The 63,059-nt window shown below is 36.9% G+C and overlaps 2 protein-coding genes and 1 long non-coding RNA gene across 3 annotated transcripts; 2 read left to right on the top strand and 1 right to left on the bottom strand.

Moving 5' to 3' along the window:
- The first annotated feature begins 2,454 nt into the window (after window positions 1-2,454).
- LOC132280013 (protein CUP-SHAPED COTYLEDON 3) lies at window positions 2,455-5,306 on the top strand. The gene is made up of 3 exons (XM_059782115.1): window positions 2,455-2,685; window positions 3,643-3,926; window positions 4,399-5,306. The coding sequence occupies exons 1-3, from the start codon at window positions 2,484-2,486 to the stop codon at window positions 5,035-5,037; spliced, it is 1,125 nt and encodes a 374-aa protein (XP_059638098.1). The 5' UTR covers window positions 2,455-2,483; the 3' UTR covers window positions 5,038-5,306.
- A 2,772-nt stretch (window positions 5,307-8,078) lies between these two features.
- Window positions 8,079-11,925, bottom strand: LOC132278859 (uncharacterized). Its single transcript, XR_009471151.1, has 2 exons — window positions 11,129-11,925; window positions 8,079-8,330 (listed from the first exon to the last, which is right to left on the bottom strand). It is a non-coding gene; the product is annotated as an uncharacterized LOC132278859 (long non-coding RNA).
- A 1,609-nt stretch (window positions 11,926-13,534) lies between these two features.
- Window positions 13,535-16,604, top strand: LOC132278351 (protein PLASTID MOVEMENT IMPAIRED 1). The gene has a single exon (XM_059780145.1). It carries the CDS (start codon window positions 13,728-13,730, stop codon window positions 16,296-16,298), a length of 2,571 nt encoding a protein of 856 aa, XP_059636128.1. The 5' UTR covers window positions 13,535-13,727; the 3' UTR covers window positions 16,299-16,604.
- Window positions 16,605-63,059: the final 46,455 nt, after the last annotated feature.

Below are 63,059 nucleotides of genomic sequence, written 5' to 3'. Positions count from 1 at the left end.
TTTCTTTATTTTGAATAGCGGCTCATATGCTCTGGGGGAGTGTCCTATTTTGGAGAGCAATATTAGTTGATTTAGCTCTAAAAATTACTATTCTTAAAAAAGTTGAAATGACATTTTAAAAATTTAAAAATGCTGATGGGAATACCCTTAAACAAAATTTTGGAATCTCACTACTCCATTTATCCAATCCATAGAAAAGCTTTTTTAAAGTTTTAAGGGGTACGTACTGTTTTCTCACACACACACAGATGCTATATCACGTCTTATGTAATAATGGAAGAAAGGTGCACAGTTAACCACAGGTATAGGTGGTTGAGGCTATAGATATAGGCTCATGTAACCCATGTCATGTGTATATTATACGAGTACTTACATACATACGCACACACATATATATATATTACCCTGTTACTCATTTTTATAAGTAGTGTTTATAGGGAATAGGAACCGTATCACTGTTGCTATCTTTCGCTTGATTAAGTCACTAAGATCTAGTCGATTTCTTATGCCTACGTGATGAAACTACACGTGTCGATTGATTTGATACATATTATGCCATTAAATAAAATGCGTGACATAGATAGCTGATAGCTGACAGAAAATAGTCCAAAAATAGAAACACAAAAAATCTAATCGTTTTTTTCTTCATATAGGATATTAATGATTACTGTTTTTTCATTTATTTATAAGTTATATTGACATGTTTAAGAATTTATGAAAATTCATATTTACACGAAAAAGATAGAACATTTATGAAATACTCTTTCTGTTCCAATTTAAATATGGTTTATAAAAAATAAGAAAAAATGACACTTATTCTAAAATGGAGAGATTATGTGTTCCAATAAACTTATCGGAACATTTTAGATGACTTGATTTTTTGTTTTTTAGTGAAAATAATAATATTAAAAAACGGTAAGTTGATTTTTGAATTGAGACAATTATGGAGTATTTTGAGACAGCTAAAAATAAAAAAAGTTGAACACTTTTTTTAGAACAGAAAAAATATTTATGAAAATATAAAAATACTTAAAACTCGAGTATAATCCTCTGTTTTAAGCAAGTCATGCTTTACTTATACTATACAATAAATTACATTCTTTCAGCCATATTTTTTAAAAAAGTAATTTAAGCGTCAAATGAAATATTTGTTAACAACAGAAGATCCTAGTCCCATACCAAACACCAAAAAGGATGATTATACGATATTATAAGTTTGAAAGGCTAGGATATAAACACGTGTTCCATTTTTATTAGATCTATGATAGCTATTCAAAAACAACTTAATAAAAAAAATTAAAATTATTCAGAAAAAACTTTTATGACCTACTTGACAGACTTGAGCTTTTGATGTAGAATAATATATATAACCTTGGAGACTCAAACTTAGAGATTCACTCCCGAAAAGCATATGCACTGATAAACAAATGTTGCATATTATATATATATATATATATATATATATATGTACACGCTTTCACTGGTGTACTAAGTAGTAAATAACTCATATCCCACCAATATATAGAGATTCACTCCCGAAAAGCATATGCACTCAAAAACATATATTTGCATATTAATTATATATATATATATATATATATATATATATATATGTACACACTTGCTTTCACTAGTGTATTAAGTAGTAAATAACTCATATCCCACCAATATATGTATATATTGGGAGCATAGAGGTGATTGGAAAACAGAGGATGGATATAAGTACGTACATAGTAACCGTAGGCTTATGAAGCAATAGGACTGCAAACGGTAAGTGGACCTCATATATAAATGTATAATGCGCTAACTACTGTGTTTTTAGACTCGTATATCGTTAAATTTCCAGTTCAACTTTTTAAAGTTTCCAAGCTATGAAATATTACGAAATCATACAAATTCCCTACTAACACAAATGGTCATCGAAAAGTGAGATACATATTAGGGGCTATATATATATATATATATATATATATATATATATCTACATACTGTAGGTTTATCGGGGTTTATGAAAAAAAAGAGTTAGGTGGAGGATGATCTCACTGTTCTGAAAGGGCTATACTATAGTATACACATATATATACATACCCCTATTCCTATTGTTATGTCTGTGATGTGTGAGGCCTCAGCCTCAGCCTGACGACTCTTCTAAACATGCTCACACGGGCACGCATAAATCTCTGCAACCAACTTTGCATTTACTTTCTTCAAATCTCTTGTTTTTCTTCAATCTTCTTACCTGTTTTGGTACCCTATTCAGGTGGCCTTCTGTACCCCCCATTTCATAGCCCCCCTCTCTCTCCTCTCTTTCTCTCTCTATAATCCTCTATTCATTAATTTCTTCCTTCGATTTCAGTGCTTCTTCCTCTATATATCACCTCATCTTATGCTACTCCTTTATTCATTTACAAGCCTTATTAACCATATAACCTCTATCTGTGTCTGTTTATTATACATATATTTGATTGTGTGTGTGTGTGAAAATGTTGGCAATGGAAGAATTACTGTGTGAACTGAGTGGAGAGAACATAAACGAGCAAGGCTTGCCACCAGGGTTTAGGTTTCACCCAACTGACGAGGAGCTTCTAACATTTTATCTGGCTTCTAAGGTCTTTAATGGCACTTTCTGTGGTGTCGATATTGCAGAGGTTGACCTCAACAGATGTGAGCCATGGGATCTTCCAGGTATATATGTATATGTATATCATTCTTTCATCTTAATTAAACATGCATATATAGAACAAAATGTGGATCTTTAAAGTCAGGTGTGTGTGTGTGATTCATGACCTTGGTGTGCTTGTTTGGTGTATATATAATATATATATAACCATGCAAGACCACACTCATAAAGAATATAGTTATTTTCTGTTTTCCATTCTTTTCTTTGCCTGAAAACAAACAAATCATTTGTCTTCCTTCCTGGTTTAAAAAAAAAAAAAAAAAAACCTATCATCTTCATTTTTTAGTAATTAATCCTAAGTTCGAGTACTGCAACTTCTACTCATGGGGACAATCTTTGTGTTTGTCTAACTAAATTACTAAACCAGTTCTTTATTTCTTTCTTTTTCATTTTGCACAAAATTGAAATCACACAATTTTTTTTTTTTTTTTGGGTAAATCAAACCATTTTACTTGGTGTATTATATAAGTTCTAAGCTCTTTATGAAGGCTGAAGTGTTTTTTTTTTCCTTTTTCTTTTTCCCTTGGAAATTATGAAGGCTTAAGTTGTATATGCATTTAGATTCTAACAAATTAATGGATTTAGACCCAAAAACCCAAAATTGATATTTTAACTGTGTCTCCAACTTTTAACCTAAAACTTTCAGACACTTCTCTCTATGGTTATTGCATTGTTTTTGCTTCACCTATATGTTAAATGACAAACTCTGACCCTATCACTGTCATGCACTTGAGTTGAATCACCATAAAATTTTTGTGCCAGAAGATCTATCTACCTGCAGAAATCATTTAATTTCTGACAAGTACTCATTCACACACACACACACACACACACATATCTAGATTAATAATTATTCATTAGTACTATGGTCTTTAAGTTCCTCATAAGATCATAAAATCCAAACTAACCAGTTTCATACTGTCTATGGTTTATGTTTATGTATGTGTTAAATGTTTTGACAGATGTTGCAAGGATGGGAGAGAGAGAGTGGTACTTCTTCAGTTTGAGAGACAGGAAGTACCCAACCGGGTTGAGAACGAACCGGGCCACTGGAGCTGGGTACTGGAAAGCAACGGGCAAAGACAGAGAGGTTTACAGTGCATCAAGTGGCGGTGGCGGTGCCTTGCTTGGGATGAAGAAAACCCTAGTTTTCTACAAGGGCAGAGCCCCACGTGGCGAGAAGACCAAGTGGGTCATGCACGAGTACCGCCTCGACGGTGACTTCTCCTTTCGCCACACGTGCAGGGTACGTACGTGTCACCACCCGCACGCGTGCCACTCTTAACGTGCGCACTGGGAACCAAAACCTTCACCCCTTTTTGTCTTTTTTGGGTTGACTTATTTTCTTGTCCATATTAGACAATATACTGTATGGAGATAGTACAAACTGTTCAATTTTCACTCTTGACTATTTTTTATTTTATTTTTTTTTTCCAAGGGTCACACAATGAGAGTAGAACCTACAAAATTAGCTTTTGAGTGCAACTTGAATTAAAATTCAAAATAACATAAGTGTGTGTGTGTGGGTATATATATATAAAAAATATATATTTATACAAAGATATCACAGATTACTCAAAACTTAGTTGTATTTAATAATAAAAAAATTTAACTCATAATTTAAAATTTTAATTATAATACACCTCCAATGAGCGAGGATTCTGTGCTTCCAAATGTAGCATAATTTAATTATGGGTCTAAATTGTTGAAATTTGCAGGAGGAATGGGTGATTTGCAGAATATATCACAAGATAGGGGAGAAGAAGAATCCAATTTTCCATGGCCGTTCATCGAGTTATCTAATGGAAGCTTCTTCATCTACAACAGCCAATTCCTGCTTGCCTCCATTGTTAATGAGCCCAACACCACTGCTGGAGTCTCACAACCCATCAGCATCATCATCAATGCAGGCACTACAAAACCCTTTTGTGATTCACCACCAAGAAAGTGACCTCAAAGCCCTAATTAATCAAGTTGTTGCCTCTCAAACCAACCTCTTCCCAATGAATGGTGTTGTGTCCTCCTTTTCACCCACTCCCACTGCTATCACCACAACAGACAATAAAGACACACACACCAACAACCCATCACACACACAGTCCGTCCACTTCAATTCCTTCCTCTCACATCAAGATTGCAGTCTGAAGGAACAAGCTATTACTATTCCCAAACAGTGCAACACTGCAGATCAATTTCAATTATCTGATTCCAATAGACAAAACCCCTTATTTTTTGGTATGGATTGTGGTGGTAGTGTAATGGGGTTGTTAGCATCAGGAGGAGCTGGTGCTGCTATGCCAGACACCACAACTGTTCATCATGAGATGTCTACTTCTATGGGCTTCAGATGTTGGTAGATCAACAACACATCATAGTCACTGGGGAGCCTTCAAATCTTATTCTAATCTTAGAATTATATCTACAATATACACTGCTCTATATACATATGCACTATATATATATATATATATATCCTCTCTTCATATGTATGTAACCATGTAGTAGTCATATTGGAGATTTGCTGCAGCAGCTTAGGAGGACTTTTATGTCTAACTATTTCTGGGAAAGATTAATTGCCTTTGTGTATTGTTCTTTTTGAGAAGAATTTGCATATATGGTGGTTTTATAATTAGGAATTATTACAAATAAATAGTGTTAAATGAGTCATATTTACAATTTAATGGAATCAAAGTTTCATACTTAAAAAAAAAAACATGAAGTTGACTACAATATTAAAGTGGACATAAACAAAACAATGTTTACTTTTCCTAAAGTATCATTTTTAGGTACATAGATATCACTTTTTGTACATGGAGATATTACTTTTTATACATTAGGTACTATTTTTTAGATATAAAAATATCACTTTTATTCACATAGGTACCATTTTTATTTCACATAAATACTTTTGTGCAACACAAAAAACATGCATACATAAAAAATAATATCTCTGTCTAAAAATAGTACTTTGGGTAAACAGTATTTTTTTCATTTTTTTAAAACTACTTTGATTTTATTAAATAATAATTATAAGTCATTATCTATGTAATAATCTCTTATAAATATTACTATTAATTAGAGAGATGCATATTATATAGTCGAAATTAGATAGTGAGGAATACAGCGTGAGGTGGGTTTGATATGTTTGATGTGACAGGCGTGGATGGGATTGGAGATCACTGTTATATATACAGTAGTATTTTGACGTCATCTTTATTTACCATGATTGATGGTAGGGCTGGGTCCCTGCATGCATGCAGAAGCACCAGTACTAGTATAGGATCTGAACGCCTTCCCCCTTTAGGTCTAGGCTCCTTGCAGAGATTAGTGATATATGGGAGTATCTATGCCTGTATGGATATTTTTGTGTCTGTATGTGTTTGTCTATAAAAAATATAAATATATACATATATGTGCGTGTATGGATTCACAGAAGGATGAAGGCCTGAGTGAAATATGAATTTTGACACTTGATTATGGATCACAGGGGCATTCATGAAGAAAGTCTTCAATCAACTGCTCCCACAAAACTCTGTAGACTCATCTACCGCCATATCCGCGTACAGACAATGCATGCTTACTCCTATGAATTGGACAAATGTACCTGGCAGTTAGCAACACTCCTTAGGGAATAGGTACCTAATCAATCTAACAGAAGCAGTCAATGCTTCGCAGCTTGGTAGTTTATAGTTGTGATTTCACTTTGTGACCTCCTGATTTTCGAGATTAGGACCCCTGTTGCAATAAATTTCCTACTAAAAATAATGAAAAAAAATTGGTGAGAGTTTTGAGGGCTTCTTGAGTGCATGTTGATTCATATTCCAGAATAAGGCCATCCTTCACTCAAAACTTACCTTTTTAACCGTTGGTAGGACACACCCCATACCTAAGGGGTATTGTCTTAAAACAAGATTGTCTCGTCTGTGCTGTGTCTAGTTTCCATGGTGCGAACTATTGGACAGTGACTGACAAGGTGAGCATCCATGCACCCACGTTCACCCTCATCAATGAATCTCAACTCTTCAGGGAAAAGTAGTACGCCATATCCCAGAGCTTTCTTGATAAAGTCGTTAATATTCTGATATTCAGCTATGAATTTAGACCCAGGTTACATTAGACTAATACTGCTTCAATTGCAACACAAACCCTGATCTTTCACAACTCTTAGAGTTGGAATCCTGCAGAGGGTCCTCTGCCGAGTCCCGACCACCACCATCACTTCCACCCACTTCATTATATTTTTGCAATAAAGCATCACCTCCATTGAACCACCACCAGAGTCTATAAAAAAACACACCACCATCACCATTTCCCCACTTTCGGTCTACTACATATCCACCATCAAATTCATTAAACTCCATGACCACTTCCACCCGAACTCTCTAACACAACCTAATACCTCTATGACCAACACCTCCATCAACCTAACCTATCAGCACCATCATTTTCACAACAAAATCCTCCACCACCACCGTTCTCAACTCCAACCAACTCACCACCGCCATCACCAACTCCACCACGTAAAAAACCCCAACACATCTATTACCTAAACCCATCACAACTTCCACTTGATTTCTCTACAGCAAAACCCAGTACCACCACTATTCTGTAGATTGATCTACATATTAAATCAATAAGTTACACAAAACATATACACATGAAAAGCCACTACATATTAGCTTCTAGTAGGGGGATAATTGAAGACAGACCTAATCTTAGACAGATTGTTTTAATTTGTACATAATTTTTAGATATATCCATTGTGGTGGTAGATTAATGCTTATTTGGACCTGTCCCAGGAAATATTAGATGCGGGTAAATGTAGGAAAGGGAAAAGAAACATGCAAATGAACCAAATGGGAAAGCAGGTGACATAAACTAAGGGACCTCTTAACTGTTACAGTACTCAAATTCATAATTCCACCTGAATGAGAACTTTTGCAATGCTATGGTCCAAAAAATGACGAGCTTATAGAAGTTTAAAATACATTTCGTCATGTTTACCCTCTTGTTATCTTTACATGTGATTTCTTATTTTACTGTTCTATACATACTCTCCATTTTCCCAAACATGAGAAGGGAAAGTTGATCTCCTTTCCTCTCTTTACATCCCTAAACATGAAAACAAGGGGGGGGGGGGGGGGGGGGGGGGGGGAGACCCACTATCCTTTTCTTTCTTTTCTTCTCTCCTCCTTGATAATTTCCTATCCCTCTATACTTTACAAAAGACATTACAACATAAATGGCCAACAAGTACAGCAGTGTAAAAGATGGTGCCTACTTTGAGGCAATGGTTATCATATGAAACTTTTCATGAATTCCTTCATGGATTTGGCATTCCAGGTGACTGAGTTCCATTAATTGCACAGAGAGCCGTATACATCATTAAACAAGGGGATTAATTCAAAGCATTATACTTACTAAACATTTATAATTTAAATAAAGGAGTAACTAGAATTTATAAAACCATCTCCAAAGCATGACAAGAAAAGGTTACTACTCAATGTTCTTCAAAGGGAAAGAAAAATATTCAAATTCCCATATGCCTACATGGAGTACAACACCATAGAGGCCAAAAGCATTATTACATACCAGATCCCCCTTATAGAGATCACACAGCCACCAAAATGCATCTGCAGTAAAAGAGTTCCTGTACAAATAATAATTTTGATAATTAGTTTCAATTCATTGTGTATTTCCTAATAATTGAATAAGAGTAGGCACAATTAAATGGCTGGTTTGATTCCCGCCTAAAGTAGAGGGAGAGAGAACACCCAAGGGGACACTACTAAGTAGATGTAAAGAGAAATTATCTACTATTCAATCTTTTCCTTTTTACCCCTCTACCTTTGGTGGGATTTAGAAAACTTGTATATTTGTGTGTGATCAATAGAAAGCAAAATTTTTTTTTTCCCATCCTTCAATTCTCAATAACAACGTCAAAAATCAGAAACCCATCTACTACACCTGAATAGGTTCTGACATTCATTTCCTCAAATCTCTCAGGTACTCCACAAATTCATTCCAGCAATATATCTCTATAACCACAAAAAACTGAAAAATGCAAAAACTTAACTATTTACTAGTAGTAGTAGTACATCAAATTATTTATTTATTTATTTGGATAATAGTAGTACATCAAAAATTAAATTACTGATCTACATTAATATGGGTAAACAATTAGCTACTGACTAGTGAACTTCACAATCATCTGTCCAACCTTTTAACAAGTCTTCTCTTATCCAACCTTAGAGATCTTATTTTGCTTTCATAACCAAAAGTAGTCCACATCCTGAATAATGCTACTTAGTGAGAGAAAATGTACACTGTGGTCCGTGGACCAGTAAAGCACTTCCCCTAAGCGGAAATCTCTTGGTGTACAGAAGTCCTATTTATGATGAAACAAATGGAACAACAGGAAAAATAAGATCTTCGACAAAATCTTGTCAAACTAAAATTTGATTATCAGGGCATATCTGAAGTCTGCAATAAAATATCTTCATGCTTCTCTAAACCTCAAATACATTTCAATCCAGCAGCCCAAACAAAAATTAGAATAAGAAAATGAGTTCAATATGTTTTAGGAACTTAATTCCATAAGGAGGAGCACTTGATCTAAATATGATTCACCTAGGCATAGCTTTCACCTTTCCGAGAAAAATCAGATTTTAGATTCAACATCTTAAAGGTAGAAGTATGGGGGAACATTTCAAAGTAGTTACAAATATAAAGCCTCAATTATATAGAAGTGCATCAAGACAAAGTTACGAGGAAGGTTGAATAGAAGACACTAGTGAATTTTCCACAAATCCTGAAACAGATTATCTTCCAGTGTGCAAAGAGCAGGATGATTTAACAGTACACCCTAAGACAGATCCTGGCTCTAATTCTCTTCAAAAATTGACAAAAAAGAAACTTCCGTGTATTATTAACAAAAAGCTGCTCAAAAAAAAAAAAAAAAAAAGAAATAAAAAAAGAACATTTATAACTTATTTCCACATAATTCAAAAAAGAAATCAGATAATCTTTCATGAATGTTTAATAGATTATGCATTTTGCAAATTAAGCTTTGACTTTCATGGTGTTGGGATACACAGGAGCCGTCAGAAAATACATTAGGGTTTTTCTGAGAGTCACTCTCTTCGTGCACTTGTAAGGCATGGCAAGAGAGTGACTTATATGGACACTCATTACTCCAATCTATAATTCATCAGTTGCAGAGTTTTGTAGTTAAAACCGTGCGACCTAAAAAATTCAGCGGACAGCATGTTCAAAGAGAAAGAAAAAGTAAAAAAGATGAGAATAAAATCTGTTGAAAGAGCAATCTAAAAATAACCCAATGCACCTTAATAACGTAACTTCATTGAATAAGTAGTAAGGTGATACACTCGCCTCTACTAAGGTATAACATAATTACATTGGCCTCCACTGTTGCTTCAAAAATCACAATGACCTCGCTAAGTTTAGTACTTTGTAACAGATTTTGTCCTATGTTAATGGTCAACAAAGCCAAAGAATGGAATCTGCTTACGTTAGCAAAAATAAATTTAAACATATTTTCCATTGTCTTTCTATATTAACTCCACTCTCCAACTGGAAATTCATTGAGGACAATAATTTAAAATCACACTCCGTCTAGTGCCATCCAGTGGAAATGTCTAATAGGGGAAGCCAAAGTCTAAATCAACTGAAGCCTGTGTACTTATACCATAAACCAGAGTAGATGAATGTTGTACGCCATAAATAATAATACATCCTATAACCTATAAGATACTTTTGCCCAATTATTTATAGGCTGCTTTCCAAACCTGGAAGCCATACCACTAGTTCCATGGCCTCAATCACCCAATCTAAGACAGGTTGAAACAATGGAAAACTCCTACAGATGGAGTATGTTCTCAAATTCTCATATTACAAGTAGTTATGTTCATGTAAGGGGTGTTACTAAGCTGTAGTGTAATCAATTTGTGGCTATAACAAATCCAAGGGATTATGCGAGTTGGGGCATCTATAGATCATTAAATATAGAGCTCCATTAAGACTAAGCAGAACAAGTTCACAAGTATTCTAACAGTTTCTATTCTAAGTTCTAACTGGCTTAGAGATTTTCATTAATTTTACCATACAAAAAAAACCTAATCAAATTCAAATTATATTAGACATCCATTAGAAGAACAACCACGCTTAATTATAACGGTTCTCTAAGAGCAAAATCTCTCATTTTCCAGCAAAATATAACAAAATACACTATTTTCGTTAGATTGAGATTATACCCAGTAAGAAATTTGTTGCATATTGACACAAAACAAAGGTAGTAGGTCGAAGACCATTCCGGGCAGAGTTGACATCAATAAAAGAAATAGAGCAGTGGAGGGTATGAAGAACAGATCGAAACCCTAACCCTAACCCTAACCCTAATGGTGAGAGAAATGAAAGTAAGGAACGAACCTAGCTGGATTGGGGATGAATCTACTTGTTTGAATCGTTTTTCTTCGGCAAAGTGTAATCGGGAGGTGAATAGATCACAGCAGCCAGCATGGCTCCCGGAAGCACCGCGTACTTGGCCAACACCGCCAGCTTCGCCACCAACGGCTCTCCTCTCATGAACGTCATTGAGCCTTCTTCTTCTTCTTCTTCTTCTTCTTCTTCTGGTCCTCACTTCAATATTTTATAACCCGCTATCGATTTTTCTTTCGAGTGTCGAAAATAAGACTATTCTACTTTATAAAATATTAGGGAAAAGTTTATTTATCTTTTAGCCTTTATCTATGTTTTGTGGTGTGCAACTCATATTTATTGAATGAAATATTAAGTCTAACCATTCAATTATTTGGTGTACAAAAATAAAATGAAATGACCATTCCAATATAATAAAAATCCATTCTATTAATAAACCTATGAAATGACCATTCTATTCCATAGTAACATAAAATATTTGTGCAATATTCTCAATAAGCCATTCCATAATGTTTTGGGTCTATTTATTAAGAAGGTGAGAGTTAATTTTTTTTTTTTAATTATTTTTTTAGGGTATAAAAACAAAATAAAATTAGTGTAGCATTGTTGTTTCTAAAAATTATTATATGGTTCTTAACCTTTTATTTTACAAAATTATGTTAATATCTGTTTATAATCACTAAAGCACTTCTAATAGTCACAAAGTTTTAGTTTAGTAAAGTTTTGAAATGAAGCTCAAACTTTGAAAATTTTAAAATTAAAGTAGAGACGGTGTATTTAAGGTAACAGTTTTTCTCTAAACAATTCTATTAATTTATAAAAAAGTAATTCTATTCATTCTTTCATTAAATTGTAATTATCAATGATAAATTATATTGGTTTTTTTTAAAGTTTCAATAATATGCACTGACGCTCTCTTATTTGTCAAATTATACAAATGTGAGGATGCAAAATGAGTGTAGAATTCTTTTGACTACTTATGTTAGAAGTCCCTGAATTAAACTCTATTTGAATGAAACAAAACAATCACATTACAAATTGAGTATAATACAATCAAAACAAAAACAATATAGGAGAACAACAATCACATTACAAATTGACTACAATACAATCAAAACAAAAACAATATAGGAGAACAAAAGTGTTGTTGGTACTCTAAAAGAACCACCACATTACAAATTTTAATACAGCTAAGCCTTTGATAACACTACAACACACACATTTCATGAGAAACAATGACCAAATATACAAAATTGTGCCATTACCATCATGGAATGACCTATGGGTTCAAATCTGCTTGTTGCTCTGGTGTGCTGCTTCAGCGAGTGTAGGTGCATCAGTGCCAATGCTCTGATGGGGTTCGGGACTGAGGTGTCCTTCCATCCCAATGCCGCCGTGCGATTTGTATCCGTATACTTCAAGTAAGGACTACTCTCTAGAGGCAGCCCACGTACGGTTCCTTTCTCTTTTCCTCTTTTTGTTCTTCACACTCTTATCTTTCTCTCAATCTGCTGGCTTAGATGGGTTGACATCAATTTTGTTTTTGTTTTGTTTTTATTTTTATTTTTGTGTGTGTGTGTGTGTGTATATGCGCGCGCGCGCTTATGTTAGGTAAATAGTTTGTCCAATTTCTTGAGCATTACTATATGGTCAGTATGAAAGAAATGACATCCAACAACTTGGGAAATTTTGGTTGAATTGAGAAGACCACTAGTTGGGCTAAGTGACTCGTTCAACTGCTACCTCTTCATCCATTAACAAATAGGTCGTGGCCCAAAATACCCTAAAATCAAAGTGGGTGGGTGCCACTCTCTGAGATTTGTGGTGGCAAATCTTTGCAATGTAGCACAAACTTCCAATTTTAAGCATTTGGTGCTATCAGCTATGTCTATCTATATAACTACTAAATATGGTTAATCGTATTGGTCGATATGCGACGTTTACTGTTGCACACTCTCATGAACTACCCGATTTGATTGATTTACACCGATATTCGTTCAAATCCGTTGCACTGTGATCGTGATCATTACCACAATTGCAAACCATGCTACCAAGTAAATAGGTTGTTTGATTAAAAGTAAAATTTTGGACTAAAATAGAAGTGTTATACATTCTTGATTCATAAAGATGACAGTTAAAAAGGGAAGATGAGGCTTCTAATTGAAGTGGCACAGATTGAGAAACTATAAACTGTGATTGGGTGGTCATTCTTCAACCAGACTAATCAAATTTGATTAAGGCCATGAAACCTAACACATTGCAATAAAACAAACTCAACTACCAAACAAAACAAACAATAAATACTCTGGGACCAGCTTCCCCCTCTTATTTCCACCGTCTCTTTCCTTTCCAAAGGGGGAGAGAGAGAGACAACCCCAAGTCTCTTCCCTTATCCTTCACACAAGTTTTACCCATACAATTTTCTTGGTTCAGAAAGCACCAGCTACTTCCCACAACATCCCATCACTCATGGCAGTTTCTACACCTCAAAAGCCTTCATCAATCTCAAACTCCTTATCTTTTCTTCCATTTCCACCCATTGCAGTAGACACACACACACACACACACTCTGCTTAGTTCTCTTAATTTTATGATGGAAGTAGAGCCCAAAGTCAGGAGAAATTCCAATACCCAACTCCTAGAAGAGCTCGAAGAGCTCAGCCAATCCTTATATCAATCCCACACTTCAACCGCTCGAAGAACCGCCTCCCTTGTTCTCCCTCGAACTTCAGTTCCTCCAATTTCAGCACCTGATGAGATTGGCACAGCTAAAAATGAGGAGAAAATCAATCCCAAACCGTGGTCAAGGCGTCTGTCATTGTCCCCGTGGCGCTCTAGGCCTAAGCTTGATGATGAAACCGAGCAGAACAAGCGAAGCCCTGGTGTTCCCAATCAGAAACAGTCCAATAATTTCATGGAAGACAAAGCAGCTACAGAAAAGAAAGGACTTTGGAATTGGAAGCCAATCAGAGCCTTGTCCCATATTGCAATGCAGAAGCTGAGCTGCTTGTTCTCTGTTGAAGCTGTCACAGTCCAAGGCCTCCCGGCTTCCATGAATGGTCTTCGCCTTTCGATTTGCATCAGAAAGAAAGAAACCAAGGATGGAGCTGTTCACACAATGCCCTCAAGGGTGTCTCAGGGGGCTGCTGATTTTGAAGAGACCCTCTTCATCAGATGCCATGTTTATTGCAGCCCTGGCAGTGGAACACAGCTCAAATTCGAGCCACGTCCATTTCTGATCTATGTGCTTGCAGTTGATGCAAAAGAACTTGATTTCGGAAGAACAACCGTGGACTTGAGTCGCCTGATTCAGGATTCCATAGAGAAAAGTCACGAAGGTTCGCGAATTAGGCAGTGGGAAACAAGTTTCAATCTATCAGGGAAGGCAAAAGGAGGAGAACTTGTTCTGAAATTAGGATTTCAGATTATGGAGAAAGATGGGGGCATTGGGATTTATAGTCAGTCCGAGGGACAGAAATCCAGTAAAAGTAGAAACTACTCATCTTCTATTGCCCGCAGGCAATCAAAATCATCCTTTAGTGTTCCTAGTCCGAGGTTGTCAAGCAGAGCAGAAGTTTGGACACCCTCACAAGCACGAGCAACCGGAGATATTCAAGGCATGGATGACTTGAATCTTGATGAGCCGGCCCCAATACCTTCACCATCATCATCATCTGTTCAGAAATCTGAAGAACCAGGGTCGAAGCCAGAAGATATAGATATTCTTGATTTCGAGGTTGTTGACAAAGGAGTTGAGATACAAGAGAAAGATGAGTCCGAGGAAGGACAGTCTGAAGAGTTGTCTGACAAAAGGTCGGTCTCAAGTGAGGTTGTTAAGGAAGTTGTGCATGATCAAGTCCATCTGACAAGATTAACGGAGCTTGATTCCATAGCTCAGCAGATAAAAGCTCTTGAATCTATGATGGGAGAGGAAAAGCCTTTCAAAACAGGCCAAGAATCCGAATCACAAAGATTGGATGCAGAGGAAGATGCAGTGACAAGGGAATTTCTTCAAATGCTTGAGGATGAAGACGCTATTACCAAGGAATTCAAAGTCACACAAGTGGATATCCCTCTTCTGAAGTTGGAAGGAGTTGAGGATTCTACAGAAGCAGAATCAAAGGTGTTTGTCTCAGATCTAGGAAAGGGCTTGGGGTGTGTGGTTCAAACCAGGGATGGAGGTTACTTGGCTGCAATGAATCCTCTAGACACTCAAGTGGCAAGGAAAGACCCTCCAAAACTTGCAATGCAGATATCAAAACCATTGGTTCTTCCATCAAATATGAGTGGGTTCGAGTTATTTCAGAGGATGCCAGCTATTGGGCTTGAAGAACTCAGCTCTGAGATCTTTTCCATGATGCCCATAGACGAACTCATAGGTAAAACAGCAGAACAGATAGCTTTCGAAGGTATTGCTTCCGCAATTATCCAAGGGAGGAACAAAGAAGGTGCCAGCTCAAGTGCTGCTCGCACTATTGCCTCAGTTAAGACCATGGCATCTGCATTGAGTGGTGGCAGGAAAGAGAGGATATCAACCGGCATTTGGAATGTGAACGAAAACCCATTGACGGTGGATGAGATTCTGGCTTATTCAATGCAGAAGATAGAGGCAATGTCAGTTGAAGCTCTTAAAATTCAGGCAGAAATGTCGGAGGAAGATGCCCCCTTTGATGTTTCCCCACTGGACAAAAAAGATAAAAATCGCCCATTGGCATCTGCAGTTCCACTAGAAGATTGGATAAAGAATCACAGTGATGTTACTTCAGATAATGAAAGCATCACAATATCAGTGGTTGTACAACTGCGCGATCCTCTGAGACAGTACGAGGCGGTTGGAGGCCCCATGATAGCACTAATACAAGCATCATGTATTGACATCAAATCTGATAAGTATGATGAGGAAAAGAAGTTCAAAGTAGCAAGTATGCATGTTGGTGGTTTGAAGGTAACGACTAGAAGAAAGAGGAACGTGTGGGATACTGAGAAGCAGAGGCTGACTGCAATGCAGTGGCTGGTGGCATATGGATTGGGGAAGGCCGGGAAGAAAGGGAAACGCGCGCTGTCGAAGGAGCAGGATTTATTGTGGAGCATTTCGTCGCGGGTAGTGGCTGAAATGTGGCTCAGATCAATGAGAAATCCAGATGTCAAATTCACCATGTAAATATAATTTCTTTCCTCCATACAAAATCTGAAGTCCAACAATTCTTGTATGCATATACTTATAATCCTCCTGCAATCTAGGCTGAAAAGCATGCAATGAAGACAAGAAGAGAAAAGTGCATGCTCCAGTTTGGAGAGAGCTCTGCATTGGGTCCCTAAGGGCTGTAATTGTGTTGCCCATGAGCTTAGTCAATGGGCTCTTCATTGTATTTAAACTGATGTTGAATGGGAGGTGTGGCCTCTCTGGATTTGCCTTCACATTGATATATATATATATATATATATTATTATATTTTCTTGGTGTTAATATATATATATATATATATATATCTCTTTTATTCGGGAAAAAAATGTGTTCAGGTGCATGGACACAATGTTCTATAAACATAGTTATTATTGGCTCAATGAATCTTAGGACACCATACTACTCGGAGGGATCTAGATTTTCAATAGGATGAACTTTTGTAGTCTAACAGAAGCTTATTTATTGATAAAATTATTTGAAGCACCACACACACACACACACACACACACACACACTGCATCAAGATGTTTTCAAGAATATACTTATAGTTGTTGTGCTTGCAGTGCTAGTACTTCTATGGCTCCTAATAGCTCCAAATTGATCTAATGGATAAGATGGAAGTTGTTGGACTCCTCCACTTAACCAAAAAAAAATCTAATGTCATTTTTGTATTGTTATCAGGAAAATGACTTTTAAGGCAAAAGAGTTTGAACAAAATAGAAGCTGGAGATTTTTCTTAATGATGTGAGATCCAATTTAGTGTTTTCAATGAATTGAGAGTTTTCGACTCCCCCATTTCATTCAAACTCTTCATTCTGAATATCATTACTTTTTCAATCATCATATAAAATGTAGAATTGCGTTATTGCCATGGTTTGCCGTATCGAGCGATACGCGACTCTTTTTCAAGTCTGATACGTGACTCGTATCGGCTAGTTTACACTGACTTTATCCGAATCTGTTACACTGCGACCGATACAACAACTGTGACTGATACGGCGAACCAACTTATTGCAACATAGAGAAGCAGGTGAAAAAGAGATCGAAACATATTATACCTAACTTTTTATATATTCTTTTTCTAAATCAAAAGGCTAACTTCTTTCGATTTGGTTTTACATTGTTTATTTCCATTTTCAAATCATTTTCTAATGCCATAATAATCCATCATATACTAGAAGAAATTAAATTGCCAAAACTAAAAAGAACTCAAACCCAATTAAATAGTATGGTTAGATAATTACCCAATCATTGGGAAGGCTAAGAAAGAATTCAAATCCAATCAAATAGTGTGGTTATATAATTATCCAACCATACTCGTATCAACATGTATAGTAAATGTTATGAATCATATGATTGACTTTGACATGGGTAGCAAATTCAACCATACACGTATTAACACACACTATTATTTTGGCAGGTATTGTGGAGAATAAACATTAATTTAGGAGTAGTTTCTTTATATAGGCATGGTTGGCAGACCCTGCAAGCATCTTATGGCAAGTATAAATAGAGACAAAGAGGAAGTAGAAAAAAAACAGAGTGGATTTGGCAAGAGCCTCTAAGGAAGGATTAATTAATCTTCATGGCGGTCTTGTTCAGAGTTTTCTTTGTTCTCACTCTCTTATTTGTCCATGGGTCCGCACTAGTGAGAGGACCTGATGGGATGGCGGCACTATATCATGCAGCACGTCATATAAATCCTCAGGGACAAGGTAGTGTGGGGGCGGCGCATCTTCCTATCGCTGCAATTGTAGCACATAAGAATGGAAATTTTCCTCATTCTGAAGAAGAAGAACATGGTAATGATAAAACGACGCATCTTCCTATCGCTGCATATGCAAAAAGAGGGCAAAACTAAAATACATGATTCATTAAAAACCCATATGAATATATCTTCATGTTGCAGTAATTATGTCATTAATTATGGAATTAAGTGTGCTTAATTCTATAATTATTAAATGTATTGAATAAAATGTGTTTACTTCATAATGTTGTTGTTTGAAAATAAGTATATTTAATCATACATAATTAAGTGTGTTGAATTATGAATCAAGAATTAAGTGCTTTGGATATAAAAACTGAAAAGAGGAATTAAGTGTGTTAAAATCTGAAATTTTTTGTGTTAATATGAGTATGCGTGTATATATATTTCCCAAGCCAAGCAAGAGAGAAGCCAACTCTATAGCTGCACCAGGAAAATCAAAATCCAACACGATCCAGTCCTTTCTCACCATAGCTTGTTGACTCAGAATATGAACAAACATGTTGCCCTCCTGATAAACCCAGGTCATAAATTGGACATAATTCTTCAGAGTAGTCGATTTGGATCGATTTTGGTAACAATAGATGAGAATATAAAAATAATGTGTATAGATAATTTTTATGTGTTTAATTATTTTTATGAAATGAAGTGATGGTTTTATTTTTTATTATTTAAAAAAAAAAAAAACAAAAACATTAGATTTCGAATCTTGAATTTTGGATTAAAAAGTATTGAAACTTAGATTTATTTTGTAGAACTTTAAAACATCATCATGAGAATATAAAACCAAATTCAATTTTAATGAAAGAAATAGAGTGAGATCAGATCCTGAATCTAACCATTTAATACAACACAACCTTTGATATATTTCCTCCAATAAATGACCACCCATGTTCACTTTTGAGTAATGTAGGGATTGTAGGTGTTTTCATCAAAGATGATTAGATAGAGAGAGACTTCAACAATCATGGGACCAGAGAGGGTAAAAAAAAAATGAAAATTTGAATAATCAATTTTCTTGTTTTAATTATTATTATTATTTTAATTATCGTTGCTGTACCACCGTTTGTGGAGTTAACGTCGTTTGGGGTTTAAATTTGTAACGGTTTACAAAACAACGATGTGAGAATTATTTATGGTAAAATGACACAAAACGCCTTATAGCATGAGTGTAAAATGACCTTTTACAATTGAGGATCCGCACTTCTCAAATAACCTCGAAAAATAAATTTATTTTAATTCTATTTATCATGTATATCTTCTCGAGCTAGGATCCTTGTAATACAGAACACCATACACCATGTTGCACTGAAACGAAGGTCATGATAATTCACACGTGATCACTACCACATGTGATTAATCAAAGTGAATCGCTGTTGTAAAGCGTTGTGGTGCAACCATAGAGGATGCGTACCATATATTGTCATCCTACTAAATATAAAGTTAAAAATTGATTTTATAGGACAAAAATTAACTATGTATGTAACTAATAACTAATAAATAAATAAGTAAGTTGCCAAGGTTGTAAGTTGACGCTAATAATATTTTACAATATACGGACTTCCACAGTAGTTTCTTTGTTAAAGTTATCAAGGATGTAATTTTATTGAAGGATAAATTCACTGACCACCTCTCACGTTTTGTAAATTACACATAGATGGAGTGTTTGAGACTTGTTACTTCGACCTCCCCTGAAATGGTTAATGAGCAAACGTAAGTTAATTTTGGATGTGAAAAGTTCGTTTTACCCCTCATATTTTAATACTTTCAAATAGAAAAAAAGTGTAAATTACACAGACTTCACCTATAGTTTGCTATAATTATAGGGACCCTATGGTTTTCGAAATTACACTGACCTCCTCTAATAATAAAACATTGTGAAAAATTCCAGTGAAGGGTTTCATTAAATCCTAATTCGTGTCGAGTAGATCTTGTTGTTGTGAGAATTCTTAATTCCTGTGTTATAGGGAGGGATTTATGTCACCACAAACAGAGACTAATACATAGACCACCCCTCCTAGTGACGGACCTATCTACTTTACTGAAATCTCCTCAAGTTGCTATGGTAAATGACTGAACTACCCATATGTTTGGAGGGAAACTTGGCCAACGACTTTTTTTAACCTAAAATGTGAATCACATTGCTATATGGTAGGTTGATGTTTGTGAAACCCCCTAATTTCTGAATACAAGGTTGATCAGGTCCGGGCACAAAACTGAAGGATATCAACAAATATTTTTTAAAAAAGAAGCACGGAATACAAATGGATAAATAAAGAATAAATAAAAGATAAAAGGTAACTAAAATACTAATTAAATAATTAAATCCTCAATGAATAAATTCCAATAAATATCCATCAATAAGATTCTCCATAATACAACTCAGAAATCCATAAATACAAGACCCCTATATAAATCCCAAAACTAAAATAATGATCAATTACTAAGTCTGATAAATAAAAGAACAATCTAAAGAAATGTCCTATATCAATGATACGGAAGAGTGAAGATGAATGAACTCTGATATGTACGAACAACTTTAAAACTGGTACTGCCCAAGACCTGAAAAATAAAATAGAGGGTTAGACCCACAAATAAGTTCCCTCTACTACGACCCGATTAAAGAATAGGCAATCAATACATCCCTTGCCAAACTCAAGTTATATCTACATAGTCTATACATATATACATATTAAGACTCTCACTAGATAATAGGGCAGTCTCAACCGTGTAGTGGGTATCACTTGGAAAAATTGCACACGAGGTGGTTCAGAGTTCCCCTTATACCAGGGTACACACATTTCCTATTCCAGTTACCCATCTAATCTGGCAATATACACCTCAGTCCTAACCAAAGATCCCGAGACCTTAAGCTCGTATTATGGCTCACATATGTTGGGTTTGTGGCTTAAAATTTATGTGCAGAAAATTTATGTAGAAAGTGTATCCCATTATGTTTTTATTTTGGAGTTTTGATCATTATGGTAACTTTTTGTAGGCAAGTTGAGGAATACTTATTCAACAAGGAATTGAGTTTGAAGACTCTATAAATAGAGATGGGTATTAGAGGTTTTGAGAGAGAAAGGATGTAAGGGGTTTAAGGGTGAGTGTTGTGAGGAGAGGGGAGAATATATGTAATTCCTGAGTGTATACATGTATCCTCATAAGAGATAATGAGTGAGTAAGAAGGTTTTGACATGTGGTTGTATATTCTCTTCTTTGATTCATAATAGTGAAATCTTTCTCTCCCATGGACATAACCCTAGAGTTGGGTGAATCATATAAAATATTGTGTTATGCGTGGATGTGTGATTGTTATCATCATGTATACTTATGTTGATGTGATATGATATTGCTTCCGTTGTATGTGCTGATTGAGGGATTTAACTCTCAATAACAGCCGACCATTGAGTGGGTTGGGGGGAGTTAATTATCCCAAATAACTGGTATTAGAGCCTATGGTGGGTCAAAACCTGTGATTGGTCTTGAAGATCATTAGAAGAAGATTGCTGCGAAGTTTATCAGAACAGAAGATAATTGTAAGGTGCTATGGAGATTCAATCAGATTTGATGATGACATGATACGTATGAAAAAGGTGATGGTGTGAAGCCCATGAGGAACAAGTCTTAGAACAAGCTAGAGGATGTTTGTTTTCAATATGGGGCAAAGATAGCAGAGATGAAGCCCACGAGAATAAGTTTTGGGGATAAGCAAAGAGTGAGTGCTAGTTTTCAAGATAGCCGGGGAAAGGGGTGTGAAGAATGAAGGGGTTTACTCTAAGCCCGATAAAGAGTAAAGGGGAATATGAAGTGTGAAGATGTGATATTTTTTGCTTTTATCTATAAAAGCAATTGATGAAGATGAGTTGAAGATTGATTGGTTGCCATGCGTGAGCAATTGAACACCAACGGGGTGGATAGAGAAGATGGAAGAAAAAATGAAGAATGATGAATTTGAGAAAAGGTGAAGATTGTTAGAGTGTTTCTCAACTTCATCATAATGCTTTTGTTCGAAGTGGAGAAATCTTTAATTGAGGTAGAGCTATGAAGAGATCCTTGTTTAAAGTGGAGCTATGAAGAGATCCTTGTTCGAGGTGGGGTTATGGAGAAGCATGTGAAGATTGAATTTTGAGCTAAGGTGGAGATTGTTGGGTTTGTGGCTTAAAATTTATGAGCAGAAAATTAGTTTCCTATTTTGTTTTGGAAGGTTGAAAGTTATAGAAGAAAGTGTATCCCATTATGTTTCGATTTTAGAGTTTTGATCATTATGTTAACTTTGTATAGGCAAGTTGAGGAATACTTTTTCAACAAGGAATTGGATTTGAAGACTCCATAGATAGATATGGGTATGAGAGGTTTAGAAAGAGAGAGAGAAGAGAGAAAAGATGTGAGGGGTTTAAGGGTGAGTGTTGTGAGGAGAGGGGAGAGTATATGTAATTCCCGAGTGTATACATGTAGCCTCATAAGAGATGTTGAGTGAGTGAGTAGGTTTTGACATGTGGTTGTATATTCTCTTCTTTGATTCATAATAGTGAAATCTCTCTTGCCCATGGACGTAACCCTAGAGTTGGGCAAACCATGTAAAATATTGTGTTGTGCGTGGATGTGTGATTGTTATCTCCATATATACTTGTGTTAATGTGATGTGACGATGCTTCCTCTGTGTGTGATGAATGAGGGATTTAACTTTCAACAATAGCCAACCATTGAGTGGGTTAAAGGGAGTTAATTATCCCCAACAACATATATATAAATATATAGCAACAATAAATAAATGTCATATTAAACAATGGCATAAGTAGAGTGTCATGACTTTTTAGCTAGCTCACTTACACATCAATACAATAATATCATATTTAACAATGGTTTAAAATATCAAGGAGCCTAACTTGTTAGCTATCTCAATGATCACAACCCATATATATATATATATATATATATATATATATATATATATATCTTTTATTCAGAAAAAAAAAATGTATTCGGTTGCATGGACATAATGTTCTACCAACATAGTTATTATTGGCTGTATGAATCTTAGAACACCATACTACACCAAATTGTGAGTCGTACGTAGCGAAAAATACTTAGAAAGTTTTGTTTGTTTTAAAACAGATCTGTGTCGTTACCAACTTTACTTATTTTAGCAATTAAATAATTAATCATATGCAGATAAAATAAAGCAAAGTACAATGTTAGAGATGACACCAAGATTTTAGCGAGGAAACCCCAATTGATAAAATACGTCAACTGTTATGGAAAAAACCTCGTGGACTGTACAATCCAAAGTAAATCAATCCACTATGCTTGAAACAAAGTATACCGAATTTTGACTCTGGCTCACACCCTATCGTTCTACCAAACACTAACTGTTGACAATCCCCTGGCTTTGCGACTCCCCGTCCAATAGTAACTTGACCTCAGGCTTATGCTTGATAATTGTAGAAGAGTAGCAGGTAGATTAGACAACACTCCTCGAATGCTCCAACCCTTTCAAAGTGTGATTGCTTTTACTTTTGTTCTTCAATCGTTTGAATGATATAGATGAAGATCTGCTTTTGTCTGATCATTTTAGATGCAACTGTATGATCACGATCAGGATTTGAACACCACAACTCTAAACTCACTATGTGTTTATGTGTATGTGTTCTAGAAAGATGACAGAAAAATCAACTCTGATTTTCTACAAAAAATAATCTTCCTAAGGCTTTTAAGAATAATGAATCTGTAAAACAAAAGCCGTAAATAAATTAATGTATATGACATGGTTTATATAGAGGTTTGCAAAGTCCTATTCCTTCTGTAAATAAAGGAAATTTCGTGCATAGGACTTGGAAGGAAAGTTGGATAAAAAAAGGTATTAAACAGATCAAGGAAACTGGACTTCTTTTGCAATTAAGACTTGTGGAACCGATTCCCAATATTGGTACTGGTTCCCAAAGGATAGTGAGTTTATTCTCGTATATTAGAACTTGGAACCAGTTCCCACTTGACAGAATCTAATATGAACTTGGAAATTCTGTAATTTTTGAACTCTGAAAATGTACCATGTATATCAATGTGTCCTAAGTGGGAAACGATGTCCTAATCATTGTTCTTTCTTTTTCGATGATCAACATTACTTTCCTCTTCTGAACAAACTTCCAATTCCATAGTCGATGTCAAGTCGGATATGGTAACTGCAATTACAACTCGACAAGGACTTGTTTTGTTACTAAAATAAGCCAATTTACAAAAATATATCTCACAATCTCCCCCTTTGGCAATTTCGTGACAAAACCCTAAGAACAATGTATAATCTACCCAAAGCAGAAAAATAAATTACAATTGTTTAAGGAACCAAGGAAATATTTTATCTCTGTTCACTTCAGCTCTTGGACAAACATTTACCTGAATTCCTGCATATAGTTCAAGCAAAACTACCAGTGAAAGTTAAATAAACAAGTTTAAAACTCCCCCTGAATAAATTATCCAATTTTTTTTTAGATTTTTCTCCCCCGTAATGTAACCTTGTTTTCCCCCTTTTTGGAACAAAATTGACAAAGTAATAGCAAAATAACCCGAACAATGTATAACCAGAAAGAAATAATACTAAAATAAAGTAAACATGAATCAGTTTAATACATGTCAGAAACCAAAACAGAATATCCAAAAATATCAAGCCATGACAATGTAAAAACTAAGCAAAAAGTGATGCATATATGATAGTAACCTAGAATCAAGCATCAGGATCATCTCCAGCAAATAGAACTTTAGACATCGGAGTATCCTCATTACCACCATCAGTGTCACTCCCACTGGTATCATCCTCTGCATCATCATCTGACTCGTCATCCTCATCTTTATCATCCTCAACCATAAGTGACGGATCTGGAAGGGCTGGTCTGTATATATCCTCAGAGGTACCACCCGTCTTCTGCTCCTTATGTAACCTAACATCCTCTTGAAGATCAAAAACAGCATCCATCAAGGCTTTTTGATTATGAAGAATCAATGAATAGAGCAAATTGGCATCCAGAGTGTTAAACGTCCGCTTAGTCGAAAAGAGCGTAGTAACCTCCGGAAGATATGATGAAGAAACAGTTGCACCCCTGCTAGCTTTCCTAGATGAAGCTCTTATAAATTTAGCCTTGTTAAAAGCCCTCATATCCATCTCGGACATGATCTCAATATGATGAGCACGGGGTGGAAGTGGAATCTCAAAATGCCGATATAATGCCATAATGATCATAGGGAATGGAAATGATTTCTTCTTGGAATTATTCTTGTAATGCACTATCATTAGTCCATATATAGAAGAGTCAAGATATATCTCTACATCAATAGATAGAAGATATAGTACCTCTACACGATCTACATAAATAACATCCTTCTTCCCGAAGTAGCCAAGGTTGGAGATCGCAAATAAATTGAGAAAAACCGCCTCATTTGTAAGATAGCGATTCGGGATGTAGTCGGGAAACCTTGGTGAGTCTGGAACACATAATTCATTATAACTGTCTTCTCACTTTAGGTCGGAATGTACCAGTGGAAGATGATAGCCAGTATTTGAAAAATTCTTGGGAATGCCAAGAACTTTGCCAATCACATTTGTATGTACCACATAGTCCTTCCCAAATAACGAAACCTCAAAATATCCTGAGTCATAAACCTTGTGGATATCTGAGTAGAAATAGTGAACTAGATCGGGACTGTAGGAATTTGCCACAGTGGTAAAGAACAACCACTTGTACTTCTCAATATAATCAACCAATTTCTTTCCCGGACTATCTCTTAACTTCTTCAAGTTCACATTTCGTTCCGACTTAATCGGACCATCCTTATACACTTTAGTGTATACTTACCAAGCATGCTGGTTGTAAAAGTGTTCTTGAGCAAATTGAATCTTCCCTGTGTCAGATACTGACGGATACCCAGGTGGTGTCTCAGTGGTAGGAGAGCTAGGTGAAGACGGTTCATCCCTTGGAACAGTTGAACCCTCTTGCGATTCCCGAATAGAAATTGTTGTTTGGGCTTTCTTTGGGGGTGGAGGAGAAGCAATACCCTTTCCTTTGTCCTTCTTGGATAGTCTCGGAGGCATCTTGTGTTCAAAGAAATTTGGTTTGAAACTTCGGAGTTCACTTGGTAAATTTGTCGAACACTTGGCGTGTCCTTCAACACTTGTTCTTGGACAAGCTTAATTTGATTCTTCAAAACCCCAAAAACCAATCAACACAACAAGCAATTAAAGCCACAACAATCAATACCCAAGACTTCAATCTCTTTAACAACCCAAAAGATCAATATCTTAACCAATCCTCTAATTTTCTCAAACTCCCAACCTCCACAAATTCTATTCAAAACTCAACCTTTAATCTTCATTCTAACTTGCAATCTAATGATTCTATGTTGTTTATGCAACGTTATGATGATAAGGATGCAAGATCAAGATAATATATATGATGTATATATCTATGGAGTGTTGTAGATAGACAGTGAGCACAATATATAGAGAGAGGAAGTGTATGCAACAATGCCTAACAAAGTTAAAAAGTGAAACTTTAATACCCAATCTCGTTGCCAGGAACTGGTTCCCACTGGGCAGTGACTAAAATATGAATTTGGACCACTTTTGAATTGGTGCCAAATTTGTGGTACCGGTAGCCAGGCTCTAGAGACTTGAGCCTAACATTTGTGTACCTTGAACTGGTAGCGAATAGGTGAAACTGGTAAGAAATGGACAGTAAGCTTCCTTGAAAAAGTTTTCCAGAGAATTTTTCCTTTGACTTTGTGATTTACTCAATGATCAAACAAATAAAAAAAACTACAAACTAAAAACAAAAATCTTTTTGAATTTTTTAATAACTTTTCAATTTTTTAATTTTAAAACAAAACACAATTAAAAACAAATCATTGAGCAGTCAACCAAAGTCTTTCAAGTCCACACCTGATTCAATATTTCCAGAAAATTTTCAGAGATATTTATGAATGAAAATTTCGACTCCACAAAATATTCAATTAATTTAAATTCTCAAAAAATAATCACCACATAAATTTTAACTTGCAAATATTAATGAAACAGTTAGAAATCAATCTAGCAAGTTCAAGTGAGTGTGTGCAATCTATCTCATCAATTTTCAATCAATTATCAATAAATCATTGTCCAAACCATATTGATCGAAAAACATCAAGATAAAATTGTCTTTAAGCAATTTTTCTAAGTAAAGTTTCTTTCACTTTAAAGAGCAGACAACAATTCCTTAATTCAACTTGTCTCCACCTTTCTTTTTACTCATTTAGCTCCACTTCAAAGTTTAATTGGAGCTTTCAAACACATCTCAATAGGTAGCATTTTCCTAATTCAGCATTTTTTTTAAAACTGAATTTATTCATTTTTTTAAGCTCCTATTTTTTTCAGACAATAACCTTTATAGCTTTTGTGATCAATATACCCTAACCAATAATTCAAAGATTTTTAATCAAAATTTTCAGATTTGGATTAGTGCACAAAAGGTTATAAACTTAAGAGATTCAAATCTAAAAATCCCTTAATCAGTGCAAATCAACTTTCATTGTATAAATTACAAACCAAGAATCTATTTTTAATCAAAAATCATGTGTCCAATTTACATTCAAAGATAGATCATAAATTCAATGGAAGAATTTTCTCAAATACATCATGAAAACTATGATCAGAAACTCAAAACCCTAACCAAACCCTAACAAGTGATCCAATGGCAACAAAATTTTACTTTTAAACACAAGCCACGATCACTAAATTTCATAGGACTTAGTTTGAAGGTGAAGTCCTTTTGGAAACATATTCCATGGACTTAACAGGCATATAATGAATCAAATCAAACTTTTTGATCTAAATAGTTCTCATTCTCATTTCTTGAAATTCTTTTTCTTTTTTTACCTCTTTTTTAGGTAAATTATCAACTTTAGAAATCTTAGGTGTCACAACATTCTTTTTCTTCCTAGAATGCACCTTTTTCTTCGTATAAGAATTTTTAGAATGATTTTCAGAAAATTCTTTCTTTTTCCTATGAAGGCATGAATTATACTTATGTCCATTCTTTCTACAAAAAGTGCAATGCAACAATTTAGGCACATAAGACTTATCAAAATGTGATACATCAGGTAAACATGGATTAGGCATAATAGCAGGTTTAATAAAAGTTGTTTTACCTTGATTACTAGAAGAACCTTTAACAAATCCTAACCCTATTTTATCATTCACATCCTTACCCATATTAATTATCTTATTCAAACTGTTTTGACTCATATTGAACCCTTTCAGTTTATCTTTTTTAGATTTCAATTCAATTTCAAGATAATCATTTTTCAAAGTAAGACATTCCTTCAATAAGTTAACTATACTTAACTTATCCTCAAGAATGATGATCTTCTTCTCAAGCTCAGTGATAACGGAATTGCTTTCAAAAGCTTTCCTTTTTGCTTCATCAATCTGTTTCTTTAGATCTTTATTCTCTCATTTTGCTTGGATAAGCTCATTTGCTAGCTTATTGATTGCCTGTTTGACTTTAATAATTTCTTTGACCATCTTCTTCAACTTTTCATCGTCCTTTTCAGCCTCTTGTACCTGTTCATGATAAAACTCATTGTCTTCATTATTTGAAATATCAGTAAGATAAAGACATGACATGAAGACCTTTATCAAGAAAAGCGATATAAGAAAAATCATTTGTATCATCCAGAGGAGAATCATTATCACTTAAAGTAGAATTTTCAGACATAGAAACTTTCATTGCTTTTCCTTAATTCTTATCCTTTTGTTCTTTCCTAGGACTAGGACAAACATTGGATGCGTAACCTTTGCCACCACAATTCCAGCAAATGAATTCAGTTTCTTTTAATTTTTCTACTTTCTTTTCATTAAACCTAAAGTTTGACCTTTTGTCAAAATTTTTAGGATTAGCCATGTTGCTATTCCTACTCCTCAGTTGCCTTTGCAAAATCTAACTGTATTGCCTTGACAAGAATTCCAGATCATCATCAGAGTTGTCATCTATAGAATTCTCAACCTGTGTAGATTTTAAAGCAAGATTTTTCTCCTTCTAGTCTAAATCAAAATTCTACATCTCAAAAGTTTTCAATAAACCTACCATCTTATCTACTTTACTGGTAGACAAATCCCAATGTTCAGTGATTGTTTCAACTCTAATCTGAAATCTTTTAGGTAAAGACCTTAAGATTTTCTCACAGATTTTCTTATCACTAACTTTTTTACCTAAGTGACGCAATTCAGAAAGTATTTCAAGAAGACTAGAATAAAAATCAAAAAAGGTTTCATCTTCTTTCATCACAATGTTCCCAAAGTTATGAGAAAGTGACTGAATTTTGGACAACTTCACTTTAGAAGTTCCTTCATGAGTAACCTGCAAAATATCCCAAGCTTCTTTAGCAGTTTTACAATCAGAAATTCTAGCATATTCAGATGGAATAACATAATTAATAATTGAATATAAAGCTTAGCCATTAACATCATCACGCTAAGCTTCAATAGTAGTAAAAGCAAAAGTATCTTTTAACTCTTTGACTATTTTTCCATCCACAGTTGTATCTACTATAGGACGTGTATAGCCAGTTTCAACTATTGCCCAAGTTTTACCACTAGAATTTTGTAAATAGGCTCTCATCTTTGATTTCCAAAAATTGTAATTATCTCTTTCAAATAAAGGACCACGTTAATTAGAACCACCTTCTTTCAATACATAAGACATGATTTTGAAAATAATTTTTGAAAAACAAAACAAAACTTTTTAGCAAGGATTAACTCAATGTGTAAAGATTGGCTCTGATACCAAATTGTGAGTCGTATGCAACGGAAAATACTTAGAAAGTTTTGTTTGTTTTAAAACAGATCTGTGTCGTTACCAACATTACTTATTTTAGCAATTAAACAATTAATCACATGCAGATAAAATAAAGCAAAATATAAAGTTAGAGATGACACCAGGATTTTAGCGAGGAAACCCTAGTTGATAAAATACGTCAACTGTTATGGGAAAAATCTCGTGGACTGTGCAGTCCAAAGTAAACCAATCCACTATACTTGAAACAAAGTATACTGAACTTTGACTCTGACTCACACCCTATTGTTCTACCAAACACCAACTGCTGACAATTCTCTGGCTTTACAACTCCCCGTCCAACAGCAACTTGACCTCAGGCTTATGCTTGATATTTGTAGAAGAGTAGCAGGTAGATTAGACAACACTTCTCGAATGCTCCAACCCTTTCAAAGTGTGATTGCTTTTACTTCTGTTCTTCAATCGTCTGAATGATGTAGAAGAAGATCTGCTTTTGTCTGATCGTTGTAGATGCAACTGTATGATCACGATCAGGATTTGAACACCACAACTCTAAACTCACTATGTATTTATGTGTATGTGTTCTAGAAAGATGACAGAAAAATCAACTTGATTTTCAGCAAAAAATAATCTTCAAAGGCTCTTAAGAATATTGAATCTATATAACAAAAGCCGTAAATAAACTAATGTATATGACATGGTTCATATAGAGGTTTGTAAAGTTCTATTCCTTCTGTAAATAAAGGAAATTTCGGGCATAGGACTTGGAAGGAAAGTTGGATAAAAAAAGGTATTAAACAGATCAAGGTAACTGGACTTCTTTTGCAATCAGGACTTATGGAACTGGTTCCAATCTTGGTACTGGTTCCTAAAGGACAGTGAGTTTGTTCTCTTATATTAGAACTTGGAACTGGTTCCCATATCTTGGTACCGGTTCCACTTAATAGAATCTAATATGAACTTGGAAATTCTGTAATTTTTATACTCTGAAAATATACCATGTATATCAATATGTCCTAAGTGGGAAACGATGTCCTAATCGTTGTTCTTTCTTTTTCGATGATCAATATTACTTTCCTCTTCTGAACAAATTTCCAATTCTGTAGTCGATGTCAAGTCGAATATGGTAACTGAAATTACAACTCGACTAGGACTTGTTTTGTTACTGAAATAAGCCAATTTACAAAAATATATCTCACAGAAGGTATCTAGCTTTTCTGAGTGTTGTGAGGACAGGGGAGAGTATATGTAATTCGTGAGTGTATACATGTAGCCTCATAAGAGATAATGAGTAAACAAGTGGGTTTTGACATGCCTTGATTCATAATAGTGAAATCTCTCTCTCCCATGGACGTAACCTTAGAGTTGGGTGAACACTGTAAAATATTGTGTTATGCGTGAATGTGTAATTGTTATCTTCATATATATTGTATTGATGTAATGTGATGATGCTTCCACTATGTGTGATGATTGAGGGATTTAACTCTTAATAACAGCCGATCGTTGAGTTGTAATGACCCTAAAATTATACTAATTATTAAAAAAAAAAAATTCGGCATAACCTCTGCTAAAAAGGGTCCTACGACAACCTACTTTAATGCATAAAAGTGTAATGGCCTCTCTTAGACCATCAAAATTTATCTAACATGTCACAACACACAATGCAAATAATACATTCTTCATTCTATGGTTATGAACATCAATAATATGATACAAGACAACACCATTTTCTTCTTCTACATAAGAATTTTACATAATCTTTATAACTAGTTCAATTTACAACAAAGTAGAGTTAAGCTCAAAGTTATAATACAAACGCATGCTAAACAACTTAATATATTCCTGTCATGGTGTTATACAAAAAATGAGCTCAAGTTTACAAAATGATTTCAAAATAAACTTCTAGTCCTTACATGCATGTGGTGGATTGTGTGATACCCCTCGGATCCAAGACATGGGTTGATCAGGCCCAAGCCTAAACCCGAGGGAATATCAAACAATTAATATATAAATGAACACGGAATACAAAATGAAATAAGAAATAAATAAAAGTTGAATGAATTCTAAAAAATAAAATCCTTTAAAAGTAATGCTTAAAATCCAGTATTTCAAAACCTTCCAATAGTTTAACAACTCGGGAATCCATCTCTAGTGGACCCTTAATTAAAACCAAACTGAAATTAAAGTAAACTGAAAGAACATCTAAAGTTAAACCACAGAGAGAAGTCCTACGTCGTCGGAAGAGTGAGTGATAGTCTCTGCTCAGCATGATCGAGTCTACGACTAAAACTGTCGAACACCTGAAAAATAGAAGTGGGTTAGGCCCATGAACAAGTTCTATCCTACTACAATCCATGCAGAGACTCGATACGCATGTACATTCTAACCAACTCAGTAATAACTATATAGTCCATAAATATATATATATATATATATATATATATATATTCACACTAAAGGACTCTCACTGGACTACAGGCCGGTCTCAACCTGAATAGAGGCAACATGTAAAACGCACCTGAAGTAGGCTTGTATACCTAAGCCTAACAGGGTACACCTCTAACCATCATAGCCAGCTATGCATCCCAATGCATATACGCGCCCTAACCATCGATCCTGAGACTCAAGCTCATATCGAGGTACCATAACAATATATTTAAAATCCATCCAGAATCCATAGTTGTGCCGTTTAACTATTCGTTTCCTTAACACTACAAATTAATAGGATTTAACTTTTAGTTAATCCATTCCTTAATTCCAGAGTAGGTAGGACTTAGCGTTTTTGAGCTAATCCCCCTAGTATGCCACCGTCCCGTACCGGTGCATACAATCCATCCATCCAGTAGTTGATAATATAGAAAATGAATGTAAATATCAACTAATCCATACATCCAACAATCGATAATTAAAATATTAAATATAAACATCAATTGTTCCATACTAAGCATGATAAAATTCTGTAATTTAACAAGCTTATTTGATGCTACTCCGCAAAGTCCACTGAATGATAATACAGATCATACATGTAAACCAATCAATTCCAAGTAAGTATAACAGAATATATATCTTCATATGCATATTTTATAACACTGGAACATGATTAACTGAAAATTCATCCACGAGAATTGCTATCCTAAGATTAAGCAATTTAAAATCATTTTCATCCAGAAACAGCAAACCAATTAATTCCAAATAAGCATAATAGAATATATAACTTCACATGCTTATTTTTTATATCATTGTGGCATGATTTAAACTATAACAGCCATAAATTCAATTGCTAACTTAGAGATAAACAAATTGAATCATCCGCATCCAAGATCAATATGCCAGTTTACTTACGAACTTCATACTGTTCCATATACTAATTCTCTATGATTTATTATTTATTATCAAACCCTTTGGAGCTCTAAAATGTCCTTAGACATCATTTAACTTCCCATCCATAGCCCCTAACTATCTCTGGAACGTCAAAAACCCAGCCCAGAATTGACAAATCGTCAAAAATCAAGAGAAAGGGGGAAGAGCTGCCTCCCCCACAAGGGGAGCCGCCTCCCCCTTGAGTAGAGCCGGCTCCACACCATGTGGAGCCGCCTCTTTGCCCCGAGTGACCAACTCTGCTCGTTTTCTTCACCCGTTTCACCTCTGGCGACTTCCGTTCCTTTTGTCCTCCATTGTTAGGGTTCCTACTTGTTAATTCTATGTCCCAGTGTGTTCCAGAGATTATAAAATTTCATATGCCTCCATTTAAATCAATTCAAACAAGTATTTATGCAAACAAACGCAAAATTAAGCAAAACTAGAACATGTAAACACATACTGTTTTATATAAAATTTCACATACATGAAAGATTAATTTTACGTTTATTTACTCCTGGAATTACTTTAGGCATGTAAAGAACACGAGTCAAAGGGAGAGAGTTAGGAATAGAACTTGCCTTTAAGATTTTGATTCGAAACCTCAGCGTCGTTTTCCTAAAATTTTCGGCGATTCCTACTGTTCTTAACTCCTCTGTTGCCTTGGTTCCAACCACGAACAACACTCATTCCATCTCACCCTAGTCTGACCTTTAATCCATGGCCGAAGCACTAACCAGTTCTCTCTGTTTTCTCTCAAGTCCCTCTCTATATACATGAACAGGGTTTTTGATTTCTAAACCCTAAGCTGACGTTTAAAACTATATTTATAAAAGTTTAAGGAAAACCTAATTCTACTATATTACGATACAGAAACCTCAACTAAGAAATAAACCTAGTCGGCTAAACCGTGAAACATAAAAACCTAGAATTATAATAAATACGAAAACTATTAAAACAATTAATTCATTAATCCACATAAGCATATAATAAAGAAAGAAAAATTAAAACAAATACTCAATTAAATCATTCGATTAAATAAAACAAATACCACAATTAATTTAATTAATTAACAATAAATAAAACAAATAAGCAAATAGCCAAATAACCACATACAAATGCATAGATTACAATAAAACCATAAAATAAATTACCGACACTATCCTTTTAAAATTAGGGTATTACAGATTGTCATCCGCCACCTCCTTGCCGTGTTCTGAAAAATGTTAAGAGGAAGGGGTGAGCAAAAGCTTAGTAGGAAGTGCCTAAGGCACACCTCTTGTTACCCCGTGAATCCAAACAATGAATAGAGCAAAAGAAAACGGGATCATACAACTCCGGGAAGATAATATAACCATAATATCAACAACAAATAATCCAAGTAATAACAAACCATGCCGTGTAATGGGATGCAATGTCATGAAATGTCACTCCCCATTTCTGCCATCATTTCCAAACCGTTAGTGCAACCCGTCATATGGCAACTCTATGGCGGCATGAGAGAAGGATTAGCTAATTATCTCTGACCACAAGGCAACTCCAGGGTGTCATTTGGGGCCCGTTAACTCAACTACGCTAGGGAAATCTCCTCAGTTCCCTCTAGGCCACACTAACGCCGCGGTCCCTAGGGAAACTCCTAGGTGGTCGGGTTTTCACAAACCCTTTCACAAATTTTTCCCCAAAACCATTTTCATTTCCTTTAAAATCAACTTCCTATTTCTTTCCCAATGCTTATGCATAAAATGTATCATAAAATTATATAATTCTACTTTAACAACCTTGCATGCTTAATAAGGAAATTTACACACCACATTCCATACGCACAATTAGTACAATTTTCAACAATAACGTATTTAAATTAAGAACATAATCATTTAAGCATGCCTTTGTCCTATCCTTTCAACAAATCAATTATGCATACTATTTAAGCATGAAATTCACATAACTTATACAATTCAACCGTAACAACTTACATGCTTAATAGGGAATTTTATACAAAACCTAATATGCTTACACTTAGCACAATCTCAACAATCACACATCTAAATTAAAAATATAATCAGTTAAGCATGTCTATATCATATTTCATCAACAATCAACATACATATCACTAAACATGAAACTTAAATGGAATTATAACTCATACACATAATATCAAGACAACTTAGCATGAATTAATCACAATTTAACATGTTATACTACAAATTAAGAGAGAATAATTCACCAAGAACCAAGAGATTGTAGATTAAACACCCCTACCTCCAAAATGATAAAACCCCCAATTTTGTGCCTTAATTTCAAGAATCCTAAGATGCACCAAAACTGAAATTGCTTACACCCACTTGAAGATCTTGCGAGCTCTTCGATTTGCCCCAAACGGCATCTAAAAATTCTCACCGGTTGAAGTTTAATCAAGATTTGATGCTTTGAATGAAAAAGAAAAAGAAAATGAAAATAAAGAGAGGAAAAAAGAGAACTGCTTGGGAGAGAGAGAATTAGAGAGAGAAAGGTGAGGCCAAAATGCCTCTTAGCTACAAATGAATAAAGTGGTGGGTCCCACTTTTTTTTATTTATAAAAAAATCCCACATTTTTCCATTTAATACATATATATATCATAACATTACATTATCCCCAAAATAAAAGATTTTGTCCCCGAAATCAAGCCATACCTGAGGGAGAAAACAACTCTGCATACTTGGAGCGAACCTTCTGTTTAAGCTCCCAAGTAACCTCCTTAACTCCATGATGCCTCCAGAGAACTTTCACCAATGGTATCATCTTGTTCCTTAACACCTTCTATTGTGTGTCAAGGATCTAAACTGGTCCTCCTCGTTAGAAATATCCTTATCAATGTCCACATCAACCCAACTCAAAATGTGAAATGGATCCGGCTCATATTTCTGTAGCATCGATATATGAAAGACATTGTGGACTCTATCCATCTGCGGCGGCAAAGAAAGTCTATAGGAAACCTCTACTACCCGGTCCAAGATCTCAAAAGGTTCAATAAATCGTAGCGACAACTTGCCACTTTTCTCGAACCTCAACAACCCCTTTCGTGGAGAAACCCGTAGAAAAATGTGGTCTCCCACCTCAAAGGATAACAGTCGTCGCCATCTATCCGCATAGCTTTTCTATAGGCTCTGAGCTATGAGCAACCTCTGTCTGATCAGCTTAATCTTCTCAGTAGTCTCAAGTACAATGTCGGGTCCTAAGACGTCTGTCTCGTCTACCTCAGTCTAACAAATAGGAGACCTACAAGGTCTACCATACAACGCCTTAAATGGAGCCATCTGAATACTCTCCTGATAACTGTTGTTATAGGTAAACTCAATAAGTGGAAGGTGATCCTCCCAACTACCTCCCAAATCAAGTACACATGCCTAAAACATATCCTCCAAGATCTGGATGGTACGCTCCGACTGGCTGTCCGTCTATGGATGGAATGCCGTACTAAAGTGCAACGATGAACCAAACGCTGCCTGAAGACCTTCCCAGAACCTCGAAGTGAACTTGGCATCCCTATCTGAAACAATAGCCACTGAAACTCCGTGCAACTTCACAATCTTTCACATAAAGAACATCAAGTGCCTCTGCGTTATCTATTGCATTAATAGGCAAAAAGTAAGCCATCTTGGTCAATCTATCAATAATAACCCATACAGCTTTATTTTCCCTCCGTGATCTAGGAAGACCTGTCACAAAATTCATAGCAATCTGCTCCCATTTCCATTGCGCTACAGTCAATGGTTGCAATAAACCAGCTGGTCTCTGGTGATGGTCCTTCACCTGCTGACAGGTAAGGCATTTAGTCATAAACTGTGCAACATCTTTCTTCTTTCCAATCCACCAATACTGACGTTTCAAATTGTGATACATTTTAATACCACCCGGATGAACTGTAAAGCGGGAAGTGTGAAACTCCCGTAGAACGTCCTCACGACAAACTGTGGGAACGACCAACAAACCCCTGAACCGTAAACCTCCATCTGCATGTAAAGTCCAATCCTTTACTGTCTCACCACCATAAATCGAAATGTGAATAGCATCCAAATCCAGATCTTACCTCTATGACCCAATCACTCTTCCGACAAGAGTGGGCTGAGCCACGAGACTAAACAAGAATGCTGACTCATTGCCAACATCATCATCAAAGCAAGACAATCCCATTTATGCCAAATCCTCAAGCATCTTCCACTTCTGAATGGCTAAACCAGCTAAAGTCCCTCGAGATTTTCGGCTTAAGGCATTAGCTACCACATTTGCCTTACCCAGATGATATTTCAAGTCAAAGTTGTAGTCCTCCAAGAATTCAACCCATCGCCTCTGTCTGTTGTTCAAGTTTTTTTGGGAGAAAAAAATACTTGAGACTCTTGTGATCCGAGAACACCTCGAATCTCTCACCATACAAAAAGTGTCTCCAATACTTCAAGGCAAATACAACTGCTGCTAATTCCAGATCATGAGTAGGGTAGTTGCATGTACTCATGAGTCTTCAACTGTTGAGACCTATAAGCCATGACTTTAGCATCCTGCATCAGCACACATCCCAAACCATCACGTGAAGCGTCATAATAGATCACATAACCCAAGCCATGCTTGGGTATCACCAATACTGGAGCTGTAGTCAATCTTGTCTTTAACTCTTGAAATGATGACTCAAGGCTTTATTTCATGTAAACTTGATCACCTTCCGGGTCAATCGAGTCATAGGTGCTGCTAAACGGAAAAAATCCTTCACAAATCTACAATAATAACATGCTAGGCCAAGAAAACTCCGGATCTCAAAAACATTCTTGGGTTGCTCCCAATTCAAAACCATTTCTATCTTCGATAGATCCACTGACACATTACCTTCCGAGATAACATGCCCCAAAAATTTCACCTCTTGTAGCCAAAACTCATAACTCTGCTCAAAGACACTGAAACCCTAACTGGCGTATCAACACACAACGCATGATCAATGAACCTCTAACCTCGATGCAAGTGCAAATGATGATAAAATGAAGGTATGAAATGCACCGGAGTTAAACAAAACATGAGCCCAAGAACCAAACACTAGAAATATACCTCAGAGAACTGATGGTCTAGAAGATGCATCAGGGTGGGCAAGTGCAAAAACACGTCCCTACGGTGTCTGTGCCTGGGAACTGCCAACCTGTACACCTAACTGCTGCACTGACATAGTAGGAGTATCTCTCTTAGCTGGCAGTGAACCTAGAGAAGATATAACAGGTTGTGGCGGTGGCGGTGGTCTGAAATCTGACTGAGTTGTAGCCTACTGTGACGGCCTCTGCTGTGACCCTCTGCCACTACCGGTGCCTGCTCCCTGATTCGGACATTCTTTATCCCTCTAGCTGTAATACCCTTAATTTTTAAAGGATATTCCTGGAATTTATTTTATTATTGGTTGCATTTTATTTAATTATTTGTTTAATTGTGTTAATTAGAATTTGAATTATTTGTTAATTGTTTTGTTTTGTTTGTTTTATTTAATGATTTTAATTGTTGTCTTTTGATTGTTTGTTTAATTATTTGTTATTTGTTTTGTGTTAGTTTGGTTGGTTGTTTTAGTTAATTATTTTTGTTTAATTATTTCAATTTCGTGGGTTATTTTAATTGGATTAAGTTTAAGGTTTTATTTATTGCATTAGGTTATAGTGTTAATTGTATAATGGAGTTCGTATGTAGCCGACATTGTTTTACGACGTAGGTTTTGTTATGGGCCAACGGGGATTATAATTAGGGCTCTGTCTCTACACGTACAGGCAATAGGGTTTATTTTACGTCTCTCTATATAAATAGAACAGTATATGGATTTAGGGTTCTAGAATACAAAAGCATTGTCACGTACCCAAGATACAGAGGGAGAAATAGAGAGCAGTTGTGAGAGAAACAGAGCAAGGCTTGAGGGGAATTTTACAGAGAGGATCAAGGAGGTTGAGTAAGGTTTAGAGACGGAGTTATAGGAGGCTAGACAGTGTTGCAGTAATTGCCGAAAAACTTAAAGACGACGCCGAGATTTCATAACTGAAATCACAGGCAAGTTCTTCTCTTTCTTCTTCTCTTTGGCTCGTGTTCTGTGCACCTAGATAATCTCTAGGGTTTAACCAATCAATAACTAGAAGATATATGTTTAATATATGTCATGTGAATGATCTGTTTATGTTGAAAATCAATCTGTTACAGTTCATGCATGTCTCGTTTCAGTTTTCTGTTCTTTAAGTATGTTGCTCTGTTGTAACTTTAGTCTTTGGAATTGCTTTTAATCTCTGTAAATGAACCATGGGGATGTTATTGGGATTGATATAAGATCCTTAGCTTCAGTGGTAAAGGGGAACAGAGGGTTTGGAAGAGAACTGAAATTTTCTTAAATTAATTTTCAGTGTTGTTCTTCAAGCATACTAATTTAATGGCTTCGTTTAATCTCTGTAATTGGTTTCAAATTATTGTAATAAAATCTTGGGGATGCTATTAGGCTTAAATATGACTCTTAAATTAGTTTTAAAACCCAACAGAAAGATTGCAACTGGCCGGAGTTGGAACAGAGGTCAAAACGAAGCTGAAACAGAGGGGAAGCTCGCAGGGGGAGAGAGAGCCGGCTCTGGAATGCCAAGAGCCGGCTCCCACCTGTTTAGAGTCAGCTCCAAGGTGGTGGTAGAGCCGGCTCTATGCTGATTTAGAGCCTGCTCTATTTTTCTAGAGCAGGCTCTTTTATTTTTGATGCGTACAGTGTTTTTTGGCTATTGTTTGGGCACTTGTGGTTCTTGAACAGTTTTAAAAATTTAATGGGATTTTTAATAAATAATTTATGATGTAATAAAGGTCTTGAATTGCATCAAATACCCTCTTGGTATTAGTGGAATTAACAGTGCGTTATTTATCAACTTTGCGTACGGTTAACGGCTGGAAGGAAATTTATTGTCTAATTTTGATTTGACAATTTAAGGGGTTATAATATGATTCTAAATTAAATTTTAGATTTATGATGAAGTCTTTTATTTAATAATTTGGACTTGTGGCATAGTGTGTGGCCCGGTGCTAAAGGGTAAAACAGAAAATAAGTATACAACTTAGTACGCTGTTACCGGATAGAAGGAACTAAATCGCTTGAATTAATTTAGCGATTTATTGGACTATAATATTATTATAGAACTGATTTTAAAAACATGATAGGGTCATTGTTATATCAAATTTGAACTATGCATGTTTTGGATGTTAATTGTTAGAATATTAAATTATTTAATGCAGTTACATGGATTAATACTGGTTTTAATTGCTAGATTGTTAAACTTCTTTCTGCAATTATTTGGTTATTTTGGATTGTAAATTACTAAAATGTTATATATATGATGTAATTTATAAGGATATGGAGGATTGTATGCACCGGTATGGGATGGTGACATACTAGGGACGGTTTAGCTCAAAACGCCTAAACCTAACCAAACGGATTTAAGGAATGGATTTATAAATGTTGAATCCTAATTTTGGTTAAGACATATCAACTACAACAAAGTTAAGTGGCTTCCTGGATTAATGGACGGTGGTTCAGTCATATCAACTGAATGAGTTGAGTGTCTAACCAGTTGGTTTGTTGTATGTCAGTTTATTAAATATTTGAACTACATACCCTGGAGTTGGACGGACTTTATATATATGTTTATGGTACCACGAACTGAGCTTGAGTCTCAGACTCGTTGGTTAGGGTGCGTATATGCAGTGGATGCGTAACTGGTTATAATATGTTAAAGTGTACCCTGTTAGGTTTAGGTACTCATGCCCACCTTTGGGTGCATATTCACAGGTTGCCTTTTATTCAGGTTGAGACCCCTATTATAGACTAGTGAATGTCCCTTAGTGTGGATATATTTTTACGTATGGACTAGATAGATATTGTAAGGTGTCTACGGTGTATCTGTGTATCGGGTCACTGTATGGATTGCAGTTAGATTAGAACTTGCTCATGGGTTTGACCCACTCCTTTATTATTCTTTTCAGGTACAAGACGGTTCCAGCCTTAGAGCTTGATCGTGCTTGTCGAGGATAGTCTCACATCCATCTGATTACGTAGAACTTCTCTCGATGTTTCTAGCATTATCTATTTTCAGTTTTCAGTTTCAGTTGAATTTTTGGTTTGGGCTCCACCAATGGATTCCCAAGTTATAACCTTGGAGTTTTGGAGGATTGGAGTTTTATTTTTCAGTTATGCATGGAGGGTTTTATAATTAAATGTTCTTTCAGTTTTATTTCCATCTTTATTATTTCATTTTGTCGTCTGTGTTCGCTTTAAAATACTTTAATTGTTTGATATTCCCTCGAGTTTGGGCCTGGGCCTGATCAACCCGTGTCTGGGATCCGAGGGGTATCACAGTTGGTATCAGAGCACTTTAGGTTCAAGTGTCTCTAGGACGTTTCGTATTAAGACTTCCGCGTAGCGTTTTTTTATATAGAGCTCATGTTTAGGATTCGTTGAATTATTTTACGGTTCGTTTAAATTCGTACTGATGTCTATCTTTCTATGTTAACAGCATGGTTAACACTTGAAGAGGATAGAACATGAACAGTCAACAGAGGAGAGCGGCATGTAGACAGCAGGAATGTCTACAACGTCGGCAAATGGAAGAAGAGCAGCAAATGCCAGGGTTTCAGGAGGAACAGGAGGAAGTTAAACAGACTCGGGGTCGGGTCAGAGTTCCAGAGATTCCTCTACACCTCAATGACCTTGTTGCTCGGGCTATAGAGGTTGGGGTAACAGCTGCACTCCTGAACCAACCACAGGTTCAGCAGGCACCTGTACCAGCACCAGTGGTTCAGACGGATTCTTGGGGAAAGGCTGGGAGCTCTTTCACAAAGGGGAGTCCACCTGTGTTCTCAGGCTCAACCGATGCGAGAGCAACTCACCAGTGGAAACAGGACATTGAGCGTCATCTTCTTTTGGTTCCGTGCACGGAGGTTCAGAATCAGATGCTTGCTACTTTCAAGCTAGTAGGGGATGCACTACAGTGGTGGGAGTCAGTTACCACCCCAGAGGAGAGGATGACATTGTCTTATGATGAGTTCAGTGCTCGCTTTGACGAGAAATATTTTCCCTATGCAGTCAGGGCAGCTATGAAGACTGAGTTTTTAAATCTGCAGTAGGGAAACATGACAGTGGCGGAGTATGAGCAGCAGTTCACACGCTTGTCTCTCTTTGCACCGGAGGAGGTGGATACAGAGGAGTAGAAGCGTAACAGTTTCGTTAAGGGACTGATGTGGTCTATCAAGAGAGCTATTATAGGTAGTCCAGCCTATACTACCTATGCTCAGGTGGTAGACGCCGCTCTACAACAGTATCAGTTGATTGTGGACATCAGACAGGCTCGTGGTGAGAAGCGGGGTGATAAAGACTCTACTAATCAGTCAGCTGAAAAGGGGAACGGCAATGGTCACCGGCAGAATGACAAAGGCAAGTTCCAGGGACAACAGCCTTGGAAGAAGCACAAGGGTGGTTCAGATGCTCACCGGAATGGGGCACCTATTCAGAGGCAATAGAATGGGGGACCACAGGCAGGACAGGGTCAGCCACAAGCTAACCGACAGAGGAGGCCATTTGGTACTTTCCAGGGTAGTTGTTACACTTGTGTAGAGTATGGTTATACCACCAGGCAGTGTCCTAAAGCAGGACAGGGACAGGGATAGTATGTGCAGCAGGGACAGAGGGCGCCAGTGCCTCTACCAGCTCCACAAGTTCCAGGGATTCAGGGACAGACACATCTGGCTTTACCGGCACCGCCGCAGACTCAGGGACAGGCACCACAACAGTTGCACTATGGCAGGGTGTATAACCCCATGCCACAGGATGTTCAGGCACCTCAGACTATTGAGGGTAAGTTTCCTATTCATAGTTTGCATGGACGTATTTTATTTGATACAGGTGCTACACACTCATTTGTAGTTAGGACTTTTGTTACTTTATCTAGGATGAGGACAAGGGTATGCACTAGACCTTAGGGTATTTCTACACCATTGGGTGATACAGCTATTATATATGAGAGTGATGGGCCTGTGACATTAGATATTGGCAGACTCAGATTTCTAGCCAATCTACTGGTCCTGGACATGCACACTTTTGATGTGATACTTGGGATGGATTGGTTGTCTCACTACCATGCTCAAGTTGATTATTTTGATAGATCTATTATTTTTACCATACCTGGTCAGGATATGTATGTAGTAGCTATGCCACATTCTAAAGGGGGCGGTAGCACCTATTTGTTCCATGTGGAGGAGGAAAATGAGGAGGGGATTACTGTGTCATTGGATAACATACCGATTGTACAGGATTTTCGGGATGTATTTCAGGAGATTCCAGGGTTGCCACCTAGTCGCGAGATCAATTTTGTGATAGACTTAGCTCCAGGCACTGCGCCTATTGCTAGGGCACCCTATAGGATGGCACCGGTAGAGATGAGAGAGCTGAGGGATCAGATTCAGTAGTTACTCAGCCAGGGTTTTATTCGTAGGAGTACGTCACCTTGGGGAGCACCGGTTCTGTTTGTGAAGAAGAAGGATGGTTCGCTTCGGCTGTGTATAGATTACAGGGAGTTGAACAAGGTTACGATTCGTAACAAGTATCCTTTGCCCAGGATTGATGACTTGTTTGATCAGTTAAGGGGAGCCACATACTTCTCCAAGATTGATTTGTGTTCTGGGTATCATCAGCTGAGGGTTAGGGAGCAGGATGTTCCTAAGACAGCATTTCTCACGAGATATAGTTCTTATGAGTTTCGTGTTATACCGTTTGGGACGACTAATGCACCTGTAGTGTTCATGGACTTAATGAATAGAGTCTTCCGGGCTTATTTGGATCAGTTTGTTATTGTCTTTATTAATGACATCTTGATCTATTCTCGGTCAGAGGACGATCATGCTAGATATCTTCGCATAGTCTTGCAGACGCTTCGTGAGCACCAGTTATATGCAAAGTTCGAGAAGCGCGAATTTTGGCAGCGGGAGGTGAAATTTTTGGGTCACGTGGTGTCAGAAAAGGGGATAGCAGTAGATCCGGCCAAGGTTTCAGCGGTGGTTGAGTGGGGACAGCCTACATCACCTACTGAGATTCAGAGTTTTCTCGGTCTGGCAGGATATTACAGGAGATTCATCCAGGGGTTCTCCAAGATAGCAGGACCACTCACTCATTTGACCAAAAAGGGTGTACAGTTCGTGTGGGATGAACATTGTCAGCGAGCTTTTGATGAGCTGAAAAGGAAGCTGACTTCTGCACCGGTTCTGGCTACTCCGCAGAGCGGGATAGAGTATCTTGTTTACACGGATGCTTCGTTGCAGGGTCTTGAATGTGTATTGATGCAGGAGGAGTGACCAATTTCTTATGGATCTCAGAAACTTAAGCATCATGAGCTTAATTATCCAACACATGATTTGGAGTTGGCAGCAGTGGTCTTTGCCTTGCGTATTTGGAGGCATTATCTATTGGGTGAGTCCTTCAGATTATTCAGTGATCACAAGAGTCTGCAGTACTTGTTCACTCAGCGGGAGCTGAATATGAGACAGCGCAGGTGGTTGGAGTTTGTAAAAGACTATCATTTTTCTATACAGTACCATCCAGGGAAAGCGAATGTAGTGGCGGATGCACTCAGTCGCCGACCTGTTGGTAGTCTTTCTACTCTATTCACTACTGAGTGGAATGCTTTGAAGAATGTAGATGAGTTGTCAAACGCTTTTATGGCTTGCATGGTGGTTACACCTTCCATCATTCGCAAGGTTTTACAAGCACAACTCATCGATCAACAGTGTGTCGACAAGGTCGCAGAGATAGCTTCCGGAGAGGTTCCATTCTATTATGTTAGGGCTGATGGAGGTTTAAGGTACAAGGGACGGTTAGTGGTACCTTCTGCTGATAATTTGAGGAAGGATGTGATGACTGAGACTTACCACTCTTAGTTCTCTGTTCATCCAGGAGGCGATAAGATGTATCAGGATATGAAGCGGCAGTTTTGGTGGGCAGGTATGAAGAGGGACATTGCTCTTTTTGTTTCTCAGTGTAGTACTTGTCAGATGGTTAAGATTGATCATCAGAGGCCGCCAGGAGCTCTACAGCCACTACAAATTCCGGAGTGGAAATGAGAGAGCATATCTATGGATTTTGTGGAAGGGTTGCCAAATTCTTTCAAGGGGCATAATTCCATATGGGTCATTGTGGATAGGTTGACCAAGTCAGCTCATTTCTTGCCTATTTGCACTGACTACACTTCGGAGCAGTTGGCAAGGCTTTACATTTCAGAGATTGTGAAGCTACATGGCATTCCATTGTCTATTATATTGGACAGGGATTCGAGCTTTGTATCTGGATTTTGGAAGAGCGTTCAGCAGGCTTTAGGTACGAAGTTACACCTTAGTACTGCTTATCATCCTCAGACTGACGGACAGACTGAGAGGGTGAATCAGATTATGGAAGATATGCTTCGGTCGTATGTCCTGGATTTCAAGGGCCACTGGGAGGAATATTTGCCACTTGTGGAGTTTGCTTATAACAATAGTTTCCAGAAGACTATTGGGATGGCACCTTTTGAGGCGTTATACGGTCGACCGTGTCGATCACCTGTTTGTTGGATGGAGGTTGGAGAGAATCGATTCTTAGGTCATGAGTTCATCAAGGATACCTCTGAAAGGATTGCTCTTATTCGAGATCGCATGCGTACTGCCCAAAGTAGGCAGAAGAGCTATGCTGATCGTCGCACTCGTGCTTTGGAGTTTCGAGTTGGAGATCAGGTTCTACTCAAAGTGTCACCTATGAAAGGTGTTATGTGCTTTGGGAAGAAAGGGAAGTTGGCACCGCGGTTTGTCGGTCCATTCATGATTACGGATCGAGTTGGAGCTGTTGCTTATCGGTTGGCACAGCCGGATAATTTGGACCGCGTACACAACGTATTCCATGTGTCCATGTTGTGGAAATTTCTACGAGATGAGGATCGGTATCAGCATATAGATGTTGGGGAGATTGAGTTGCAGCCGGATGCAACTTATTTGGAGCCACCATGTCGTATTGTCGATCGTCGGGATCAGATCCTTCATAATAAGGTGATTCCTTTGGTGCGTGTTCAGTGGAGTCATCACAATGAGGCTGAGTCCACTTGGGAACAGGAGGATGTCATTTGCTCGTAGTTTCCTGAAATATTGGAAGAAGGTAAGAGCGAATTCCGAGGATGGAATTCCTTTTGTTAGGGGGGAAGAATGTAATACCCTTAATTTTTAAAGGATATTCCTGGAATTTATTTTATTATTGGTTGCATTTTATTTAATTATTTGTTTAATTGTGTTAATTAGAATTAGAATTATTTGTTAATTGTTTTGTTTTGTTTGTTTTATTTAATGATTTTAATTATTGTCTTTTGATTGTTTGTTTAATTATTTGTTATTTGTTTTGTGTTAGTTTGGTTGGTTGTTTTAGTTAATTATTTTTGTTTAATTATTTCAATTTCGTGGGTTATTTTAATTGGATTAAGTTTAAGGTTTTATTTATTGCATTAGGTTATAGTGTTAATTGTATAATGGAGTTCGTATGTAGCCGACATTGTTTTACGACGTAAGTTTTGTTATGGGCCAACGGGGATCATAATTAGGGCTCTGTCTCTACATGTACAGGCAATAGGGTTTATTTTACGTCTCTCTATATAAATAGAACAGTATATGGATTTAGGGTTCTAGAATACAAAAGCATTGTCACGTACCCAAGATACAGAGGGAGAAATAGAGAGCAGTTGTGAGAGAAACAGAGCAAGGCTTGAGGGGAATTTTACAGAGAGGATCAAGGAGGTTGAGTAAGGTTTAGAGACGGAGTTATAGGAGGCTAGACAGTGTTGCAGTAATTGCCGGAAAACTTAAAGACGACGCCGAGATTTCATAACTGAAATCACAGGCAAGTTCTTCTCTTTTTCCTTCTCTTTGGCTCGTGTTCTGTGCACCTAGATAATCTCTAGGGTTTAACCAATCAATAACTGGAAGATATATGTTTAATATATGTCATGTGAATGATCTATTTATGTTGAAAATCAATCTGTTACAGTTCATGCATGTCTCGTTTCAGTTTTCTGTTCTTTAAGCATGTTGCTCTGTTGTAACTTTAGTCTTTGGAATTGCTTTTAATCTCTGTAAATGAACCATGGGGATGTTATTGGGATTGATATAAGATCCTTAGCTTCAGTGGTAAAGGGGAACAGAGGGTTTGGAAGAGAACTGAAATTTTCTTAAATTAATTTTCAGTGTTGTTCTTCAAGCATACTAATTTAATGGCTTCGTTTAATCTCTGTAATTGGTTTCAAATTATTGTAATAAAATCTTGGGGATGCTACTAGGCTTAAATATGACTCTTAAATTAGTTTTAAAACCCAACAGAAAGATTGCAACTGGCCGGAGTTGGAACAGAGGTCAGAACGAAGCTGAAACGGAGGGGAAGCTCGCAGGGGGAGAGAGAGCCGGCTCTGGAATGCCAAGAGCCGGCTCCCACCTATTTAGAGCCGGCTCCAAGGTGGTGGTAGAGCCGGCTCTATGCTAATTTAGAGCCTGCTCTATTTTTCTAGAGCAGGCTCTTTCATTTTTGATGCGTACAGTGTTTTTTGGCTACTGTTTGGGCACTTGTGGTTCTTGAACAGTTTTAAAAATTTAATGGGCTTTTTAATAAATAATTTATGATGTAATAAAGGTCTTGAATTGCATCAAATAACCTCTTGGTATTAGTGGAATTAACAGTGCGTTATTTATCAACTTTGCGTACGGTTAATGGCTGGAAGGAAATTTATTGTCTAATTTTGATTTGACAATTTGAGAGGCTATAATATGATTCTAAATTAAATTTTAGATTTATGATGAAGTCTTTTATTTAATAATTTGGACTTGTGGCATAGTGTGTGGCCCGGTGCTAAAGGGTAAAACAGAAAATAAGTATACAACTTAGTACGCTGTTACCGGATGGAAGGAACTAAATTGCTTGAATTAATTTAGCGATTTATTGGACTATAATATTATTATAGAACTGATTTTAAAAACATGATAGGGTCATTGTTATATCAAATTTGAACTATGCATGTTTTGGATGTTAATTGTTAGAATATTAAATTATTTAATGCAGTTACATGGATTAATACTGGTTTTAATTGCTAGATTGTTAAACTTCTTTCTGCAATTAATTGGTTATTAGTTTTGGATTGTAAATTACTAAAATGTTATATATGTGATGTAATTTACAAGGATATGGAGGATTGTATGCACCGGTATGGGACGGTGACATACTAGGGACGGTTTAGCTCAAAACGCCTAAACCTAACCAAACGGATTTAAGGAATGGATTTAGTTGAATCCTAATTTTGGTTAAGACATATCAACTGCAACAAAGTTGAGTGGCTTCCTGGATTAATGGACGGTGGTTCAGTCACATCAATTGAATAAGTTGAGTGCCTAACCAGTTGGTTTGTTGTATGCCAGTTTATTAAATATTTGAACTACATACCCTGGAGTTGGACGGACTTTATATATATGTTTATGGTACCACGAGCTGAGAGTCTCAGACTCGTTGGTTAGGGTGCGTATATGCAGTGGATGCGTAACTGGTTATAATAGGTTAAGGTGTACCCTATTAGGTTTAGGTACTCATGCCCACCTTTGGGTGCGTATTCGCATGTTGCCTTCTATTCAGGTTGAGACCCCTATTATAGACTAGTGAATGTCCCTTAGTGTGGATATATTTTTACGTATGGACTAGATAGATATTGTGAGGTGTCTACGGTGTATCTGCGTATCGAGTCACTGTATGGATTGCAGTTAGATTAGAACTTGGTCGTGGGTCTGACCCACTCATTCATTATTCTTTTCAGGTACAGGACGGTTCCAGCCTTAGAGCTTGATCGTGCTTGTCGAGGACAGTCTCACATCCATCTGATTACGTAGGACTTCTCTCGATGTTTCTAGCATTATCTATTTTCAGTTTTTAGTTTCAGTTGAATTTTTGGTTAGGGCTCCACCAATGGATTCCCAAGTTGTAACCTTGGAGTTTTGGAGGGTTGGAGTTTTATTTTTCTGTTATGCATGGAAGGTTTTATAATTAAATGTTCTTTCAGTTTTATTTCCATCTTTATTATTTCATTTTGTCATCTGTGTTCGCTTTAAAATACTTTAATTGTTTGATATTCCCTCGGGTTTGGGCCTGGGCTTGATCAACCCGTGTCTCGGATCCGAGGGGTATCACAGTAGCCCTGTTGGCCACAACTAAAGCAAACCCCAGAATTAACCGACATCTATGGACACTTTGTCTTGTAGTGGCACCGACGTCTGTGGACACTCTGTCTTGTAGTGGCCCGGCTGACTACAGCGATAATAGATAACACCACTCCTGGAAGACCCTGCTGGTATAGGGGTAGTAGGAGCAGATCATGCCGATTGCTGCCCCTGAGACTGAGACGGACCATCCCTGTTCCTCTTCTATGACTGCTCTTCCGAAGATGGTCCTGCATTCCTCTTTTGCTTCCACTGTTCCTTTCCTACATTTCTGTCCTTAGCTTCCACCTCAAGCATCAATGCCCTTTCCATTGCCTCCGGGTACACCTTAAAATACTAGGCCATTATTAACAGTCTTATTTGGTAATGGAGACTGAAAACAAACTTCCAAGTCTTATCAACTTCATTTCTCATTATCTGTGGAGCAAAGCGAGAAAGAAAGGTAAACTTGTTCTCATACTCCATCACCGACATATTACCCTGGGTGAGATCATCAAACTACTTTCTTAGTTCCCACCTTTTGGTAATCAGAAAATATTTTTCATAAAACAGCTCTTTAAATATCTCCCAACTTATATCCTCAACCTTATGCTGATTAGTGACTGACTTCCACCATAGCTTAGCATCTTTTGAAAACTTGTAAGTGGCTAGGTTGATTTTTACATGATCATCCGTCACATCCATAGAAGTCAAGTGGGTTTCCACTTGGTCAATGTAGTCGTCAACTTCTATCGTGTCCGCACCACCCTCAAACATCATCGACATCAACTTAGAAAACCCCGTAATCAACTTAAGACATTTTTGTGCTGGCGTCTCCTCAACTTGAACTACCGGTTGTGGTACTGGCTGCGGAAGAGAAGTAATTGTTGCCCTCAAAGCATTCTGTAATAGACGGTTCAGCGCCAACTCAGCTGAACCTTCACCCGCTTCAACATTGTCCCTTCTTGTAAGAACACCTCTAGGGGTATTCAAATCCCTAAGAAGTGTATCATCTTCAACTTACTCTGCCGGATTGGAGCTAGAACTTTCACCAACATCACCCCTTGTCGGCCTGGGGCTAACTTATCTCGGTTCCTTTCGTGGTGGCATCGTGCTATAAAAAAAAAAAAAAAAAATGGTTCAATAACGATAACACTAAGGTCCAACTGTGAACAACTTAACAAAAAATGATACTAGATAAACACTTAGCATGCAAGACTATGCAATGAACACATTAATATAAGCATTTAAACACGTAAGCACGTAAGCAAGTAAACAGTTAAGCATGTTTTTCACATAGCAAAACATTTTAACAAATAGCCACATAGATATACAAATAACTTCCCACACAACCTTATGCAGGCCTCTACCTGTCGTCCTAAGGGTTTTCGAACCATCGCTCTGATACCAAGTTTGTAACGACCCTAAAATGATACCAATTATTTAAAAATAATAATAATAAATAAATAAAAAAATAAAAAAAATTTGGCATGACCTCTGCTAAAAAAGGTCCTATGACAATATGCATTAATGCATAAAAATGTAATAGCCACTCTTAGACCTCAAAATTTATCTAACCTGCCCCAACACACAATGCAAATAATACATTCTTCATTGCATGGTTATGAACATCAAAAATATGATACAAAACACCACCATTTTCTTCTTTTACATAAGGATTTTACATAATCTTTATAACTAGTTCAATTTACAACAAAGTGGAGTCAAGCTTAAATTTATAATACAAACTTGTGACGGCCCAAGTTTTTCAACCCGGTGCGTCAGTGATGAACCAAAAGATGACCCGATAACGGATTTGAAAGACAGAACAACGGTCTCTAGAGATACAACATGACTCTAAGAGGCCAATGTGACCCTCAACGAGGTCATAGAACCCAAAGGAAATAAATGCGGAAGCAATGTTTCAAAAACGAACAAGAATGAACCTAGGGGCAAAAATGTCATTTCCAACCTAAAAGTGGATGCCACTGAGCACACCATTGGAAGGACAATGAAAAATTAATGAACTTAGACTCAAAAATCACTTGATTCGGAGTCCGGATGAAGAAGATATGGCTAACGGAAGAAAAAGGGGCAAAACGGTCAAAAAGGGGACAACCAAGACCATCTAATCGGTTAGGAGACCTCCTAACCGGTTAGGAGGCCAAAAATCTCGACCAAAACACTACCCATGCACATCTAACCGGTTACCAAACTCCTCGTAACCGTTTACATGTGAAGAGGGCAGTAAGGTGCAACCCAAAAACCTGGCAGCAGGGGTTTTTCTGGAAAAAGTGGATTTCTGAGGGCTTAGATGACATTTTCTAGAAAAACACAAAGAAGAAAACCCTCTCAAAATTGAGTTTCTACATGAATCTGGCAAAAAAAAAAAAAAAAAAAAATGCAATGTGAAATGCCTAAAATGCCCTCCCAAGAAAACTGGTCCAGAGGGTCCAAAAAGCTACTAAATTGAAAAACAGAAGCTAAACTATGCGATCAATTTCTGATACCAAGATAGCATTTTCTAGAAAAACACAAAGAAGAAACCCCCCCTAAAATCACATTTTCTAAGTGAACATGTGAAGAAAGGAATTTATTTCCCAAAGAAAATTCCTAAAATACCCTTAGGTCAGATTATGCAATAAAAGTGTGAAATGAGTCCGTAGGAGGCTCATTTCACCAAAAAAGAATCTTTGCCCGGAAACAACCATGCACGTAAATGTAACATACCTAATAAGATGTGCTACAATGGTCCATGGCTCAAAAATATGGCCGATACAAAATATGACCCCCCAACGGCCAAAATGCCAAAAACGAAGTTTGGAACGAAAACTTGGAATTTAAAATCATGAGATGGTTTCAAAATGCCGTTTGGCCCTTGGTCACACTTCATACATGGTGAATGAATGCTAATGGAAGAATCAAAATGGAATTCCCACACCCAATGCAAACATGGTGAAGCAAAAACTCAATATTTTTCAATACTTTCATAATATTCCATGAAGTTAAAAATAACATAGGATACAAATTACATGTCATTGGCCTCCAGCCTCATCTCATACATGTCAAATACATCGTAAAGAGTGTACTCATGTACACATTACATATAAGGAATCAAATGTACACATGTTGACATATAAGGCTACAATTGGCATTCCAAGCCAACCTTCACAAAAATGGAAGTCTCCAAGTCCACAAACCATCCAAGCATAATGAAGACCTCAACTTTGACTCTTGTACCTGAAATATGCCCCAGTATCGTAGGGCTGAGTAACATAAAGTTACTCGTAGGAAATGAGCATGCATCTACCTACGTTTTACAAGTTTGCATGATTTAATTATTGTGGTTCATTCCACCTAACGTCTATGTCAAATGTGAGACTTAAGGAGCATCCTACCTACCTAAGATCATTCTAGCATCAACCACCTCATTCATGCAATTCTAGCAACATAGGGTCATGCTTACACAAAGTAACAACATATGATCATGCTTACACAAAGTAACAACATAGGATCATGCTTACACAAAGCGACAACATATAGATTCCCAAGGTTATCAACTTGAAGTCTAAAATGCAACATCAACTAAATATAACAATTTAGCATAATTAGAATATCTAATACCACACATCATGACATAGATTCTCTAGGTTATCAACTAGAAATCTAAAAGTGTGAAGTCAACTAAATATAGCAATTTAGTATGGATGTACATAACAATATCAAAATCGCCAATAGCCAAAAGTCAATAAGGTAAACATGATTGTCAACTTGGAATTGAATGTGAAAACAAATAGTGGAAGACTTGGATATCACGCTCAGAATTCTGCCGAGACCTCAATGGTTATTCCGGGCACTAACCCGCAGGGAAGACCACCCTAAGTGCACACTATCTCAATGACTTAGAGGACTCACGAATCGTACTAGAGCCAAACCCTAGCCATCTCAACTCAACAATGTTCCAAAATTCCAAAATAAGCCAAATAAGTTCATAACTTATACATATTACTACTACATAGTAACAAGTTAGCAATATAACTCTCAATTGTGCATAATAAGCATTTCATATCCATAATGCTACGAAATCACAAGCCAACAATATATTCATATTAGAAACATACTCTCATGAATATAAATTTAACAACAATACGCTTCAATGCATATAACACAATCAAGTGAATACTTCACAAGTCTAAATCCATGATCTTAAAATAGAAGCACCTTCTAAAACATGATTAAATCCATGGATAAACAAGATAGAATCTAATTACATCAAAATAATTAAACTCTCTAGATTTCAAATCAGTTCCAATTGGCCCTAATTTAATATATGCTAATAGACATATCATGGTCATTACATACATTCACACAAAAACTTAATTAGGCCCATGAAACCACAAAATTAGATTTTAATTAATTCTCTTAATTAAAGTCTCTAAATTTTCAAACTCAACCAAGTGCTCTCAAATTAAGGTATGTTAAAGAACATGCCATGACTTAATTTAGAAGCATATTACAACTCAATTTTATGCAAGGTACGGCCATGAACTTTAATCTTTCACAAAAGATAAATATTAAATAAAAAGAGCAATTCTTATTTAATTAATCCCAATTTAATATATGTTAACCAATATATTAAAACAAGAGTTTCTACCATGCCACAATTCAAATCCAAAGTTCTCATCATCATGAAAATTAAATCTTACACAAATAATTAAATATTTCAAATTTCCTAGATTTGATACAAGGCATGCATATATGTTGTATAAACATGGAAAACACACAATACAACACATATAAAATCCTAAAACATTCCCTACCTCCATTTGAGATGAAATCTCAAATCCTCACCAAAATGGAACGGCTTCGAATCCGACGAAACTTCTAGGTTTTGTCGGGGACAACACGGTGATCATAACCCCCAAGGAAGCCCCATCAAAAACACAACTTGACTTCAAACCCAAACTCAAGAAATGTCCAAAACGAGATTCCAATTGGTTGGAATCGATGGCCTCGCCGAGAGGAACAATAAACATAAAGGCATTACCACTTTTTAGTGAGGGGAGGAAGTTCAAAAGAAAAGAGTGAAGATGGCAGACATGGCTGCCATGAGATCCGGCCAAGAGAGGGGAGAGAGAGAGTGAAATATGATTTTTTCACTAAAATACCCTATTTATAGAAAAACTTAAAAAGTGCCCCGAACGGGCCCCGCCAAGTCCGAAAAAGTGAAATTTGAGCAGACGCGCTCAAATGGCAAAACTCCGTGAATGAAAAAGATTCCAAATGAGAAAATATGAATAACAGAAGAAATGGCGTCTAAAACTGAGTCTCGAGCAGAGAGTTATGCCCAAAACAAGTTTGGCGCAAACTAGGGCCAGAAACCCTGAAACTGGAAAACATCGTCCAGGAGGAAATTCTAGGAGTCCACGACTCGACGAAATGTGAAAATGAATCCCATACGAGGATCCAAGCTCAAAACAAGGTATTGAGCAATAACTTTCATTAATTGCACAATGGCCCCTCCAAAAAGTGAAAACTGCGAAATTGCCCCAGAATGAAAATATCTTCCAAAAGATATTTTCTTAGATACCCCTGAAATAAAATATCTTCAAAAGATATTTATGAAAGACAACCCAAGAAAAGAAAAAGTTTCCAAAGAACTTTGCATTTATGGCCCTATGGGCACTGGGAGTAACCAGAGTACTTTCTCACGAAAGTAAAGATACGTATCTCATGGAAATTATTGAGAATGAAGATGTGTGAAGTCAGAAACCAACTCTGAACACAAGAAGTATGGTTACGCAAACAAAGTGCTAAACGGGGAAAAGACAAAATAGGGAAAATGAAGAAAAGTGAATAGTGTCGAAAAACGAAAAATGTGAAAATGACTCAGTCCTCAAAGGAAGTTGTCAATCCAAAGAAAAGAGTCTCGGAAATCACTTCAGAGTACTCGAGATGACACTAATCGACAAGAAACCAAACTCAGAAGGGAAAAAACAATGGAAAAAAATTTATCCGAAAAATTCAGGTCATTACAACCTTCCCACCTTAAAGGGATTTCGTCCCCGAAATCCTGCCCAACGAAATAGAAAGCGAAACCAGGATAACTACAGAGTATATCTCCGAGTATCCTTCACAACACGCCACACCAGCGACCTCAAAGCTGAAAGAAACACACAAACCAGTGTCATCTGCACCAATGTGCTCATGACAAGGCAACCTCTCAAAGGAAAAGTGACCACATGGCCACACGACATGTCTGAAGTCACACAGAGAACCCAAGGTCTGACAAAAGAACGGAAAACAACAACCGTAAGCGTCCTTCCTGACAAACCATTATAAGGAACCAAAAACAACCACCAAAAGAACTCCAAGATAACCACATATCAAATTAGGGTACAGAATAAACACAACGTGGTAGTATGAATAGTGACCAAAACTCGCCCACGACGTACTCAAATGTGTGGTAGCAATGACAGTACTTAGTGCCCACCCACACTTACTCATTAGTAAGGTAGCATTGACGGCAACTAGTACTCACCCACAACACATAACTTTATACGGTAGCATGACAATATAAGGCACTAGTTCATAACCTGCCCCCCACTAGGTCTACCCATGAAACCTCTCGATACCAATGACATCAATGCCAAAAATGATCATTGCCAAAAGCACTACGGAGACCAACATTTTGTGAGAGTTGAGATATGGTCCAAAGATGTCCGGTCGGACCATCCTGGCCAATCCCAAAACTCTAACTACAATGCTATAGGTACCGCTATGCTTAAGGCCCCAAATCTTCAATACAACAAAACCAACATCTCCAATGTCTCAAAATACCCCTATTAACAACATTAATCAGGAATCCAAAACCTGACAAGCAAATCAACGCCTACAGAAATCAAAGCGAATCTCACAATAAGACATTTCATCGAAAGTCCTTCATATCTCCCTGAAACAGATCAATTACAAGACTACACCGTAATCAAACATCAGATCCGCATCCCTATCATAGATAACTAAATCCTCGAAATATAAGTCCACCAAGTGGCACATACATCAAAATTCTGACAACCAAGGTCACAAAATGAATCTCTCAAACCCGTACTTGGAAACACCAAGTTAGATTAAAATTCCTCAATTTTTGATCCACAACCAATCATCAAAACTACGATTCCTCAAAACTATGCTTAGTCATAACTAGGATGAGAAATTCCATAACAAGCCATATCCAACAGCAATCCTCCAAAACTTTTCCTAAAAGTTAACTACATCCAGGTCTCCAAAACGGAAACAAGTCTCCAAAAGACATTCTCAAAAGAGAATCGAGCTCACCTCACGAATCAAACAAATCCTCAATGATATAGACGTATGTCCCCACAAAATGATCTCACACCAATTAACTCACTCTGAGCACCATAGCCGTCAACAACCACGGCAGAAACTCCCCAAGGGAAAACACGAAAGAAAGGGAACCACCAGTCCTAAAAAAAGACAACACCACGACTCCATCTCTGAAATGAAAGACAACAAGGTCAAAGACTTCACCCCCTACATGGAAGTAAGTTGACCAAAATCCATCAAATCCTCACCAAGGACTCAAGACAACGATAGTGATCCTCACAGACCAACCAACCCCAAAACTGTGCACAATGCAACGAAGAGAAGAGACTCACTCCTTGTGAAGTCCCTAACATGAACCAACACAAAACCCTTGTGGAAACCCGCATACACACTACGTGCGACCGAGGGAAACAAATGGGAAAACCAAACCTGGAAGTCATGCATATGACAAGGAATGCAACTACCAGAAAGAAAATCTATTCGTATAGATAAAAACCAAAGGTACATGCAGCACGTCTCCACGTAAGCACAAAAAAATCATGTCAGTAAAATACAGTAACAACATGGTATCTTTAAGCATATAAAGAAGGCATACTAATGCCACACAACAAGAAGGCAAATGTGGATACACCTCCACCTAATCATGCATCACAATAACATAAATCATACTACTAACATGGTAGTAAACGAAACTGCATAAGACAACATGATGCAACAATGAACCCTATGGACATCGTGTCCTAGAGTGTCTAAGAAAAGAAAGGGCAATTCCTAGTCATAAACTTTCTCCAAAGCCAATGCGACAACAACCTGTCTCCAAGCAAACGTGAGCCCTTACCACAACGGTAAGACTCTAACAAACTAACTCCGAATCTAAAGGTGACACTACAAGTGACACTAATAGTGCAGTGCTCTCACTACCCTAAACATCAATCAATTGACTTGATCCAATAAGTGTCATCACACAAGAACTCCTCAAGGAAAATGGTAACTACAGCCATACCAACAACAACCAAATCAATCACTATGACTGATCTCCAAAACAACCATCATCATCATCGATCAAAAGGACAACGCCTATCAAAACAAAACCAACATTGATTCCATCCGAACTGTACTTGTAGCTCGCCAGTAAGGTAGCATGACAGTGCCATGCACCCGCCCACAAACGTACTCGCCCACGAAAAATGTAAGTTTCAGAGGAATCTTCCTGGACAATGAAGGATCCTAAGAGGTCTATAACCTCATAATGGCCCAAAACCAGCACTACAGTAACGCCAAATGACTCATCTCACAAGCGCCTAAACAAAAGGTGACCATCCACCTACTTCAAAACCAATGCTAGGTCGACAACAACCTACATCACCACGAGACTCTGACTACAATCACCATCAACCTCATCTCGTGACTCAATGACTAAACCCGTGTCATGCCAAATATGCAATACAGTTATGCATATACAAATATAATCTAGCATACATCATATGTCATACTCTTTACGATAAATTTAAATCATGCTAGACAAATGGCATACCACATGTAGTACGTAAGCACATAAACATGTTATCATGAAACATATAAACACATAAAGCATGGAACATAAGCATGCTATCCACCCAAAACCCGTCGTCCAAGGTATTTAAACCAAAGAGCTCTGATACCACTTGTGACGGCCCAAGTTTTTTAACCCGGTGCGTCAGTGATGAACCAATAACGGATCTAAAATACGGAAGTAAAAGATAAAACAACAGTCTCTACAGATACAACATGACTCTAAGATGCCAATGTGACCCTCAACGAGGTCACGGAACCCAAAAGAAATAAATGCGGAAGCAACGTTTCAAAAATGAACAAGAATGAACCTAGGGGCAAAAATGTCATTTTCAGCCAAAAAGTGGGTGCCACCGAGCACACCATTGGAAAGATAACGAAAAATTAACATAGACTCAAAAATCACTTGATTCGGAGTCCGAATGAAGAAGATATGGCTAACGGAAGAAAAATGGGCAAAACGGTCAACCAAGAACATCAAACCGGTTAGGAGACCTTCCTAACCGGTTAGGAGGCCAAAAATCTAGACCAAAACACTACCCATGCACATGTAACCGGTTACCAAACTCCTCGTAACTGTTTACATGTGAAGAAGGCAGTAAGTTGTAACCCAAAAACCTGGCAGCAGGGGTTTTTCTGGAAAAAGTGGATTTTTGAGGGCCTAGATGACATTTTCTGGAAAAACACAAAGAAGAAACCCCCCTCAAAATTGTGTTTCTAGGTGAATCTCAAGAAAAATAAAAAAAAATGCACTGTGAAATGCCCAAAATGCCCTCCCAAGAAAACTGGTCCAGAGGGTCCAAACAGCTGCTAAATTAAAAAACAGAAGCTGAACTTTGCGATCGATTTTTGATACCAAGATGGCATTTTCTGGAAAAACACGAAGAAGAAACCCCCCCTAAAATCACATTTTCTAAGTGGCCATGTGAAGAATGGAATTTATTTCCCAAAGGAAATTCTAAAATACCCTTAGGTCAGATTATGCAACAAAAGTGTGAAATGAGTCCGTAGGAGGCTCATTTCACCAAAGAAGAATCTTTGCCCAGAAACGACCATGCATGCAAACGTAACTTATCTAATAAGATGTGCTACAATAGTCCATGGCTCAAAAATATGGCCGATACAAGATATGACACCCCAACGGCCAAAATGCCAAAAACGAAGTTTGGAACGAAAACTTGGAATTTAAAATCATGAGATGGTTTCAAAATACCGTTTGGCCTTTGGCCATACTTCATACATGGTGAATGAATGCTAATGGAAGAATCAAAATGGAATTCCCACACCCAATGCAAACATGGTGAAGCAAAAACTCAATATTTTTCAATACTTTCATAATATTTCATGAAGTCAAAAATTACATAGGATACAAATTACATGTCATTGGCCTCCGGCCTCATCTCATACATGTCAAATACAACATAAAGAGTGTACTCATGTACACATTACATATAAGGAATCAAATGTACACATGTTGACATATAAGGCTACAATTGGCATTCCAAGCCAACCTTCACAAAAATGGAAGTCTCCAAGTCCACAAACCATCCAAGCATAATGAAGACCTCAACTTTGACTCTTGTACCTAAAATATGCCCCAGTATCGTAGGGGTGAGTAACATAAAGCTACTCGTAGGAAATGAGCATCCATCGACCTACGTTTTACAAGTTTGCATGATTTAATTATTGCGGTTCATTCCACCTAACGTCTATATCAAAGGTGAGCCTCAAGGAGCATCCTAGCTACCTAAAATCATTTATAGCATCAACCACCTCATTCATGCAATTCTAGCAACATAGGGTCATGCTTACACAAAGCAACAACATATAAATTCTCAAGGTTATCAACTTAAAGTCTGAAATGTAACATTAACTAAATATAACAATTTAGCATAATTAGAATATCTAATACCACACATCATGACATAGATTCTCTAGGTTATCAACTAGAAATCTAAAAGTGTGAAATCAACTAAATATAGCAATTTAGTATGGATGTACTTAACAACATCAAAATCGCCAATAGCCGAAACCACAAGTCAACAAGGTAAACATGATTGTCAACTTGGAATTGAATGCGAAAACAAATAGTGGAGGACTTGGATATCACGCTCGGAATTCTGCCGAGACCTCAATGGTTATTCCGGGCACTAACCCGCAGGGAAGACCACCCTAAGTGCACACTATCTCAATGACTTAGAGGACTCATGTCCCCGTACTAGAGCCAAACCCTAGCCATCTCAACTCAACAATGTTCCAAGATTCCAAAATAAGCCAAATAAGTTCATAACTTATACATATTACTACTACATAGTAACAAGTTAGCAATATAACTTTTAATTGTGCATAATAAGCATTTCATATCCATAATGCTACGAAATCACAAGCCAACAATATATTCATATTAGAAACATACTCTCATGAATATAAATTTAACAACAATGCGCTTCAATGCATATAACACAATCAAGTGAATACTTCACAAGTCTAAACCCATTATCTTAAAATAGAAGCACCTTCTAAAACATGATTAAATCCATGGATAAACAAGATAGAATCTAATTATATCAAAATAATTAAACTCTCTAGATTTCAAATCATTTCCAATTGGCCCCAATTTAATATATGTTAATAGACATATCATGATCATTACATACATTCACACAAAAGCTTAATCAGGCCCATGAATCCACAAAATTAGATTTTAATTAATTCTCTTAATTAAAGTCTCTAAATTTTCAAACTCAACCAAATGCTCTCAAATTAAGGTATGTTAAAGAACATGCCATGACTTAATTTAAAAGCATATTACAACTCAATTTCACGCAAGGTATGGCCATGAACTTTAATCTTTCACAAAAGATAAATATTAATTAAAAAGGGCAATTCTTATTTAATTAATCCCAATTTAATATATGTTAACCAACATATTAAAACAAGAGTTTCTACCATCCCACAATTTAAATCCAAATTTATCATCATCATGGAAATTAAATCTTACACAAAGAATTAAATATTTCAAATTTCCTAGATTTGATACAAGTTATGCATATAGGTTGTATAAACATGGAAAACACACAATACAACACATATAAAATCCTAAAACATTCCCTACCTCCATTTGAGATGAAATCTCAAATCCCCACCAAAATGGAACGGTTCCGAATCCGACGAAACTTCTAGGTTTTATCGGGGACAACATGGTGATCATAACCCCCAAGGAAACCCCATCAAAAACACAACTAGACTTCAAACCCGAACTCAAGAAATGGCCAAAACGAGATTCCAATTGGTTGGAATCGATGGCCTCGCCGAGGGGAATAATAAACATAAAGGCATTACCACTTTTTAGTGAGGGGAGTAAGCTCAAAAGAAGAGAGAGAAGATGGCAGCCATGAGATCGGGCCAAGAGAGGGGAGAGAGAGAGTGAAATCTGATTTTTTCACTAAAGATCCCCTATTTATAGAAAAACTCAAAAAGTGCCCCGAACGGGCCCGGCCGGGTCCGAAAAAGTGAAATTTGAGCAGACGCGCTCAAATGGAAAAACTCCATGAACAAAAAAGATTCCAAATGATAAAATATGAACAACGGAAGAAACGGCGTTGAAAACTGAGTCCCGAGCAGAGAGTTATGCCCAAAACAAGTTTGGCGCAAACCGGGGCCAGAAACCCTAAAACTGGAAAACATCGTCCAGGAGGAAATTCTAAGAGTCCATGACTCGACGAAATGCGAAAATGAATCTCATACGAGGATCCAGGCTCAAAACAAGGCATTGAGCAATAACTTTCATTAATTGCACAATGGCCCCTATAAAAAGTGAAAATGCGAAACTGCCCCAGAATGAAAATATATTCCAAAATATATTTTCTTAGATACCCCTGAAATAAAATATCTTCAAAAGATATTTATGAAAAACACCCCAAGAAAAGAAAAAGTTTCCAAAGAAATTTGCATTTATGCCCCTATGGGCACCGAGAGCAACCAGAGTACTTTCTCACGAAAGTAAAGATACATATCTCATGGAAATCATTGAGAATGAAGATACGTGAAGTCAGAAACTAACTCTGAACACAAGAAGTATGGTTATGCAAACAAAGTGCTAAACGGGGAAAAGACAAAATAGGGAAAAGGGCGAAAAGTGAATAGTGTCGAAAAATGAAAAATGTGGAAATGACTCGGTCCTCAAAGGAAGTTGTCAATCCAAAGAAAAGAGTCTCGGAAATCACTCCAGAGCACTCGAGACAACACTAATCGACAAGAAACAAAACTCAGAAGGGAAAAGATAACGGAAAAAAATTTATCCGAAAAATTGGGTCATTACAAAACCCATGCTAAACAACTTAATACATTCTTTTCATGGTGCTATACAAAAATGAGCTCAAGTTTACAAAATGATTTCAAAATACACTTCTAGTTTCATGCCTGTGGTGGATTGTCATCTGCTACCTCAATGCCATGTTTTGAAAAATGTTAAGAGGAAGGGGTGAGGAAAAGCTCCGTTAGAGGTGCCTAAGGCACACCTCTTGTGACCCCATGTTTCCAAACAATGAATAGAGCAAAAGAAAACGGGATCATACAATTCTGGGGAGAAAATATAACCATAATATCAATAACAAACAATCCAAGTAATAACGAACCATGCTGTGCAATGGGAT

Source organism: Cornus florida, unplaced genomic scaffold, assembly GCF_030987335.1.
Source record: "Cornus florida cultivar Cherokee Brave unplaced genomic scaffold, ASM3098733v1 CherokeeBrave_3.0.0_Hap2_Chr10, whole genome shotgun sequence".
Lineage (NCBI taxonomy): Eukaryota > Viridiplantae > Streptophyta > Magnoliopsida > Cornales > Cornaceae > Cornus > Cornus florida.
Note: the sequence above shows the minus strand (reverse complement) of the source record. Positions and strands in the feature narration are given on the sequence as shown.

Excerpts from the sequence above, each read along its gene's own strand:
- LOC132280013 (XM_059782115.1), top strand. The coding sequence starts at position 2,484 with ATGTTGGCAATGGAAGAATTACTGTGTGAACTGAGTGGAGAGAACATA. Across the intron at positions 2,686-3,642 it reads TGAGCCATGGGATCTTCCAG|ATGTTGCAAGGATGGGAGAG; the intron begins GTATATATGTAT and ends ATGTTTTGACAG. Across the intron at positions 3,927-4,398 it reads CCTTTCGCCACACGTGCAGG|GAGGAATGGGTGATTTGCAG; the intron begins GTACGTACGTGT and ends TGAAATTTGCAG.
- LOC132278351 (XM_059780145.1), top strand. The coding sequence starts at position 13,728 with ATGATGGAAGTAGAGCCCAAAGTCAGGAGAAATTCCAATACCCAACTC.